At 36.7% G+C, this 60,948-nt stretch overlaps 1 protein-coding gene and 2 long non-coding RNA genes across 3 annotated transcripts; 2 read left to right on the forward strand and 1 right to left on the reverse strand.

Moving 5' to 3' along the window:
• Positions 1-4,363: 4,363 nt before the first annotated feature.
• On the reverse strand, positions 4,364-6,461 carry LOC139969365 (uncharacterized). The gene is made up of 2 exons (XR_011793706.1): positions 6,346-6,461; positions 4,364-5,147 (listed from the first exon to the last, which is right to left on the reverse strand). It is a non-coding gene; the product is annotated as an uncharacterized lncRNA (long non-coding RNA).
• A 231-nt stretch (positions 6,462-6,692) lies between these two features.
• On the forward strand, positions 6,693-8,781 carry LOC139969366 (uncharacterized). Its single transcript, XR_011793707.1, has 2 exons — positions 6,693-6,797; positions 7,996-8,781. It is a non-coding gene; the product is annotated as an uncharacterized lncRNA (long non-coding RNA).
• Positions 8,782-27,597: 18,816 nt separating this feature from the next.
• Positions 27,598-60,376, forward strand: LOC139970187 (uncharacterized). Its single transcript, XM_071975826.1, has 7 exons — positions 27,598-27,603; positions 31,859-32,064; positions 37,902-37,981; positions 43,368-43,426; positions 48,653-48,688; positions 53,581-53,630; positions 54,933-60,376. Exons 1-5 carry the CDS (start codon positions 27,598-27,600, stop codon positions 48,686-48,688), a joined length of 387 nt encoding a protein of 128 aa, XP_071831927.1. The 3' UTR covers positions 53,581-53,630; positions 54,933-60,376.
• Positions 60,377-60,948: the final 572 nt, after the last annotated feature.

The following is a 60,948-nucleotide window of genomic DNA, read 5'->3' on the forward strand; positions in this document are numbered from 1 at the left end:
GGGTTTGCATTACCTCTTACGTTCATGTTTTGTATGTAAAGGCGAACATGAATAATGAATGGTTGGGTAGGCCTATACATCATGTACAGAACCGAATAATACAGTCTCTGGCCCTATACACCATCAAAGTTCACAAATATATTGGTCACTCAGCCGCTTGAGGAAGCCTTTAAAAAAAGGAAACTTACATACCTTGATACGCAGTGTCATATTAATTGTGTTATTAATCAGGAAAAAAATAAAGATTCAATCATAGCAGTACCATATATGTAGGACACCATCAAGACAATTAATAAGATCCATTTAGAAATCGAATGATTACTGCTGAAGGAAGGACCATTACACCCTAGCAGTATACAACCCGTAGACAGGGGAAGGAGAGGGTGATGTTTCATTCAGAATTTAAAAATGTTCTTTTTAGGCTTGTTATTGTAAACTGATGTGAGAAGTCATTTAAGTTTAAGGTTGGGACGATTGTTTTCTTAATTTCCAGTCAGCATGTTGACCCATTACATACAAAGTAGGCCTAAATGACGTCATTTGGTCAGACCACATAACACAGTTGGTATAGGCAAGCAATACTTACTAACAAAACCTGTCGTAAACAATTGTCAATAATATAAGTACGGTTCATTATTATTGTAATATATAAAGTAACAACAGTTAACGATAACCCTTGTGTATGGTATATACTCTACAAACAATGGCAAGCCAAAGGGGGAGGGGGAGGGGAGGGGGAAGGGTGGTCGACCGCCCATCGTCAATCACGGAATTGTTGTGGCGTTCAGCCGGTGAAGAATTACACTTCTACCAGATCCCTCGCCCTTTTTCAACCTCAAAAAAGTATTTATTATCAAAACCTTGCGTTTAGAGCTATGGATGAAATTTATATTCTTAATACACCTCAAAATGCACCAATTAAAGTCTAAACTTTTATGGGGGTAGGAGGGGGCAGACCCACTACGTGATAGTCGGCTTGAATGACCACAAGGCATCATCCTCTCATTTATGAAATCTTTAGTTCGCCTCTAGTCATTCTGCAAAGGTTCAGGTTCCTAACTAAATCCATCCATGGACAAGTTGGAATATGTCCTCCACTTTTTGAAATCCTGCGCACGCACCTCTTTATGACCCTGCAGGGAGCTGTAGTACATGACTATCGGGCCATACAATGTAGTGTCTGTGTTGCTCCATACCTTGCAAGGAACTGTCACACACTGAAGAGAAGGGAAGCTGACACTGAGTTCTTTGCAGTAACTTGATCTGTCATAATATATAATGAGTGTATATATCATAATTGTAATTAAGTAATCATAATTAGGGAGCTAGAGCATAGAGAGCTCCCTGCTTTAAATATGGAGCTGTCACTGAGAAGATCTCCCTGATATAATTAGGGGGTGATCCCTGGGAAGAGCTCCATGTTATAATAAGGGAGTTGTCCCTGGGAAGAGCTCCCTGCTATAATTAGGGAGCTCTCACTGAGAATAGCTCCCTGCTATAATTACGGAGTTTTCCCTGGGAAGAGCTACCTGCTATAATTAGGGATGCACCGGATCCAAATTTTTGGATCCGGCCGGAACCGGATTTTGCCGGATAGTACGTGAAATCCGGCCGGATAAAATCCGGCCGGAACCGGATTTTTTCATTACACAAAAGAAAATCATTAATAAGAAGTAGAAGTATGAAACAAGGAGCAAATCTTAGGTGAGGTATATGCATATTATAAAGAAGGTGAAATTAAGACCCCATTTATGAGATTAAATATGACTTGAAGTGGTGTAATCTACATTCTTTAATAAAATAACTACAATATTAAACTGATGAAGGCTGCAAGAAATGATTTCACTGCAAACTGTATTTGTTGTATATAGCTTCATATAATTACAGTAGTTGTATTGTTTTGGTTGATCTTTAGAAACAGTGGGTCAGACCATTGAGAAAATTAAATTAAACATGTTAAACCTAATTTTTCCTTACTTTGAATGTTTTTATTAATTTTTGGAAATAGTTTACATTGATTTAAGTTAATACCAACACCTTTTTAAGGGATGATTCAGGCCAGATTTTGAAAAAGATCCGGCCGGATTTTGAAAAATATCCGGCCGGAACCGGAACCAGATAATTTCTCACTATCCGGCCGGATAGTCCGGCCGGACCGGATATCCGGTGCATCCCTAGCTATAATTGAGGAGCTGTTACATATACAGCTCCCTGCTATAATTAGGGAGCTTACTTTGAGATATCTCCCTGCTATAATTAGGGAGCTGTTGCATATTGAGCTCCGTACTGTAATTAGACATCTGTCTTCGAGAGAGAACCCTGTTATCAGAGCCGTATATAGAGAGAGTTTGGCCAACCATGTAACCGATTTGGATTGGTCGAGAGGGAAAACGCCCACACAGGGTGGTAAAATAGGTCCACTTGAAAACTTTTTAGCAGGCGACACGCATACTCACAGTGTATAGACAATCGTTTGTGTACACGAAAAAAGTACGAAATTATGAAAGAAATGGTGCTGGGGATGCTGCAATCGGTCAGAACATGGATATTGTTGTTTGATTTTCCGACTGACCATAAAAGAAGAGGAATTTTATGGAAGTAGAAAGAACAAGATGGATATCTAATGAAAAAAAGTCTGTGTAGCCTAGGCCCATACTAGCCATAGGCCCTAGTGTAATACGAGTAATGTACAAGCAATGCGAGAATTTTACGTTCAGACTGGTTTCTGTAATTACATGCATGGCTATTCTCTCTCGTTTTACGATCCACATATTCGATTTCATTATGACAGCTCTTCTAATCATAGGCATGGCAGTTTCAGTCGCACATATAGTTATCCTAATTCCTAGTTATTGTATGCCTAGGCTATGCCTAGCCTAAAAAAGTATCACTTTTAGTTTAATGTAAAAGGGTGGGCTAGCCTCTAGGCATCACGTAAAGCCCTAATCCTTAGTTAAGCCCGAAGCATAAGTTAAGCCTGGGCTTAGTTAGACCTGGACCATTCTTGCTATTACTACAACTGTTATAGCACATTACATAATATGGCACAGTATAAGGCCCAATTAAACTAGGTCTATGGAAAACAAAGTAGCCTAGGCCTAAACTAGTTAGGCTAGGTCTATACTCATTGGCAACTTGTGGGTTGTGTACACATACAGGCCTAATTATATAGACCCTTTTAGTATGCCATAAACAAGTGCCCAAATGGTTAAATGATCTTGGTTTGTGTTAATTGTCAGCATTGGCCTAGCCTTTTTAGGCTAACATGAATTCAGCCTAACTTTTTCTTCTTCAAAAGTATAGCCTAGGCCTTGGTTTAATTTGGATGCAGTCAACTATCATTTATCAAAGTTGCATCAGTACCTCCTTATTCCCTTAATTGACACACATTGACGATTGAAGTTAAAAAAAATCTTTTTAAATTATCTTTAGACAGTAAAATTTTAACTCCCTGAATTTCAGGACTTTTTTTACAAATCAAAGGTGACATGTGCTCTGAAGAAAAACTCCTAACATAAAAAGCCACAGTTAGCAGACTGTGATAAAGACAAACCTGGTGAGTGACTACTAGACTGAAATCCAGTTCCTGCAACCACAGCAATAAAGTCTTTGTTTTAATCAATGCACTTGTGTGTTTGAAACTTTCAAATGGACACTCAATGGCAGTTGGTTAAGATATAAGGTTTTACCTTCATCATGGAGAGTTGAAGGGAATCTGCCTCATCATCTGAATAATGGACTCAAGGATAGCAACAAATCATGATTGGATAATGATTTTGAGCAAGTAAATATCTGGCAATTTGAAAGTTTGTAGTATTTTTTTACATATTATTTAAGCTGTTTAGCTCACACACAAGCAAATGATCAAGTGACAACAACCGATGCAGTATATTTAAAGGTATTGAAGACTTGCCCTAAACCGCATGCCGCGCTCTGAAAAAGTTTACTTTCCGTTGCTTGCAAGTGAAGTTTTTTTTGTGTCGCTACAAAATGCAGACAGTAATGAAACCTGATACCTTGTTATCTTTTATCTAGACCTGAGATGTCCACGCTGCTATGTGCACTGTGTTGTGGGTATTGACTGTGATGTTTGTATTGACTGTACACTAATGTCTATTTACAGATGGTAGCAAGCTGTGTGTGTATTTTCTGGGATCAATGGTGGTGTCTAACACTTCTGTTACACCGCATTCGAAACTAGGTCAGATAACCGGCATGAGACCTTTCTTTGTGCGGGAGTCTCCACACCCTTTAAGGAGAAGTATTTATATCCCATTAATAGAGAAAGAATTATGTTTCAATTGGTAGCATGCAACTTAAAATTTTGCAAACATTAGATACAATCAAACAATAACAAGGTTCATTTACAAGGTAATCTACTGCCCTTTATTTCACATTAGTCTGTCACATCAGAAGGTCACAGCTTTCAATAATTATTCAAACAAATTCCCTTGATGGGTGCTTCGTTAGATTCCTGCAATTTTCAAGTTTATCAATGTAATAAGTTCTGAATGTGGCAATGTGGAGAAGCTTTGGGATAATCTGTGGATAGGACTGCCAGACTATCAACAAGATTCCACATCCATGCAACTCCAACTGCTTCCTTCACCTCCTTGCAGATGTACCACATGTCCAAAAAAAAAGTCAGCATTGGTTAATGTAATTAAAATCTGGCTTCCTCCTGAGCTGGCAAATACACATGAATTGTCAAGTACAGAGGTCAGTGTGAAACCACTGAAAGATCTTCTCAGCTTTCAAGAAAACAAAGACTTGAAGCCAAATTGACAGAGGCCACACTGATACCATTCCACTCTCATAAGATGAAGGTATCACACACACTTCATTTTGCTTCTGCGATGCAGTGCCTGGTAGACTGTGACTGTGAGGGTCACCCAATGGATGTTTTAACAACTGCCTGGTTTATAGAGCTCTGCAACAGATAATTCATCCTAATGTCATCATCCTGTCATGGCCTTGAGCAAGTTGAACCCACTTCAACACAAAGCAGCTATTGAATTCTTGTCTAGGTACTGTCAAATCCACATCACCATCATTGCTGGTTCCAGCTACGCTGACCATGATAAAAGAGTACAATGAGGGTTTTTTAATTCACCCAACAGAGCTTGCATTCCAGTACCTTTGGGCAGCTGAAAAGATATTCAGAAATTGTTATATATGAGTGTGTTTGTATGCATGCATATGTGTAATTTTCTTGCTTTACAGAACAGCTCCATTTTGATAAGCTATGTAACGTGGAAACCTGCCAATCATATGTTTGAAATAGGACAGGCTGAAACGATTCTTAAATGGAAAGCTTAACGACTTCTTGCATTTTTATACATCACTGTTCAGGTAAGGCCAGTAAGGGCAGTATGAAGAATAAGTAACAATTAATAATTATCATTATGGCCATTTGCTGTCTGTATAATAACAAACTGAATGATGTCATCAGCCCTGTGCTCAGTTGACAACACTGACAAGTAGGCACACTATGTCAGTGTGATCCATGAAACCTTATTAAGGACATGACCTTATAGTATATATGTTAATGGAAAATACATAAGCTACAACATACACCAATCTTCAGTTGTTGCAGGTTTTTTTTTTCTCGACAGACCCATTCAATCTGTTGCACCTACTACTGTATAGCCTACTACTACATTCCTGAGAAATTAACACCACAATATCAGTCTTAGGTTTGCCCACAGACTCCCAACTATTGCTAACTCCTACACTCAAGTATATAGTTTAGTTTAGTAGAAAAAAAGACCAGGAGAGACATTCAAGTCCCCATTAAGGACCCTAAGGCTATATGAGAGGAATAAAACCGAGGCCATCAAATGTCATACCCAATTACAATGCTTAATGTACTCATCCACAGTATTCTTAAACCCATTCACACTACTTGCAATTCAACCTTCTCAGGCAAACCATTCCATCCATTCACAACCCTTGTATAAGTTGTATTAGACTTTAGAGAAAAAGTTATGCCGAATATTAATCCTACTATGTAACTTCTGGAGTTTAATACAATGACCTCTGGTACAACTACTTTTTGGCAAACCTGAAAAGATCAGTGAAGCATAAATTGTCATTTTATGTGTAGGCCTACTTAATTTAATTGAAGGATCTATTAATGTAGGCCTGATGCTATAGTTGTGCGTCTGTAATCTAGCCTAGCCAGGACTGATGTGTGCTTTTCGTTTGTATGACTAAAGTAGGACTAGTAGTATGAGGCGTAAAATAAAACAAGTGTAATGACAGGTTTTCAGCTAGTTTTCTATGCATTTCAGGTGTGAAGATAAACGTAAATGTCATTAACTAACGCATACTCTAATTCATTACCTGATATCCATTTTGTTCCTCGTATGCCTGTCAAAATCTGACATTCTGAGTCGCTTCGTTTGTTCGCAACGAGCACAGTGTGCAAAGCTGCTAAATATTGTGTGTGGTGTTTTTCGTGTTTCGCGCAACTGGTAACGACAACTGGACCTATTTTGATGCCCATGGTTTGCGTGTGACGTCACAAATCGCCAGTTGGCCAAACTCTCTCTATATACGGCTCTGCCTGTTATCAGAGCCGTATATAGAGAGAGTTTGGCCAACTGGCGATTTGTGACGTCACACGCAAACCATGGGCATCAAAATAGGTCCAGTTGTCGTTACCAGTTGCGCGAAACACGAAAAACACCACACACAATATATAGCAGCTTCGCACACTGTGCTCGTTGCGAACAAACGAAGCGACTCAGAATGTCAGATTTTGACAGGCATACGAGGAACAAAATGGATATCAGGTAATGAATTAGAGTATGCGTTAGTTAATGACATTTACGTTTATCTTCACACCTGAAATGCATAGAAAACTAGCTGAAAACCTGTCATTACACTTGTTTTATTTTACGCCTCATACTACTAGTCCTACTTTAGTCATACAAACGAAAAGCACACATCACAGTCCTGGCTAGGCTAGATTACAGACGCACAACTATAGCACCAGGCCTACATTAATAGATCCTTCAATTAAATAAAGTAGGCCTACACATAAAATGACAATTTATGCTTCACTGATCTTTCAGGTTTGCCAAAAAGTAGTTGTACCAGAGGTCATTGTATTAAACTCCAGAAGTTACATAGTAGGATTAATATTCGGCATAACTTTTTCTCTAAAGTCTAATACAACTTATACAAGGGTTGTGAATGGATTGAATGGTTTGCCTGAGAAGGTTGAATTGCAAGTAGTGTGTATGGGTTTAAGAATACTTTGGATGAGTACATTAAGCATTGTAATTGGGTATGACATTTGATGTCCTCGGTTTTATTCCTCTCATATAGCCTTAGGGTCCTTAATGGGGACTTGAATGTCTCTCCTGGTCATTTTTTCTACTAAACTAAACTATATACTTGAGTGTAGGAGTTAGCAATAGTTGGGAGTCTGTGGGCAAACCTAAGACTGATATTGTGGTGTTAATTTCTCAGGAATGTAGTAGTAGGCTATAGTAGGTGCAACAGATTGAATGGGTCTGTCGAGAAAAAAAACCCCTGCAACAACTGAATACTGGTGTATGTTGTAGCTTATGTATTTTCCATTAACATATATACTATACGGTCATGTCCTTAATGAGGTTTCATGGATCACACTGACATAGTGTGCCTACTTGTCAGTGTTGTCAACTGAGCATAGGGCTGATGACATCATTCAGTTTGTTTTTATGCAGACAGCAAATGGCCATAATGATAATTATTAATTGTTACTTATTCTTCATACTGCCCTTACTGGCCTTACCTGAACAGTGATGTATAAAAATGCAAGAAGTCTTTAAGCTTTTCATTTAAGAATCGTTTCAGCCTGTCCTATTTCAAACATATGATTGGCAGGTTTACACGTTACATAGCTTATCAAAATGGAGCTGTTCTGTAAAGCAAGAAAATCACGCATTATTATGCATGCATACAAACACACTCATATATAACAATTTCTGAATATCTTTTCAGCTGCCCAATGGTACTGGAATGCAAGCTCTGTTGGGTGAAGTAAAAAACCCTCATTGTACTCTTTTATCATGGTCAGCGTAGCTGGAACCAGCAATGATGGTGATGTGGATTTGACAGTACCTAGACAAGAATTCAATAGCTGCTTTGTGTTGAAGTGGGTTCAACTTGCTCAAGGCCATGACAGGATGACGACTAGACATTAGGATGAATTATCTGTTGTAGAGCTCTATAAACCAGGCAGTTGTTAAAACATCCATTGGGTGACCCTCACAGTCTACCAGGCACTGCATCGCAGAAGCAAAATGAAGTGTGTGTGATACCTTCATCTTATGAGAGTGGAATGGTATCAGTGTGGCCTCTGTCAATTTGGCTTCAAGTCTTTGTTTTCTTGAAAGCTGAGAAGATCTCTCAGTGGTTTCACACTGACCTCTGTACTTGACAATTCATGTGTATTTGCCAGCTCAGGAGGAAGCCAGATTTTAATTACATTAACCAATGCTGACTTTTTTTTGGACATGTGGTACATCTGCAAGGAGGTGAAGGAAGCAGTTGGAGTTGCATGGATGTGGAATCTTGTTGATAGTCTGGCAGTCTTATCCACAGATTATCCCAAAGCTTCTCCACATTGCCACATTCAGAACTTATTACATTGATAAACTTGAAAATTGCAGGAATCTAACGAAGCACCCATCAAGGGAATTTGTTTGTATAATTATTGAAAGCTGTGACCTTCTGATGTGACAGACTAATGTGAAATAAAGGGCAGTAGATTACCTTGTAAATGAACCTTGTTATTGTTTGATTGTATCTAATGTTTGCAAAATTTTAAGTTGCATGCTACCAATTGAAACATAATTCTTTCTCTATTAATGGGATATAAATACTTCTCCTTAAAGGGTGTGGAGACTCCCGCACAAAGAAAGGTCTCATGCCGGTTATCTGACCTAGATTCGAATGCGGTGTAACAGAAGTGTTAGACACCACCATTGATCCCAGAAAATACACATACAGCTTGCTACCATCAGTAAATAGACATTAGTGTACAGTCAATACAAACATCACAGTCAATACCCACAACACAGTGCACATAGCAGCGTGGACATCTCAGGTCTAGATAAAAGATAACAAGGTATCGGGTTTCATTACTGTCTGCATTTTGTAGCGACACAAAAAAAACTTCACTTGCAAGCAACGGAAAGTAAACTTTTTCAGAGCGCGGCATGCGGTTTAGGGCAAGTCTTCAATACCTTTAAATATACTGCATCGGTTGTTGTCACTTTATCATTTGCTTGTGTGTGAGCTAAACAGCTTAAATAATATGTAAAAAAGTAATACAAACTTTCAAATTGCCAGATATTTACTTGCTCAAAATCATTATCCAATCATGATTTGTTGCTATCCTTGAGTCCATTATTCAGATGATGAGGCAGATTCCCTTCGACTCTCCATGATGAAGGTAAAACCTTATATCTTAACCAACTGCCATTGAGTGTCCATTTGAAAGTTTCAAACACACAAGTGCATTGATTAAAACAAAGACTTTATTGCTGTGGTTGCAGGAACTGGATTTCAGTCTAGAAGTCACTCACCAGGTTTGTCATTATCACAGTCTGCTAACTGTGGCTTTTTATGTTAGGAGTTTTTCTTCAAAGCACATGTCACCTTTGATTTGTAAAAAAAGTCCTGAAATTCAGGGAGTTAAAATTTACTGTCTAAAGATAATTTAAAAAGGTTTTTTTTAACTTCAATCGTCAATGTGGGTGTCAATTAAGGCCAAGGAGGTACTGATGCAACTTTGATAAATGATAGTTGACTGCATCCAAATTAAACCAAGGCCTAGGCTATACTTTTGAAGAAGAAAAAATTAGGCTGAATTCATGTTAGCCTAAAAAGGCTAGGCCAATGCTGACAATTAACACAAACCAAGATCATTTAACCATTTGGGCACTTGTTTATGACATACTAAAAGGGTCTATATAATTAGGCCTGTATGTGTACACAACCCACAAGTTGCCATGAGTATAGACCTAGCCTAACTAGTTTAGGCCTAGGCTACTTTGTTTTCCTTAGACCTAGTTTAATTGGGCCTTATACTGTGCCATATTATGTAATGTGCTATAACAGTTGTAGTAATAGCAAGAATGGTCCAGGTCTAACTAAGCCCAGGCTTAACTTATGCTTCGGGCTTAACTAAGGATTAGGGCTTTACGTGATGCCTAGAGGCTAGCCCACCCTTTTACATAGAACTAAAAGTGATACTTTTTTAGGCTAGGCATAGCCTAGGCATACAATAACTAGGAATTAGGATAACTATATGTGCGACTGAAACTGCCATGCCTATGATTAGGAGAGCTGGCATAATGAAATCGAATTTGTGGATCGTAAAACGAGAGAGAATAGCCATGCATGTAATTACAGAAACCAGTCTGAACGTAAAATTCTCGCATTGCTTGTACATTACTCGTATTACACTAGGGCCTATGGCTAGTATGGGCCTAGGCTACACAGACTTTTTTTCATTAGATCTCCATCTTGTTCTTTCTACTTCCAAAAAATTCCTCTTCTTTTATGGTCAGTGGGATAATCGAACAACAATATCCATGTTCTGACCGATTGCAGCATCCCCAGCACCATTTCTTTCATAATTTCGTACTTTTTTCGTGTACAAAACGATAGTCTATACACTGTGAGTATGCGTGTCGTCTGCTATAAAGTTTTCAAGTGGACCTATTTTACCACCATGTGTGGGCGTTTTCCCTCTCGACCAATCCAAATCGGTTACATGGTTGGCCAAACTCTCTCTATATACGGCTCTGCCTGTTATAATAAGAGAGCCCCCTCGTTATTATATGTAGTTTTTGTGTTTGCATACGTATATGCATACAGGATCAAAGTATCAACAGATAACTTTATCAGTGATATAGTAAACTGTTTGTTCGTTATGTAAATATCGAGTGACGGAAGGCTAAATACATACTGTGAGTAGCGTGATATATATTCAGATTTTTATCGCCGTTACAAGTAAACATTACACGACGATTGCATATCTGTTTGCATGGACTTAAGTGTGTTCTAACACTGCAGGTACACAGTGACTCAGAACAGAGCAAAATGAACGAATGCTACACATTCCATGTACGATAATTCCTCCGAGCGCTAACTTAGGCCTCATATCTACAAATCATTCTCTTTCTTTGTAATGAGCGTATACAATAGAGATGGGAGACTTTGGGAGGGGGTAGGGGAGGGGGTTGGGGGCACGGGCGTGAAAAGGTGAAAGATAGTTTCACTAATCTGGGCATGTCGTCGTATGCAAGCTTCATTTTCAGCACGAGACTATATTCTCGCTGTTTGCGAGTCAGGAGAGGAATTAAAATAGATCAAGGCAGATAAAGCAAGATAAAGGTGCTCATTTATACATTGTGCACCTCTGTGTCATGTTCAGACCAAGTTATGAAATATTACATATCATAACCAACACCTCAATCGTGTCTAAGCACTTAATTATATAAATGTAATACTCCATTCTCTCATATCAAATCCTCGAACTTCTTGTCTAATTTCAACATTCCTGGTGGACAAATCCATTTAAATCCCCACTCCCACCCCCGAACGCTACTAACCGATATAGTGGCGGGTGGTAACACCGGATTGTTAGGATAATACTGCTTAAGGTTTCTTCGTTTGTTTTGAGATGTGACAGACTCGAGTTTTGTGAACATATTGTTTCACTAATCAGTTATTACTACAAATTAACAGCAGACAGTGATAGTTTATTACTATATAGGCGTAGAATATAAAGCTACACACAGAACCAGCTTCTTTAGGCTAAATCGATCATGCTCTGATCAGGAGCATCAATTCGAATTGAGAGTTGGGTGGAGTAGATGGGGGGGGGGGGGCATAAATAAGGAAACATGAATAAAACTGAAGGAGTCGGCAAGCGACTTAGCCCAAAGTTCCAGTTTTCCAGGGGTCGGACTCTACAAATCTTCAGGTTTACTTCTGTTTGGTGCCTGAATTGATATGTCATTCATAAATGTATTTAATAAAAGTCACATTTGACAAGATGAGACTTGAATTAAGAAAGACTTATCTGTTTCACATCCTGATGTTATTTAGAACCGAAATCATCATTGTTCAAATTGGAACTTAAACGCAAATAGAAACAACTAAACTTTGCACACAAGAATATCTTGTTATCCAGACATCTACAACATGCAACATATGGTTTATAAGTACATTTGCAAAGCACTATTTGGTATCTAGGCACATTCACTTCATCGGAAACAACAAATCAATAAAATAAAGATATATTTAGGGGCCGTAGCCTGGGTAGAATTCCTAGCGGCAGTTAAGGAACATAGAGAAACAATTTATCGTCCAAATATTACATAACGATGTATTGATGTGCAGATATACCAGGCGCTTTTTCATGAAATTGTATTGGGTTGGTCATTTCCAAAAAAGGACCGTTATGACACTATCTGAGCGGACCACCAACATCGGTTGGCGCATAGCGTACCAATATAAGTTCTGGCATATTTATTTACAACTCGCAAACCCCTTCCATCTCCACAACCCCCTCCATCTCCCTCAAACGCCTCCATCTCCCCACCTCCCCATCTTCCTGACCCCCTCCATATCCCTACCCCCTCCATATCCCCAATCCTCTCCACATCCCCAACCCCCTCCATCTCCCCAACCCCTTCCATTTCCCAAACCTGCTCCATCTCCCTCAAACGCGTCCCCTCCATCTGCTTCAAACGCCCCCATCTTCCCCACCCTACCCCCACCATCCCCCAAACGCCTCCAGCTCCCTTACCCCCTCCATTTCCCAACCCCTTCCATCTCCCCTCCATCTCCCCAACCTCATCTCTCTCCCTCAAACCCCTTCATCCCCATGCCTCTTCATCTCCCAAAACCCCTGCATCTCCCCAACCCCCTCCATTTCCCCAACTCCATCCATCTCCTTCAAACCCCACCACTCTCCATCTCCCATTTTCCCTACCACCCCCAATTTCCCTCAAACGCCTCCATCTCTCCACCCTTTCCATCTCCCAACCCCCTCCATCTTCCCAACCCCATCCATCTCCCTCAAACCCTTCCATTCCCACCACTCTCCATGTCCCATTCTTTCCATTTTCCCAACAACCTCCATGTCCCTCAGACCCTTCCATCTCGCCAACCCTCTTCATCTCGCCAACCCTCTTCATCTCCCCAACCCCATCAATGTCTCTCAAACGCCTCCATCTCCCCCACCATCTCAACCTACCCCCTCAATCTCCCCAACCACCATCTCCCTAACCCCCTTCCTCACCCAAATCCCCTTCATATCCCCAATCCTCTCTATATCCCCAACCCCCTCCCGAACCCCGTCCATTTCTTCAACCTTCAACATCTCCCTCAAACGCCCGAGCTTCTCCACCTTCTCCAGGCCCCACCCCCTATATCTCCACACCCCCTCCATCTCCCCACCCCTCCATCTCTCCAATCCCTCCATCCCCACCCCTCTCCATCTTCCAAATCCCCTCCATCTCCCCAGCCCCCTCCATTTCCCCAACCGCCTCCATCTCCCTCAAACATCTCCCCACCCTTTCCATCTCCCCAACCCCTTCATATCCACAACCACCTCCATCTCCCAAACCCCATCCATCTTCATGAAACCCCTCCATCCCCACCCTCTCTGATTTTCTAAACCCCCTCCATTTCCCCAACAACCTCCATCTCCCTCAAACCCCTCCATCTCCCCACCCCATCCATCTCCCCAACCCCCTACATTTACCTCAAACCCCTCCACCCCCACCCCCTCCATCACCTACCCTCTCCATCTCCGAAACCACCTCCATTCCCCAACCCCCATCTCCCCTAAGTCCCTCCATCCCCACCCCTCCATCCCACACCCCCTCCATCTCCCCCACCCATTCCATCTCCCCATCCCTCCCATCTCCCTCAAACCCCTCCATCTATCCCACTTTCTCCACTCCTCTAACAACTTATTAAATTAAATGTTAAGCATATTGACACAAGTAAGAATGAACAACGGAAAACTGGCTGGGAATGATAAACAAAGAAAGAGAGGATTTAAGTTTAAAAACTAAACAATATAATCAGCATCTCATGAATAATCATCAACCATAATCATAAACATGAGAGGGTATTAATACCTCATTAGCCCTAACTAACCGTCATTTGAATTCATTGTATTTTAATTAGTTTGGTTAATGTTCGGTCTTTATAAAGGCGAACATGAATTATAAATGGTTGACCTACATCATGGACAAGAGTGAAGTATACAGTCTCTGGCCCTATACACCATACAAAGTTTGTTAATATATATATGAGTCAGCAGCTTGAGGAACTATTGTTTATAACACAACCGCCATTCTTTCTATTTATTACGAAGACCAACATAGTACAAAGGCAGTATTAATAGAATAATAAATATAACCATATATAGTAATCTAGAAACATGAACGTGGAATGTGACTAGAAGAGAACATAGAACAGAATAAACAGATACATAGAATATGATATTGATATATTTGATTTCCACTGGATATATACATGTGGAGGGAAGTCCTCTAAAAAGCCAATTCAGGCTTAACAAGGTAAGCTTAACAAGGTAATATAGATGTAGGATTAACGGTAATCAGCAGCTAAGATTCAACATACAAGGCTTCTCTTAAGTGTGTAAAGTGATGCCGGTCCGGTGTATGGCAAGCATCAGAGAGCTTCAGTTACAATAATATTTAAGGAACGTTTCACAAGAGTAATATTCAGGATTGGACAGCAACTGAACAGGTTCTGCTACCCCTCTCTCTCGACACTGAAAACAGGACATAAAGTAATGTAAAAACATGGCACAACAATATTGTTGACTGACCACAGCTTATTTTAAGTTTGTGGACAGCAATTAGAATCCTTATACAGACTTACGGCAACATCTCTTTATTTATGTATGAAACATGGTAGCAAATTTACAGATATGGGTATCAGGTGACTGTCAAATTGCTGGCTACCCTACACAATGGTTCTCACATATGAACTCACTATATGTATAACACAGTTCTATGTAACTGATTGATCTCAACAAGAGTATTTCATTTTAGAAATATGGATTTCAGCATTCATCAGTTTAGTCCTCAGTACCCAACAAACTGTCCATGTACCTGCATGGTAACTCAATATGCTGATAATAAGTTTGGGTTGATATGTTACAGCATGCCATATAATATTGGGAGTAACCCACAGGTGGCAATGCACATATAACTTCAAAGACTTGATACTTCATAGTTTCTCAATTTCAAACACATCCCTGATCAGATCAAGGTACACACTACAAAAACTTATAGACCGGGAGCCCAGAGGGTTTGGTTAGCTGGGAAGGTAACCAATTGCCTTGTACATCATAACGTTCACAGTGCATTCCTGTATATGAAACCAGACGACTGGCAAACCGGGTGTGGTGGGTGTGGCTGGGAGAGCAATTTTAAAGTCACCTCAAAGCTAACCTAGATCAGCTTTCATGGTAACCACAACAAAGTAAGTACAATGTGTCAGGTATGGCCCCAAGAGCAACAAATGGCCATCGCCAGTAATTATTGGTGGTGGGGTACCCCTGCCAGTCATCAATAATTGACCCCTCACGGCTGACCTAGGTCAGTTCATGAGGTAACCACTTGAAACCTACTGGAAAATGATGGTTAGGACTTCAGATACAAGGGATGGGCATTGCCAGTAATTTTTATTGATGGGGTACCCCTGCCAGTAGACCCCCAAAATGCCCCTCCCCTCATTGACCTAGGTCAGTTCATGAAGTAACCAGTTGAAAACTACTGGAAAATGATTGGCAGGACTCTATATGTAAGGGATTGGCATTTCCAGTAATTTATGTTGGTGGGGTACCCCTGCCAGTAGACCCCCAATATGCCCATCCCCTCATTGGCCTTGTTCAGCTCATGAGGTAACCAATTGAAACTACTGGAAAAATGATTGGCAGGACTCTATATGTAAGGGCTGGGCATTTCCAGTAATTTATATCAGTGGGGTACCCCTGCCATTAGACCCCCAAAATGCCCATCCCCTTATTGACCTAGGTCAGCTCATGAGGTAACCAATTGAAAACTACTGGAAAAATGATTGGCAGGACTCTATATGTAAGGGCTGGGCATTTCCAGTAATTTATATCAGTGGGGTACCCCTGCCATTAGACCCCCAAAATGCCCTTCCCCTCATTGACCTAGGTCAGCTCATTAGGTAACCAATTGAAAAATACTTGAAAAATGATTGGCAGGACTCTATATTTAAGGGCTGTGCATTTCCAGTAATTTATATCAGTGGTGTACCCCTGCCAGTAGACCCCTAAAATGCCCCTCCCCTCTGGGCTCCCGCTCTATTAGCTTGCCTGGCATGTGGGCAATCTTTATTTTCTACAGAAGTTGAAGTTTTCTGATGAACTGTTCATTTAGGTAACTATCAGTAGCTGTCTCCACTTTAGAGAAATCTTCAACCCACCACTGCATACTACAATATAGTAGTTGTGTTTAGTCAAGTTTGTTAGCTCTACACAATTAAACAAGTGGAATCTTAAAAATGTCATTTGATGTTATTTATAGTGCTAATTAGGCAAGCTGTCTTCACCTACATATAGCCTGTAGATTTCATCAAAGGAACCCAACACAGCCCATTACCATTTCACAAACTGACTGTTGAGAAATTATCATGTGAAGACTCACATCCACAAAGGTAGCTATGTCAGGAGTGATGTGTTCCAGCTTGACTTTTTCTTTCACTTTCTTGGAGAAAATGTACAGAAGAAATGTTGAGAACGGTATCACCTGGAGGTTAAAGATAACATAAAAAATAACTCAACTTTCCATTCACTAGATTTATCAGGTGAAAATTCATCAGGTCTGTGATCATTTTTGTAACATACATCAACGTCTTCCCTTGTGTCTTATTAATAAGTATATATGAGTAGTATAGGGTGTATCTCAGGGCAGCAAATATATAGTTTTTAGGAATATGTTTTGCATCTGATGTAAGCAATTACAACACTTGTAGTGGTGACTAATCAACTCCATGTTACCTCCCAAGAATTGTGTAGCCACCCCCACCCCCCCCCCCCCCCGATTAAAGATATCATTTGACAATTGCTGGAAATTTTCTACCAGATTTGTGAGCTATCTTCCATAGTATTGCAACAGAAAATAAATGTAGAAAACACATGTGCTGGAGTTTCCTGGAATTATCTCTTAAATGGCCAGTATTATAACTGAAGTGCAAATAATGTACATCTTAAACAGAACACATTAAGAGAATCCTTCAACACTGTTGACCAATGGCTAAGAATGGAATTCTGAATTACTTTGATTTTTACTCTGAGGACATGCATATGGTCCAGAGGGTCCATGCATGTTTTGTATTACTGACTGACAACAACATATCCACACATTACAGTAAACCCAATAAAGACTTCCATTTGTAATCCCTTAGTATATATAGCTCATTGACAAATGACATAAAACCTACATTATCTTCAAATTTAAATATGACATAAACTTTATTGGGTTTTAGATGTGCTGAGAGGGGAAGGGTAGGAAAGGTTAGGATGGAAACAGAGATTTTTATGGTTCCTGTTAGTCATTCTACATGGTTCTAACTTAGTGTGGGCGTGGTTTTAACTTAGTGTGGGTATGGGTCTCATTTTGTGTGCAGTGACTCTATTTAATTGTTAGGGGACATGCACTTATAAATTAAATTGATTGTTTATGAGCCTGTCATACATGTTACTGCCTATTATTTGCGGAAATTAGGCTGACAATACAGAGGAGTCTGGCTGCGCTGTTAAGACTGATTACTTCCCTTACCTGCCACCCAACACTATGACAAACTGATAAATTAGAAGGGATCAAGTCATCTGAATATTTTGTTCCTTAATTTATGATGGCTACACAAAACAAAAAATGGACCCAGTATACTAAACACATACACCTCTTTGTGTACTTTTACACAATGGTAAGCAATACAATGTATGACATGTATTGCCTAATATATAGTGTATGTATGTTAGACTGAAGCCATTATCTTCTTCCCTAGGCCCTAAGGGAGTTTGTTGATCAAGCAAGATTCAAAACAATTACTGTTCCACCAGGATTACAGTAGGCAGTAACAAAGTCACTTTCTACCCAGAATCAAATCTAATTATAAATATTACCCCGCATACCAGTCCTGCTATACACTAATTACACACTTACTGTAAACCATTCTGTGCAAGAACCTCATCGTGTAACCCCCAAAGATCATCTCAAGACTGATTAATCAACCTTTCCTAATAAGAAGATAAAAACAAAGAAAATAAGAATCAGTTGTCACTAATTCTATATTGACAATATCTGAACTAGATATTTTTTAATGCAAACAATGAAATCCTTTGTTATTGAGTTTGCCTTTTTAATATTTGCTCAACAGTTATTCCATTGCTCACAGATATATAAGCTAGTGCTAAAATGAAATAGTGTGTCCCTTAAACAACTCAATAGACTTTGCAAATTTATTCATTTCATTGAAAGGCCCTTTTTGTTATTTTCAAGTTGAACAGTTTTTGAAAGTTTACCCATCAACAAAACAAGTAGTTAAATTTGGTAACTTGTTTGCAATCCTTTGGATTAGGCTAATTGATCAGCAAACTTTATAGTTTGATACTTTTAACATGATTGGTTTCTTTGTTTGTGTTTGAACACCGAATCTCTAATTTGTTTTACTTTGAGGTCAAGCAAAGTAGGCCTAATTACTGGTCTGGAATGCTTTTGTCAAACAATCAGTAAACCAGTGTCAAGCAGACATAACAGTTGTTATATTTGCTTTCACAACTGTCCCAGTAACTTAATTTCCACCTTTGTCAATAGACATCAACCTGATGCCCCCCTCCCTCACCTTCGCCAGACACAATAAAGAATTACTGAATTACAGAATAACTTTAAGAACATAAATATCATACAAAATGCATGAAGGATTTTAGATGACATAACATGCTGAATCATTCAACCTGGTGATGGTGAAAATAGAAAACATTCATTAGTATTAGGTTAGAAAGAATAGAGATGTACTTTGGCTATAAAATAGAAAACGTATTAGAATTTCCTCCTCTTTGAAACTTACAATTACAGTACAATTTGTAGAAATGATGCTACAATCAAATAAACACTGAGCAAAAGAGGTCTCGCAGAATCCCTCAGTCTAAGACACAACATTTAAGTATTCTAACTTAGATTGTTCATACGTTATGTCTTGTTTGCAGTGACTGGAATTGATGGCGTGGGGAGGGGTGGGGGGGCTGGATGAGGGACTTTCTAGTGGGGACTTTTTTCTTGAGGGATCATCTGATAAATTATGGAGTAAAAATATCCACTTGCATTCAAATAGAGGGGGAGGGTGGGTTGATGGGGTAAGAACCAAGTGGTGGACCATGCAATCATTACCCTGCTCATGTAAACTGTACATACTTCTTTCAAGAGCTGTAAACCACACATGGCAAATCCCTAAAAGGCTGATCTCAGGACTGAATAATGAAGTTTACCTGATGATGAGAAAAACAAAACGCATTTGGTTTATTTCAATTATAATGTTATCATTCATATAAATTGTCATCACTAAGTCTGCAAGTAGCAGAATTCTATCATGTAACATTGTCACATATAATTAACACAGCTTTTATTAACATGGTATGCTACTGAAATTGCAAAATAAATTACAAAGTAAAATTCATAATAGATATGGGATGTCTTCTCATATGATATACTGTATTGAAATAATTTTTATACTTAGTTATATTTAAGATTACATTGTAAAGAGTATATCAAAGTCTGCCAATAGCAAAATATGTACTTTAACTCAATTAATTATAGTACATTGTCATCATTTCAGAAATCCAACATATTCATCAACCTATATACAGTATAGTGAACCATTGGTTCCTAATTATGTGACCAGAATCTTTCATCATGTTTATTATGTTATTTTCAATCCTTCATCATGTTTTCAGTCTATTTGAAGGCTGCATCATTACAACTCTTGTTTCTCAATTGAATATAAACCAGACTGTGGATTGCAAGTGGTATTGCTTAAAGTTTGTATTGAAGATTCAATGCTTGTCTCAATTTCAAATTTATGTTTGTTTATATTTCAATTATTTTGGTATTAGTTGAGCTGTATATTCACTGTGGAGAGCATTATGAGACCTTGAACTCATCTTGTACAGTCTATGGATTTGTGTTCTAGGTGCATTACTGTTATTTCATATCATTTTGTTCTGTGCAGTCCTGGTGTGAGAGGGTGGGGGTTGTGTAGTGACTACAGTTGTCAGTTGAGTGCCCAGTGAAATATGTGACAAAGAATAATGTAATTTAACTTAGGATAAACAAAGACTTAAAAAAATGTTGGCCAGGTGACACAATAGTGCCTGGAACTTGTGCCTCAATGCTCTCAATGTCACTGGTTCTCAATGTCACTGGTTTTGTGAACACCTTACTTGAATAATGCTTCTTTAGCCTTGCAGAATGTGATTGTGAATCTTAGAACTGGTGTGCAACAGTTTATCAGGAGTTTGGAGAAAAATATCAAAGAAGTAAAGGAGATACAAACTTAACCATAATCGTCAGCTGATATATGTTTTTGAGATGAATATCAAAGGTGGAGGTGATTTGTAATTTACTGTCCAATTATATGTCAAATCATATTTCCAATATGTACGCAAATGCTTAAAACAGTCATCTCTACCGTACTACAATACATAAACATCATAACAAACATAATACATTAAAGTTCAAAATTATATCCATAGTTGTGTGACCTATGTGAGACCTACCTAAATTAATCAAGGTTTCTTGTTTTTGTTTGATCAAGTGTTCATTACAAATACCTCTAACTCAAAGCTCAGCAATACAGACTGAGTTGACTTCTTTAATGTTTTTACATCATTATAGAATATCTAAAATGGTATTTCAAGTTTTTGATTTTAATCTGAAGATAATAAATACTTAAACAGAAGACATATTTGTAGGTAACCCAAACTACTTTAATACAAACCAACAAGTTGTCTTCTAGTCTTACCATACTGGGAGAGCCAGGAGTTCTAGAAGACTGTATTCATTTGAGTCTCAGGAGGCAATTTTTATTTCAGTTTGGCAAATGGTAAAATGTACCAGAGGGTGTTAAGGCAGTTAATTGTGTAATGGCAAGCTCATTACAACCAAACCAAGTACTGGATTAATCCAGCAAGAATCCGATCATGTTATTGTCCTTACTAGGGATTAATTATGTCAGTTGTATTTTGAGTGGATGAGTTAAAACTTTATATAAAATTCTTTTAGTGAGAGTGAATGGAGATTAAAGAGTAGTCCTTGATCTGCGAGGCTATTCAAAATGTCTACCACACATATTTGAAACATTATCATTACTGTTCTACACTTACCATTAATGTGATTACCATCACAAGGAGGAAATATCAGCTGATGAACCATTCATTGTCCTTGTCAGCACAGTGTTAAAACTTCCATCAAAAACTGGTAACTACAGGTGGAATAGGTGATCCTCTAATAGCTGGCTTCAGGATAATTCAAGTTAACCTAATGAAGAGAAAAGAAAGTGATGTGAATGAGAATCAAGTCCTAATGATAGGATATATTGAGAATGTCAGTAAGAAAAAGATGTGTGTATATCTCTGGCCTGTACACATGGACATTCACAGAAAAAAAATCCAGAGGTAGGAAAGTACACTTCAGTTGCCAGTAACCAGGTATTAAGTGTAAAAACAATGAACCAGTAAACCAGCAAACTTGAACCGGATTGTCCTTTGTTAGTGGAAGTGGCATATAAAGGTGTGGTGCAGTGATATAAATGAGCTCCCAAAGGAGAGTCCAACCTCACACGAACCCAACCATGCATGGTTTTGGCTTGACTGAGAAATTTGTGAGATTTCGCAACTCTCTTTCCTATCAAGGTCAAAATCTCTTTTGAATCCACTCATTAGGGGATAATAATATCTAAGTTAGTGTGTAGATGTGGTGGATGGGTGTTTTATATTATTTTTCTTCATTTAATGGCACCAGGCCCCTGGAGACTGCATTGCCTACACTGACCTAGTTACACCACTCTCTGGGGGTCTCTTTCTATAATTTTTGATCACCAAAGGTTTATAAAGTACCCTGTTCAGCTGGTCAATAGCCATACAATATGGCCAGTTCTACAAATTTGGCAGATGAAGACACTTGTAACCTTAAAATTTTGAGTTAAGAAAGTTTTGAGATGATGAAGTTAAAATTTTGACTAATGAGGTAATACAAAAATGTCAGAATTTTGACTTTTAAGTCAAATCTTGAGATATAAAAGTCAAACTGTTAATATTTAGGACACTTATTTAGTTTTCCCATGTCCCTATTAAGCCACTGTACCAAGTTGGTGAAGTTAGATCAGTTTGAGACCAATTAGATTTTTTTAAAACCAACTGCAGTGTCTGGCAAAGCAATGTTTATAAATTAAACAAGCACAAGTGACAATTATGTATTCACAGCTACATATACTCAGATTAGTAGGAAGTATATTGTATTCTCTGTTTATAGTGGCTGGACTAACAAGGGTACTGAAAAGCTCTCCAAATCTTCACTATTTTCACATAGTTTCTGGAATCTGCTGGCAATTTTGAGCACTTGAGGACATGTCAGTAATAGAAGTACTTAATCTGATTTTACTCTGCGGAATATATATATCTGAGCCCTAGCCGGGTGCGTCAGAAGAACTCTGTAACATCTCTGAGACTTCTTGTCCTCTTGTATTGAGTTCAAAGTGCATTCAAATACATGTTAGAGAAAAAAATGTAATTTCTATGAATTAAATCTAAGCCCTGGTGGGAGTCCCTGTGGACTTAATCTGCGACATTTTCACTTTTCAGATATTCAATTTTCTCTGATAGTGATTTTGCAGCCCTAGTGGAGCCCATGGGGGGGGGGGGGCAAGTGCTCACCACCCTAATGGATACCAGTGCTTGTATATATATGATTGAATGCCCTCTAAATGTGTTTATTTTAAACAGTATTTAGCTCTCAAATATGCAAGGAAGGAAATGTTATCATGACATGATATTGATAAAGAGAGGCAGGGGAATTTAAATTCCTTACCCATGCTTGCTGGCCAGCAGTTTGGTGAATCAAGTCACAACAAACCAGATTTACTTCATTCTTACCATTCCTATGGAACTCTGTGTATCAAGAAGTGTAGGATACTGAAAGAAGCTTGATAGGTTCATAGGTCCTGATCTCCTCTATCCAGTACAGTCTCTGTCTTCATATTCACTAGAGGGTTTCTTCCTGAGGTTGAAGTATTACAACATGGAGCTGTTAGAGCCTCAGTGACTTCTAAATCAAAAGTAAAACACTAACATGAATTCAAATTAGTTATTCAGATATTTCAGAAGACTTCAGAAACAAAAGGATACTCACAACACAGAAAACCCCATGGTGGCAGTTCCAAATTGATCCAATCATTGATCTTTTCTTGCCCCGGTCCAATGGTCGAGCCTGGGTTGTTCCACAGGTTTCCTCATCTAGCCGTCACAGGTTCTACGTCTAGCCGTCACAGGTTCTGCGTCTAGAGGTCACAGGTCTCGCTTATAGCCATCACAGGTTCCTGCTCCTCGGCTTAGCCTTCCTCTTATTTATTATAGCAGATGGTGGTGCTCATGAGCCAGCTGATTGAGTAGATATGGGCAGAAAAAGTACACAAGAGTTCTTGTTGATGGTATATACAATGGCTTGATATGAAAGCATCCATGTTTTATTCAACCTCTCACTCTGGGTCTGAAACCCTCGGTTTACAAAGCGTGGAACTTCTTACAAGTTAGGTTAAATTAACACAAAACAATGGATAAGGCTAAATGCATAATGAATAAAAAACAAATGGAAGAAGTAGAAGTATAACTAACACCTTAATATACTACAGAATGATCTTCTTAATCTCTTGTCACTCACTTGAACAGTACTTAGTGATATAAACTATGTGTGCATTTACATAACGTTAAACACTCGCAAAATCCGTTCCCCTGTTGAGTCTATGTAAGCCCAATTACTCTTCGGACTAGAAATAACGTCCAACAATAATCAATAAATAGCCAACCCTAAATACCTTACGAGTGTTGATTTAATCCCTAGCAAGTCCCTACATCTTTCTTAATATTACTCCTGAACTAGAAACAACATAAACATACCTGATTGAGTAGATATGGGCAGAAAAAGTACACAAGAGTTCTTGTTGATGGTATATATACAATGGCTTGATATGAAAGCATGGGTGGTACATGACTAACATCTCAACCCATGGCAAAGAAACAAAAAAAGGGGGCGCTATTTCACCTCCACAGTTCTTGAGTACTTTACTGTCCCTACACTTTTTAATTTGGTGGTTATACAGTGTTACAGTGTTTGGTTTCTGAAGCTTTTTGCAAGTTCTTAGGAACTTTTGCACTCAGATACTGTAGCAACGTGACACTACAGCAGTCTTTGTGGGCAACCAACTTCGCATGTTAGCTGTAAAAGACCCCTACACTTTAACCTACTTTTACCCCTTCAATTTAAGTAAATTATGTAAAAGTGCATATTTGATTTGTGATATTGAATCTGAAGATAAGTCAATTGGAAATGAGCATTACCAGCAAAAACCCTGGAAATGCTGGATATGTTCCAATAATGGGTTGTCTTGGACCAGTAAGGGTGGTGTAAAGCACTGCAGTATTTGGGTGACACAGACTACAATAATACATGTATATGATATGGAATATTGGATCTCAATCTTTGGAAAACCTTGCGCTTCATTTGACCTTTACTCACTGGCAGGTGAGCACTTAAATCCACAATATCCCAGGAGAGGAAACAACTCCAGAGTACTTTAATGGTAGGTTTTTATTACTTAATTTGGCTAAAACCTTTCAGACAGTTGGATGATCTCGCGAATTATGTAGAACACTTCTTAAATTAATAATATGATCAAATTATTTGAAGAAGGAAAACCTACCCTTCAACTTGTAACCAACTATAACAGGCAAACATCACCATACTTCAGCTAGTCCTACATTGTGCTGAGCATAGGACACGCTTTATGCTGGCATTGCATACTATTGAATATTGTAACTAAAATCGTTAGACTAGGACTAAATTAGGCTGCACTTAGGTTATATGACTAGAGAAGACCTAAGCCATAACGTTGAACGTTGATGGCCTGTGAGTGTGAGCCTGTCCTTGTACGTGCACAGCCTAACGCTATGAAAGGAACTCAACTGATACGTGGGATTTCTTCTTTGACAATTGTAATATACTCCGTCTGTTTCTTTCAGTATCATGTTCACCATCTGGAATGTGTTGCAAATATCTTCCTATTTCGTAAGCCAGTACTGTAGCTTCGGGGAATCACGTCAAACAAACATGGAAGTACAACCATACATGTACCATTCTTCAAACGCTGTTTACACTGTGGCGTTGGTTTGTTTAGATTTTGAAAATGAAACTTGTTCAAGTCGTTTTCCATGCCTACGAGGGAAATTCCCCTATTTTTAAGATAAATGGTCAATCTTCCAATTAAATAATAGCAATTTACAACAAAATGGCAAATTCCTTAGATCTAATAAGTGAGGACTTCAACAATTTGCTGCAAAATGTCTTTTTATCATTTGCACCTTGACATTTGTCTGCTAAAGTTGCGTTCATAGAATCCTGTACAGCAGCTTGAAAGTGCCATCAAGACAGCAAGATAAACATGTCTTAGATATTTTTTCAGCCTGGATAGGCTATTGTTTAACTACAAGCTTGGAAAATGGTCAAAACTTTAACATTTCTAAAATCTTTCGAAGTAACGAGATGAAAGCATTTGGGTATTTCAACATTAATCCAAATTATACACTAAGATATGGAATTCGGAGGTGGGGGTGGGGGGGGGGGGCGATGTTACATTCATCTGAGAAGAAGGCCACTGCTGCGGCGGGTGTTCACCTGTCCCAGTCCCTGCCCCCTCCCCCCCCCTCCGACTTTAAAACAATAATATTTATTGGCAAAAATGGTGTATGGAGCCAATTTAAGACCTAACTGTAGTCTATAATTATGCCTCAGATTGCACCATTTAACGTCAATTTTCAAAACAATTTCAGGGGGCGGATCTACATGGGATTTGCCTTCAACAAGCCAACCAACACAGCGCCACCTTTTTTTAAATTCTTCTTTCCATTCTAGCCTTTCCATAACAGTGAAGGCCCTACCCAAGTCAATCGGGAGGAATTTGGGATTTGCTGCTCCACCCCCCCCCACCCTTGAAATCATATATTACAAGTTGGGGTCAAGGGCGGCACTTTTAATCTGGGGGGGGGGGCACCAACGTCGAAGGGCACTTTGCAGATATTCGATTGGACTGATGCAGCCTGATATTTAGTGCCCTTTATAACTCTTATTGTATTATCGTATTTGCGTATACACATCACTCCATCAACGCCCCCCCCCCCCCCCCTCAAGGAAACAATGCATACTAGCACTGCAATATCTAATGTGCAAATTGGGAAACAAGGAACAAGTTTTCTTTCGAGACAAAATGAGGTGAAATTATTATAAAGTCCAAGTCCCTGCACACGCGATCGATACATGCACGAAAGCAAATGAAATATGTCAAAATACGAAAGGATGGGGTAGGTTATGGGATATTAAAACTATACTCATTATTCATAGTAGGCTATAAATGGCTTCTGCTTATTACAAAGTCACCATGTAATATAGCAATGCATTTTGTGAAATGCATTAGGATTTTGTTGGCAAATTGAATATGCATAATGGCACTCTGCAGCAGAATGTTAGAAGCCTTGTGGTAGTGAACATAGGCGTAGGAGGAGGGAGGGGGGCTGCATCCCCCAACCCAAAAATTTTGTGGAAATTCGGGCAATATGCTGAGAATTTTTCGGGCACCTACTGAAGGAAAAATAATTTGCTATGTGTTTTTCAATGGTTAAACTGATATTATTAAGATCATTATTATTGTAACGACTTTGCCAATAATTCTAACCAATATGGAAGGGTAATACATGGCAAATGATTGTATGTTATTGGCATGCGATGTAATAACCGACGCATGCCTATATAATATGCACATTAACATGTTGGACGCGCGCGGAGCGCGCGAAAAATTTAGGTGATATTTTTCGGGCAAGTCGTTACAGCCCCCCAAATCAAATTGGGCTCCTACGCCTATGGTAGTAAACATTTAAAACTTCCCGAAATATTTCGTTCGACGTGGGTTTCGCTTTGTAAACTCTTTTTTTATTTAGAAATTTTTATGTAGACAAAGGACACATTTTTAAACTGAGGAAAAGTGGGGGGCACGTGCCCCCTGTTCCCCCTGGTTCCGCCGCCCTTGGTTGGGGTCGAGAAGGGGGCCCATTGTTAGAGTCCTTTGATTCGATTTCATCTAAAGGCCCTATAGGTAGCCTCTCATAAGGTTATGACAATAACGATGAATGCCCTGTTATGTGTAAAGTAGTATATAGCCTATACATCTGCTAATAAGGTACATGGCTACATGAAGGTAACATGCTATAATGTGTACCTCTTTGTCAGGCATCATTGTATATATAGGAATAATAACTGGTTGGGCAACATGCCCACCCAACGGCTATTTGCCGAATAACTGGACGGGCAAGAATGTATTTTCTGATTTTCTATGCAATTATACATTAGTGATTTAACATCGGTCAGTTCAGTTTTCAAACTTCACACTAGTATTCTTCAGCACACATTTACGTTAAAACATTGGAGGGGCAAACTTACAGATTCAGCCCCTCTATTAATGAACATGCACTTGATCAGAAATAAATTAACAACAAGATGTACCTCTTCCTATATGTTCTACACTCTTCCCCATATCTATGTAGACATGTGACAAATCAGTTGATTGGCGTAGGAAGGGAGCAAAAAAATGAATGGTTTGGGGAGGTGGTCGGGAGGCATCCCAATTAAACAAACAATTCACATTTCGTTATTACTGTGAACCACATCAATACTGAACATTTTCCAAATTTCCATGTCAAAATGTTGACTACTTTATCCCGAAAATTTTGAATATTTTTGGGAATTCCAACCCTTTCTCCAAACTGAAACCCTTTTCTTGAATATCAAGTTTGTCTTAAAATTGCCTTCTTTAATTGAACCGAAATTCTCAACACTAGACTACTTGATCTAAAAATTAAACTTCTTCGATTTATTTCGACCTCTTCTTTAATTCCCTTCGTGTAAAATGTCGATTTCTTTTTTGTTTTAAATTTTCGCCTTTTTACTAAAAAATTGTATATCAAAATGTCGATATAAATTTCAATTATTTTATCTCAAAAAATAAACTTTTCTCGATATATGGTTGTTACTAAGTGAAGGGAAGAAGAAAAAGGGGGGGGGGTCTACATGAATTGACTATGAACATTATTGGTGAAATGTCGCCATAGTATTTAGATTTGAGCAATTACGAGGTATACGTGAAAAGACAAAACATCGTTTGATAGCCTAACACTCTCTTTGCACCAAAGATTTAGCTGAATAATCCAGCACTGGCATGGAATGGAATTCATTAAAAAGGAGGTTTGGTCGGGAGGGGATAAAACATGTACTCCTTCACAAGGGGCATAGCGAGGAATTTGCCAAGGGAGGGCGAAGTCTGTAGGCAAACTATCTAAGCGGAGCGCCACCATATGTCGGCGCGAAGCGAACAAGGAAATTTTGGCCGAAAATGCCTCCCAGATCGCTGGAAATGGCACTTCCCGGGCCGTGTTAGTTGCATCTAAGCATATTTTATTTTGAAATTACTAGCGACATCATAAACAAAATACAAACAATATTCTCAAGGGGAGGGGCGGTCGTCCCCCCCCCCCCCTCTCCTTGGCTACGCGCCTGCCTTTAAATAATTTGAAACAGACGGTATTCAATTTGTGTTAATTGTTCGTTTATGCATCCACTAGCAGATCTTAGGGTGGGTGAATGAGTACATAAAATGCTTTTTTTGCCCAAATTTTAACCGGTGGTGGAGGAGGGGGGGGGGGCACGGGGACTAACACCCTACCGCTTAGGGAGAAATGTCAATGATAGCTTGATCTACTTGATAGAGGTTGTGTTGTATTATTCACTTCCTCGACCCCTTCGTTACTACATATCCAATTGACGTCAGTTTTTAAATTGTCTTTTTCCACCAGGCATGCATAACGTTACGTACATTTATTTCTATTGGCGCAAAAATATCTGTCATAAATCTCAAATATCACCCGCGAAAAGCTAGGAAACACCTGTCTATGAATATCGGTGACTCATGCTATTGAATTACCTGTTCACATATAGTGTATATCACTACTGACAATGAATGGTTTAGTGTTATATTAGTGGAGTTGCAGACGTACGTTATTCTTGGGGGTTGTTTGTTACCATTGACTTGTTGAGTGGTTATTAAGATGGATTATTTAATGGAGAGGAACCGCTGTTAATAGTTAAAACAGCAATTATTGATCAGTGAGATAATTTGACGGTAAGGTATAGAGGCGTAGGCTAGGATGTGTACAAAGGCCAGGTCAAACTTAGGGGTATGCTATAGGCTAGAGTAATAAAGTTAGGCTATGTTAGAAATCTCAAACATCACCCGCGAAAATCTAGAATTACTACTTTTAGCAAGAGCTGGACATGCTTAGCAAATCTGAGTCATAAATAATGAAGATCTTAGCCTAGTTGTCGACTGATTATCAAAAAAAGTTTAAGCATATCTTAACTATAAAGGAATTGAATAGAACACAATCGAGACACTGAGTTTTTTTTAGGGATCTTAAATTAAGCGAGGAATAAGACTAACGATTAACATTGAAGGTGAGCTGATGCCTAACCTTTACTACGAAAACAATTACTTCACTCTAGCTAACAAAAAGTATCCATAGAGAAACTGTAGAAACTTTGTTATCTCTTCAAAAATCTTAAATCACAGAAAATGGTTCACTCAATTTTAATCGTACATAACATTGTCTTTTAATGCTATAGCCTAGGCCTTCATACAAGTCAATCTATAACATTCCAAAATGATTATTACAATCACCAAGCTTACTAAATCTTTTAGATCGGACATATGAGCCAATTATGTCAGAAACCTGCAGTTTTTTACCGAGCAGGCTGACTGAAATAATGTTAGCATATTTAATAGCCTAACTTATTATTAGTTGAATGTTATATACTGAATATGACCTAGAGCTTTGAGTTTGAGTCTCTATAAAACAGTTTTCCGATTAAGTTTAATAATAATAAATGAAATAAATAGTTATTAAAATGAAATCGTTCGTCCATGTTTTTTCAGAAGCAACTAGATCGTGGTGTTGCACTCACAGCTGGTTTTGTCTTAATTTTGCCCACTTAGTTATAAAACCCGTGCATCATTTCAAAACCAATAGACTTATGGCCACATGAAATTAAAAAGTAAAATGGTTTCGAAATTAAAATTGCGCCACTTAATTTACTCGATAGCAGACGTAAACCAGAGCCGTACCTCTAGTATTAAAAGTGCGCCATCCTCTCATTAAACTCATTAACTGATTTATCTCTCGTGTTTGTTAATTTACATCTGTCCGCTAACTGTTTACACCCGCTGAACTCCATAATAACAGAAGATATGACAATGAAGACCCAACCAAACCGATTCAACTGAAAAGAAGTAATAAATAATTAGTATAATTAAACCCTCAAGGATATGAACTGTTTCCAGATAACAATATTATTTGTAAAATAAAATGTAAAAAGCGGATGATACTATTTAATTGAAATAAGCGATAAAGTATAGAAATTTAAGATTATAAGCAATACACAATTTAGTAATATCTACAAACACAAAGAAAGAAAAATGTTATATTTCGAAAACATCCACTAGAAGTTATGTCACACACAAACCGTAACTTAGGAATGAAATTGATAACTAAACACAGATGGACATCATTTTAAAAAAAATCATCCTTTAAACAATTGGTATTAATTGGAAATAATGATAATTCAAGATAATAGTCGGATTTGGATCAATAATGAAATAATATGTATATTAAAATTTGAGTTTAAGCCTCATCAATCTTCTCTTTTGAAACTTGAATTTGATCTACATCTGCTTCTCTAAATTGCATTTTATTATAAGAAACAACCTACTGTATTGATTTAAATATAATTCTTCCAAATCTCCTTAAACTTAATAAAAACCTGATATTAGTTAGCGTAGAAGTTTCCTTTTCATGATTCCTATAAAATTAAATTACATTTTCCTTCTGAAAGTTCTAAATAAAAATACAAATAAATTTGATTAATATTTTTCTTCAAAAGATAGATAATCTCAACTATTATTTACCCATTTCTTATAAAATTCTCAACCCGTCATTGAGATTTGTTTCATATTAACTAATAAATAAAAATATGTAGCCTCACATTCTTATTTCATTGAACCTTACTAGCTATAACAACTTAAATTAATAATTTAATTATAAAACAATAAAACTATCCCTTTAATCCTACATTACCACTTTATTTTTCTCTAATCTAATCTAATTATTCCTGCTTATATTTGTCTCCCCTTAAAATCAGCTCCTTATTTCCGTTCCAATAACTGATTCCTTCTTACAAAAAAAAACACGACCTAAATGTCCTAGTTTATCGCTTTAACTTTCCTTTATTTTTATTTCGTTATTTGTATTATTTATAATATCATTATAATTATTCTAATCCTTACCAAATTCAATCTATTGATCTCTATCTACTCTATTATCAGTAACTCTATTCTTTCATTCTAGATTCCTATCTCCTCTGTGAATCTATTCCTCTGCTCTCCTAGAGTTGATGAGTCTGGTCTGAACCTTGTCCTTGAGTCTGGTCTCTCTCTCTCTATACTGAGTTCTCTCCAGGTGCTGTGGATCTATGACAGCAGGAGACTAACCAATGAAGAGTTGGCGGCCATCTTGTCTTACTCCTCACAGTGTACAAGCTTGAAGGAGCTGATGTAAGTATTCCGGTGTAGATGTTAGAATCATCATAACAGTTAAACAGGGAATTAATTTAATTAATAAAAGTTATCAATATTAAACTAACAATTGAGAATGTAAAGTCTGCTGTATTTTAATGTCAAGGATTGGATTTAAATTAGTTTAGTTGGATTTATTTGAACAATTGGGTCATCGTGAAAGGAATTAGAATGTTATGATTAATAAAACAAATATAATGGATAAATAGGGAATATTTTAAGAGGGTGTTGGTAATAGAGGGGTAGGGGTGGGTGGTGGTTGTTTAAATGTTCTTTGTTTATGTTAATGTTAAAATTTAACTAAATAGGTTTTAGAATTACAGGAATGTTTATTAGGATAAAATAAGAGATATATTGACAAGGAAATTGGATTTTAATAATTTTAGCGAGTAAAATTAATATTATAAAGTAAAGTTTTATAAAGAATAACTGTTAATTTTGACTGAAACCCCCAAAATAGTTTATTTTCAATTATGTAAAATTAATTTAAGAAACAAAAGAGATTGAAAATCGTTATTAATTTTAAAGTAGTAAAATGATGGCAATAATAATAGCATAAACTCCTCCAAATGTTGATCAGATTATGATACTCTACCAAAATTAAATTCATACAAAAGAAGCAACCAATAAAATAGTTTTGGTTGTCAAAATTTAAAAAAATTGTTACTCAAAATAAGTTAACTAATTAAAACAAAATAAAAGTTAACTAGAAGGAAATATATAATTGCAATTGACTTAACTATATAGTTAAAACAATGTACTGCCATAAATATCATTAAAGGCAAATCTGCATATCTGATTCATTTCAAAGGTTCAAATTTAATCCGCTTAAACTACATCCCTTTTTTCGTTATAGTTTGAAATACGACGTTATACAAAATAAGCTTAACTATGATTTATGCTTATATGTTAACCTAATTTTTAAACAATAATTACAAATTAACCGAGAGCTTCAACTTTGTATAATTGTTAACTTTAAACAAAACTGTTTAATATTTTAATATTCCTCGTATTAATGTTACGTCATACTTGATTCGATCATGACGTCCCTGCTTGGTCCTTTACAATGTAGTGTTATTTTAGACCCCCCCCCCCCATCCAACCAACCCCCTCTCGCCTCCTCTTGCCTCCTCTCGCCTTCTTTAGTCTCACAGATCAAACCTCGTAAAAGTTTCTCCTTTCCGTCTTTACCATTCACAACATAATCAGTAACATCTTCACCTTACAGCTGACGTGTTACTAAAAAAAGACAATATTTAAGTCGTACCCGTCACCCCCCCCCCCCCCACCGCGCCTCACCCAAATCTCGAAAGAAAAGACAAAAGCTATTGAGTAGTTACATAAATGAAATATATGAGAACGAATGCTGATTAACGTATGTTATATGTGAAACAACGCCATTCCGGGAATAACTGTGACCGCGGAGAAAAATATTTCTGGAAATAATACATTTCGGGGGTTTTGTTTGGTCTGACCACGGAGGTAAAATGGTCTGACTATAAACAAAATGTAACAGAGAATGTTGATTCCCTATCTAGACTAAATACTTTACCCCAATCCCAGTGTGCTCTTGGGTAATTTTAGTCTCGCCTCCTCTCCCCCACTCCCCTTCAGACACCTTACCTGTACCCACCACCACCCCTTCCTTCACCGCGCCGCCCCCCCCCCCCTTCGCACATCATCTTTTTTAGGGAGCCCTTCAAATCAATTCCGTTTATACCCGATAACATCATCACCGTTTTAGTACACACAGTAGGCCTACTTTACTTCTACAATAGTTTTCTGCACAGACGATTGATTCAAACAGATTATTTCTAAAGTAAAATAAGTTAGCAGTAGAGATGACACACCTGGATCTCCCTTAAATACCTCATTAGCATAATAATAGATGACACGAGCCAGGGTTAAAGATAATGAATAGAAAGATAAACGAGTAATGCGTGTGTATTGTACACCTGGAATGTTGTCACTGCCAGACAACGTAACCATGGAAACCGACGATGAGAAGGTCATTCTGTGTCTAGCAATGGCTGGGAATTCAATACGGGTTAGGTATATATCTAACAGCCATTCAGTGATACCGTATGTCATATGCCATGATATTATATATTTTAAATGAGTAAACTTGGTTTTCTTTGGTTGTTTAATTCATCCCTCATTTGCTCCTCTCCCTAATTCGATAGAAGGATTGTTTTATTTCCCTTTCTTTGTTTTTTCCCTTTATGTACTTCTCGTTGGTATATGGAAGTCTGTCTAATTAGCACATAATTGAATAGCCCTTAATATAACTCACATATCTAATATGTGACTACAAACATTGTGGGTTCTTAATTGCCTAGTTTTATTGAGAACAGTTTTGTTCTGTGAAGTTGATTAAACGGTGGAGATAAAATATTGCTCGTGTTTAGCAGGGAGGAAGTAATTCGAAGGTTCATGTCGCCTTCTACCAAATCTGAAATATAGTAATAATATCCAAGTTAATATATTTCTCAGCCATAAATCATAAACAAGCAAAAACAACACAAGTAAGAAAACAAAGCACTTGAGATCCTCTCAGATTCGTTTGATGAGATCTTTTATCTATTTAAATATCGAATTATATACTGCACTAGTTCTTTTTATCTACACAGAACATCGAAGTTTAACATGTATAATGGATAACGACAACTAGAAATCGATTTCAAATTTGCAACTTAACTGTTTTTAGCGAATTTAGAAAGGCTTAATAGGCTGTCATCATCACCTTCAGACTTTCTTCCAAATGGTTTACTTTATTGTTATAACACACGCTAACAAAATGAAGTACAGATTTCTATACCCGGTACACAATGAATGAACCTACAAGTTAACAATCAGAATAAACACTTATACAACTGCCAGGGTCATATCCAGGTCGTAAATATGGCCACGGTTCATTTAGTTTTGTTGCTGAGAAGGAAAAAAAGAAGCAGTTATTCACTCGTTGAAATGAATTCATTGCGTCATAATTTGCAATGTTTTACATGAATCATGGTGGTATGCTTATTAAAACTGAACAAAAGTAAATTGTGATAGTAACATGAATGGTCGACAAGTAAAAAGAAAAAGAAAAGAAAATCAAACAGAAAAGAAACCGAAGGAGAGGTGTTATGTTCCTGGAAATACAGTTAGTAGAGATCTGTGGGTTATTGTATTCCGTCGGTCGCACATCCGGGGTTTTCCTCCCGTCAAATCGTAGCGAATAGAGTGAAAACATGTAAAGTAATTGTGTCTAAATATCGCGAGTCTACGCTTTCAGAACGCATGAAGAGAAACATGAACACTCTATGCATATACCTCTATAGGCATAAGAATGCAATATAATAGTAAAGTAGAGGAGCCCTAATGTAACAGAAGCTAAGCGATCTTCGTAGGTATTTTACAGATGTTGTATTTTTAATTGTTTGAGATACTACAGTAGGCCTACCTGCATATTTATGATTCTGCGTCATGTTTTGCTTTGTTCAACACTTACTTTTGCTGGAAAAAGTTTTAATTTCATACTGCAAAGAATCATATCTTTCTAATGTGCAATTACGTAGCACCATGCATCTGCCTAACAGCCTAACCTTCGTTCATAGAAAGTATTGATGTTGCAGATCTGTACTTTAGAGACTTGAACAACAATCATAGGCCTACTGGCGAGTGAAATTTGGCTAGTAGATTTTTAGTCACGGTCGCCAAATAGCGATTACTTTCAAAAATAATTGTCGGGCCTGAAAAACTTCACAACATGATTTCTCATGGTAGAAATCATGGATACTTTTCATACATGGTATATGGATTTGCCATATTGAATACAAGAATCCTAAATGATTGTGAGGTCAAATCTCCTATAGGTCACCAGAGGTCAAACTCTGAAAAACCTTTTACATGATATGTAACGATGGAAATCGTGGATACCACTAATACTTGGTGTGTGGATTCATAACATCGAGTACAAGACCCCTATTGTATTGGAGGTGTGTATAGCCACGTACAGTAGACTGACCTGTGTTATCATGTCATATTGTTATTGTAACAGCTAGTTCTGGTTATACTAACAAGCAGAAGTCTAGTGCATTGAAGTCATAGAAATCTCAATGCATTTTGCATTCTGGTTATCTTTGGAAAGGAGGGGTGGGCTCCAAATATGACTTGCGTCCGTTGGGAGGGGTCTAAACGGGGAGAACCCTTTTATTAAAATATAACCTTTAATAAATAGTTTTCAATGCTGTAGCAATATAAATTATTAGTGCAACAATTATTTCCAATATATTGCCATTGTACATTGTATTGCCATTGTACATTGAGTTGTTGTGTCCGCTATAACCCTTACATTATATAAGATTAGTGAAATATTCGAACGCGCCTGTTTTAACCAGTCACTGGATAGATACAGAAAACTAACGATTGTAAAAGAAAACGTTTTTCATAAGTAGTAGCAGTATTTATGCGTTAATTATGCTAATTAGATACAAGAAATGTAACCAATATATTTTCTTTCTATGTCCGGAGCAATATTTTACATAGAACTGGGCAATTCAGGTATAAGGTAGGATGATACTGAGCTAGACTTGAACATATTAAATGGATATTATGGACTATCTGTTACCGGTTAATCAAGATAATTTCATTTCATGCTCGATAAACTCAAGTGCCCTCTTGTTGTTGTGTGTTTGTAACAAGTGTCTTCATGTCTAAAAATTTGCTATCTGGCTTCAAAATAATAATAATGATAAAATATGCAGTTCAAAAGTACCGGTATATATAAAGAAAACTTTTGCTGAAAACATTCAAATACGGTACTTGAACCTGTGGAAAGGAATGCACAGATTATTTATTTTGAGAGGGTTTCAGATAATTTGACAGTCTAGTGGTTTCTTGCGTAAAATCAAAGTCACATTTTCCCCTGTCCCTCAGTGTTTGTGCCTCCATATTCCAATAAAATTTTCTTTTGCGATTCAACGACGACGGCATTAGTGTATTCTTAAAAAAGTATGACCAGAAAGTCTTAATAACTCCTCGGTATGAAGGGGGTCGGATATTTTGGACACATGCAACTCTTCATTGAGAACATAGTTGAATAGGAAGATTCGATTGTGTAATGGCTAAGGTCATTATTATCAACTCCACAAAAATGTTATAATTTTGTACAATTTGATATAGATCAATGACAAAAACAATGCGTGCAGTGTGATATAATTATGAAGGTTGATATTGAATAAATACTTAAATAACGTTGGTATATCATAGTAACAATTTGTGATTAACTTCAATCCGAGATGACAAATTGTTGCGTCCAGTAAAGAATGTTGCTATGTCCTCGACCCTCCTATCCCTGTACCTTCTATTTCTCCTCCGTTTTAGTGCAAGATTGTGCAGGTTTGTCATTCCGAAATTAAGTTGAAAAATGTAATTTGTAGCATCTTAAACTATTCTGAGGTTAAGAAACAATTTTCAGTTTTAAGATTCATAATTTCTAGATTTTATATTTTACCACTGCACTCTAACAATCTCAGACATTTTAGTTCTCATTTAAAAGTGAGAAGGGTTCACGAAAACGATCTATATTATCAATCAATTTACCGAAAATATCATACGATAAAAATCACGTGATCCGAGCGGAAAATGGCAAGCGGTTGTTACAAGGATTTGCTCCGTTTACTTAGTTTATTGTGTACAATGTTGTATTTCTACATGTTTGTTGTTTACTTTGTTTATCTTCAATGATTTAGTAAACAATTAACCTGACTAGGAGGACATTCTTTCTACGTCTTCTACATCTTACACGATGATTATTCTACTTCTCTCCATAGGTTTGGTTTGGGCTACACTATGCCAGACACTATTCCGGTTGGATCCATTCCATCATCCTTGAAATCAAGAAATGTGAAAGGTATTGTCACAATGACGTCATAATGGACACACTTAAAATGTCTGACATTTAATTAAGGCTTTACCAACTATGTGAATTTCTTTTGACTTGTTGATTGTTGTTGATTTACATACAAGAGAGTAATGAATCAGCAACACATGATTGCCATTTTATATGAAGGAGACACCCAGGTCAGAGTCTTGTGATAGTAAACAACGAACTGAATAATAGAAATGTAACAACACTTCATATTGCTTGGCTTAGTTGATTTAAGAGATAAGTCATATTCCTTTCATTTCGCTCCTTCGAGATCACTGCACTATAAGTATTTTGTTAGTAGCCATCACATCAATTGATGCTTGCAATCTCTTTCCAAAAAGTAGTGGTATAATGCACTTTGGGCAACTTAATTACACAGCGACAATGATTGTGAAAGGTTTTGAAGTAATGTTGTGCCCCTCGGAGTCTGTCAATCCACCGCCCCGTAAAACACACACACACATTTAAACACATTCACACCTGTGGTATTACACCAGAAAAAGGGGAAGTTTATACATCAAATGATACCTTCTGAGGCATAATTTGACTTATATGACTTGACTTATTATCCAATATCTAAGTCTAAACGCAATATTGTTTTTTAACTATTGTAAGTTAGTTTTTAATGCGTGGCGGTGGGGTGGGTGGCGGGTGGGGGCTGGGGAGACACCCCATAACTCCTTTGATCGGCGCTTGAAAGAGTACAATATACATGTATTGGCAAACATTAACATCCATGCATGATTTGTCTTGAAAAAAATAATACTAGAAATAAAATGCGGGTTGTTATAGTAATACGCTGACGAAAGTACTGTAAGAGTTATAATTCAAAAACGAAGAAAAAAATGAATCGGTCTGTCTGTTACTCCCTTACGTCTATGTTTCCACAGATTTGGATAATATTTGGCTAAAAGAATGAAGCTACTTACAAAGGCTTTGCCTCCCTGACCCCCCCCCCTCATAACGGGGAATAACAATACTCTCCGCTGAAAATTGAGTTCTTCTCATAGATAGATTTCTTTGTTTCAAAATTTCTTAAAAGAACGAAAAATATCTTCAAAGGGTGCAGCTTAAGTCCAGCGGACCCCACCAGCCTGCTTGGAATACATTATAGATACTGTAACTAAAATTTATTAATTACTTCTGTTTTGTGTTTTAGTACTTTAAACTCGCTACGAGAGAACAAGGGATATGACCTAACGCAATAACTTATGGAGGCTTCCCCTCGTGGAACCAACCAGGACTTGAAATATATTCCAAAGAAAGCCCCTCAATCCCGCTTGAGCTATCATAACGTTCTGTACAATCTTGAAGTTAAGTTTCTTCCTGACAACCCTATTTAAAAATTCTGCAGCTTCCGGGGACTTCGCCACACACCCTTTAATAACATTAAACAATCGAAGAAAAATATCTAATTTACGTTTTCGGTCTGCATATCTGCATACAAAGCGAAAAGTGCGTAAAACAGGCTTTATGCTTATTAATTATTCAAGCCATCAATACACATATTGTGTATCAATTCGGTACAGTTTTACATCGGCATTAAAAAACGTAATGATGTAACCAGGGAGTTGTTATGGAATAACAACTCCCTGATGTAACGATCTTCACTTTATTCCATTTACCGCGTGTTATCTGTCGAAAGTTTTAACTTAATATTTTTGTTTGATTTTTCTGCTAAACTGTCATATGCTAACTGTCAGATGCTAAACTGTCATAATGAAAAATTAAATATTAGAGTAACCACTAATCTTGCAAGTAGTAGTTAAGAGAAGGATTCAGATACAATTCAAGTAGTTGTATTTATCGGTCAACACGTAAATACAAGAAAGATCATTAATGTGTTTTATTGATTGTTTTCAACTATTTGGTCCACCATCTTGTCTACAGACGTCTAATTTTTGTTGTAGAAGTTATAGGATTCATTGTAGTCGTTTAAGTGAGTTATAACTAACCGAATGCATTACCAGAAAGAACCGAATACAGGCGAGTGGTTGGGTGCAGGAGTGGGGTATAAATATTTGGCACCGCGCTTCTTGCTCATGTGCTATTTACTCGTTGGTTGTTATGGTATCTCTTCTTTTTTGAAGGGGGGGGGGGGGGGAGTTGGGGGTGGGTGATTTAACTAAGGAGCTGCAGTATATGTGCGTCTTACTGTTATATTATATACGTCACTAGCCAAGCACATATGTAAAATGTACATAAATGGCAGATCACTGTGCCACCTTACATTACATCTCCGAAATATACGTTTTCAAACAATAGTCCTGTTGCTATGAACAACTATATTTCATGTTTTGATGTATCATAAATAATAAGGAAAATGCACATGAAATAAAGAAACACCTTGCATAAAAATAGTTGCGACTGTTTCTTTTACTACGATCCAGGGTTCGCATTAGCCGCAGGATTGCGCGATTCCCACAATTTGATTTCAAATCCCGCATGTCAAAAGTTGCCAAGACTGGATTTCCCGTAATAACGTTCTGCCGAGTCAACTTGAATTAAATATACATTTCGGCTGTGACCATGTAGGGATTCATCGCTAAACGATCGTAATTGGAATAAACGTTTAGTAAAAAGCCGTGATTGTTTTGGTTTTGTTTTCCGTCTGTAATCCATCTTATAACATCCCGTAAATGTCCTTGCCAGTCTTTCCTTCTATTAACAAATGAATGAAAACATATAGCAATTTTGAGAATTCCATTATTCACGCATGCACGAACGTATACAGAGTAGCTACAACTACGGGAGGAAGGCACTTGCAATATATGAACTACCATAGTTAGCTGCTTTCTGAATACAAAGACACGTGCACTCGACAAACTTTGTTTGGGATAAATCCCCACAAATCTCCGATTACATGGTAACCTAAAATCACAAAGAGTCAACATGGAAATCTAGTCTAACCATCTGTTTATTCGCTTAAATTGTGTCGCAGTTAGCCGGCGCTAAAATATTCACCGAATACTTTCGTTATTGCTGTTATCTTTGACCCCATAGTAGTCAACCACCAGCCTACGTCAATGGGGAAAGCTAGCCTAAGAATCTGCTTATTTGCTCAAATTGTAAGGCAGTTGTCTGGAACTAAGCTATCCATGGAATACTTTCATTATTACTGCTATCTTCAACCACATGCTAGCCTAACACGACATCGTGTTTTGCACACACACATACACACAAAACGTAGCCTTGTATACAACTTTCAATTAGCTATTGTTAGCAATTGTTTGGAAAGTACGTGCTATGTTTTGAAGAGGTATAGTATCGAACGTACACAGTTGCTGCTGCGATGGATTAAAGATTTCAATTTTGAGTAGTGTTCACCGGTATAATATTTTCGTTTTCGGTGTTGAGTGCTTTTATCCACACAGGAAAAAGAACCATTACGAATGGCTAAAATTAGAAATATTAAGCAATTCAAACAGCCATCTACACTACAAGAAAGTTATTTCATTAAAATAATCTTCCGTATTCGCGTGCATTGATTAATAAAAACATGAAATAATGAATTTTAAGCACTCTCGTAGCAGTTACGAGATCCCCCCCCACCCCCTCAGAAAGCGGGTACCCGTTTTGTGTGTTTTCGATTCGGGTACACGAATGTTCGGTCGGGTATCCGGGTAACCGACTCAGGACTAAAATGTTCGTACTCATTAATTAAAAATAATGCTCAAGAGAAAGTTTTCATCCTTCGCTAGGATGAAGTAAATCATCATGGAAGCAACTACGCTGCAGGGTATGGTAGTCTCTGATGAAAAATGGAATTATCGTTCGTGACATACTCTCAGGACATCGGAAATGGGATCACGTGATAATGACGATGATTTGTCTAGTCCTGTAGCGCCATAATTTAACTCAATAAAGTAATTCCAAATACATGTAGTCTTTTTCTATGATCAATATTTAAATTATTGGCTTTCATGATCTTTGATGACGTCACTAATGCATTGTAATATAAAGCTGAACATCTTGGTAACCTGGATAGCTTTACAAACATCACGAGCAATCAAATGTTTCATTTCTCTGTACAATAACACATCTATACTGATATTGTACCTACATTCATTATTTAAATTAATTAATAGTAATGTAAATACATACAAACCTCTCTATCTCCACCCCTCAACATAATTTCTCAGACTCGTACACAGTGTACGCTCTTTAATTGTTCTGTGTTTAAAGGACACATCGAGAATCTCATTGTTAATGGTGGAGTGACGTCACTGCTGATGATGTCATCATTGATTAATCTCAAAGACATAAGTAGTTAGTGTTACCAACACATTTGCCCAATCAATTAAATGCTTTACTATTTTTGACAGATGTGTGTATAATAGCTGCTAAATGATCTCGTGATAACAGCTTAGAGAGAGATTCGGAGACGATGAAGTCGAAGTCAAAGTCAGTTTGTGCATTATTTAGAATATTCTAAACCGTCGATATTTGGACTTCATTTTCTGAAACTCTCATAACGTATTCCTGCCCCCACCCCCACCCCCACCCCCTCCCCAATCCTTATTCCTTTCCACTTTGCAAAAGCGATGTGTCAGCTATCACCTGCACCGTGTTCCTACACCTATGATTTATCTTAGTACAGTTTGAAGAACATTAAACAAAGAAACACTGAGTGTAAAACCAAAGTAAGCTCCCTCTACCGAACTAGAATGCCCTTAGATCCAGCAGTCCTCTTACATGGAGACTGGCTACGTGGTTATGAAAATGTTTTGTTTATTCTTTTACATACATAATTTAACTTCAAATTTGCTACTAAACAAATCCCCTTTTCATCTTTTAACAATTATTTTTAAACAGTGTTTAATTATGACGTCACTGATTTGAGTGTTCTCTGATCCGTTCATCGTCTCATGGATTATTATTCTTGATCTGAACATCGAATACTCGACTATCATAATTTGGTTTCTCAATTTAGTCCAAGACTTGTTTCTGTTTGAATGGGAGAATATGTTTTCATTTAGGCTAATTGTATAATTGATCAGATGTATTAATGAGATGATAACAATTCTAACCTGATTGGATAAGAGGATAATACTTGTAAACTGATCAGGTATAAAACCGAGATGATAATGATATTAAACTGATCGGTAGTCCTACTAATATAGAAGGGTTGTTAACTGATCAGCTATATTACTGATATGATAATGATAGTAAACTAATAAGATCAAAATTAAGGAATCAACTAGATTGATTGCTCAGCTGATATGAAGTTATCATCGAGAGCCAACATAAATCAGTTGAATATAATGTTTATTACTTCAGTCCACCCACCCCCACCCCCCCCCCCCAAACAAAAAGAGATTACAATTGCAGATGTGTTTTAATCAATTCCGTTCATTTTATTCATCAGTATGGAACAATAAGAATCCTGATTTTCGTCGCCTGAATCTACAGACCGGTCAATGGCAGGTAAGAGATTGTGCACCTTTCTTACAGCTATTGCTCATAATGCATTCTGCTCAGCTAATTTGAGCTAAGCTGCTCTCTGTGTTACTTTACCAGTAAATATAAAAGTAATATTATGATAACGTAATCGGTGAAATGCAGTTAATAAATGGTAGCATTAGAATTATAATTAGATAAACAGAAAAGAACTTAAAACAACATAAATTTACAGATATCTTCTTGCTCCTGTTCTCAAACGTGGTCAGATTTCTTATATGAATGTTGTCGTTTATAACTGAATGCCACCCCGTGTGTCCCTTAGTGGCTTTCAGAAACGAGACACAGATGCTAAGTTTTCATTTAATCAGGATTGTGTTAATATTTTGCTAACATGGAAGAAAAAAGACTTCATCAGAAAATAGTGAATATTTATGAATATTTATCTACTATATTTACTGAAACGATAACACAATTAAGTCTTGCTAATAAATTAACTTTGTTCCTTAAAAAAGTGTTAGGGTATTTGAATTATCAATTGCTTAAAGTATTATTTATCCATAATAGGGTTTATTAGTGACATTGAAACCAATAAACTCTCAGCTGGTATATTATTCTGAATGCAAGGGCGGCGGAACCGGGGGGGGGGGCACAGGGATAACGTGCCCCCCACTTTTCCTCTGGTTAAAAAAGTGCCCTTTTTCTACATGAAAATTTCTAAATGAAAAAAGAGTTTACAAAGCCAAACCCACGTCGAATGAAATATTTCGGGAAGTTTTAAATGTTTACTACCATACGCGTAGGAGCCCAATTTGATTTTGGGGGCTGTAACGACTTGCCCGAAAAATATTACCAAAATTTTTCGCGCGCTCCGCGCGTTCAACATGTTAATTTGCATATCAAATAGGCATGCGTTGGTTATTACATCGCATGCCAATAACATACAATCATTTGCCGTGTTATTACCCTTCCATATTGGTTAGAATTATTGGCAAAGTCGTTACAATAATAATGATCTTAATAATATCAGTTTAACCATTGAAAAACACATAGCAAATTATTTTTCTTTCAGTAGGTGCCCGAAAAATTCTCAGCATATTGCCCGAATTTTCACAAAATTTTTGGGTTGGCCCCCCCCCCCGCCTCCTACACCTATGTTTAGTACCACAAGGCTTCTAACATTCTGGTGAGTACCATTATGCATATTCAATTTGCCAACAAAATCCTAATGCATTTCCAAAAATGCCTTGCTATATTACAGTGTGACTTTGTAATAAGCAGAAGCCATTTATAGCCTATATGAATAATGAGTATAGTTTTAATATCCCATAACCTACCCCATCCTTTCGTATTTTGACATATTTCATTTGCTTTCGTGCATGTATCGATCGCGTGTGCAGGGACTTGGACTTTATAATGATTTCACCTCATTTTGTCTCGAAAGAAAACTTGTTCCTTGTTTCCCAATTTGCACATTAGATATTACAGTGCTAGTATGCATTGTTTCCTTGAGCGGGGGGGGGGGGGGCGTTGATGGAGTGAAGTGTATACGCAAATAAGATGATACAATAAGAGTTGTAAAGGGTACTAAATATCAGGCTGCATCAGTCCAATCGAATTTCTGCAAAGTGCCCTTCGACGTTGGTGCCCCCCAGATTAAAAGTGCTTCCGCCGCCCTTGTCTGAATGGTAATGCTTGCTATGATCTTGGTCATTTGTGTATATGAAGGGAGGAAAAGCTATTTAAATTACTGACATTTCAAGGACTCCGATCTAATACTCTTTTTTTTTGGGGGGGGGGAGCTGGGTAAGGGGGGTAATATTATATTCGTGTAAAATGGGAATAAATTAAAAACATATTAAACTCTGTAGTATACTGTGTAGCTCTACTAACCCGTTTCGTTGTTCTGTTGTACGGAAAACATGATAACTGACACATATGTAATCACTTATATGAATATAAGATATATTCGTATTATTTCCCGCGTGTTTGTAACAGAACAGATATAAATACATTCGACGGTTTAAAAGATGTCAGGATTCGAAGGGGAGGGTTGTGAGGGGGTTGGGGGGGGGGGGTAGAGTGGAGTGTCCAACTCGGTTACTGATAATCTCTTTTAATATTTATAATTTGTCATCGGCTAATTGTTTATTGTATCTTGATAATTATCTTCAATTGTTAAAGATATTATATTGCAACACCCGGACCTTCCAGCTTCATTCATTACTTACTGTTAGCGTCTAGGATTGGGTGGAGGGTTGAAGACGCCACATACTAGAGGAACAACTCACGTTAACTTTTGTATCACGTTTATTTCAAACGTAGCAACAAGCTTATTAAAATCTGGAAGTGAACGGAAATAAATATATCTTTAAAATACATTTTTGAGATAAAAGTTTGTAAGTAAATCACGAGCATTGGTATGAAATTTAACAACTCAGCATATCATTTCAACATATAGTAGAAGACTAGTAGCGTGTATGACTCTGAAACAACATCATTGACATAACCGACGCTGCTTAACGTTTCCAACATACCACTATAAATCCTCGTGAAACATTGGTATTATTCTTCTGAACCAAAATTTAGTTGTAGTAAAAATCAATGACTTATACAAATATCTTAATCAAACAATGCCTTCACCTAAAGAAATGTACTGAACATATCCCGCGTTTACGTCACCATCTCGATGTATATTAAATATGAAACCTTATAATGTTGTTAATCATGTTGCACCGTTCTTGTTTATGTTCATTTAGTTTCTGGGCAAATGTTCATCATAGCACATACAACAGTCGAACAACAGTCCGTTTAGCCGACCCTGCAGCTTACTGTAGCTGCCCTTGCATATTTGTCTTCGTATAGCAGGCTCCCTGGTTTTCACTGGTTATGTTCATTGTATTCGTTTTCTCTAGTGTTAGGAGAAGTTGGTCTTCCATTAACTAAAGCTGCATATTACGGTAGGCTACGTCATAGGTTGTAAATTGACCAAACCGTAAAATATTCGCAGAATTATTGGATACCCTGCAACTAACTAAGATATCTAGATATGTTGTCACAGTTACGTGACTGCTCATGATAAGTGAATTATTTGTCGTTTAACCAGATTTAGACAATTTGTGTCCCATACATTTAGTGTCATAGATATTTGTTTTGTTAAAAAGCTTACTTTAATATTCCCTGGTGGACTGAAGTAACATTATGTGTTCAAGTCGTACTCATTCCTTTAACGGTCAAGTTTGCTACCAGCAGATTGTAGCAAAAACAACACAAAGTACAGAAATACACTTTTGCTACTCTTTCTTCTAAGTTCAATCTTACTCAATAATTAGCTCAAATTTATCAAAGTAAATGTTCCTGCGACGGTTCCACGTACACTAATGTGTACAGAACATTAAATACCTGTAGTGTATGATCAGAAATGAGGATGCATTGGTAGTGTAACGGATGGTGACAGATGCGAAGCAGCGCGATTTAACAGTGTTTGTTCTTTGTATGGTTTAAAAATCATACCAGAAACTGGGTTACATTGCCAATTATTTGTGTGAGGAGTGCATAGATAAACGAAATTGCTTGTAAACATCCGACTCACCGTTTTCCAGAATGTGAATGCTGGACATTTTGGCGATTGATATAAATGAAGGAAAAGATGATACGTTTATTGATAAAATGAAAGAAGATTGAAGACTATTTTGTAATTTGTGAAAATATTATATTCGGGATTTGTAATAAACTGTAGAAGAAGATCTTGCAAATATTTTTGTTTTAGTGGCACCAGATTCTCTCTGTGGTGTAAATCATTACCGATGATTCGGTGGAGCTGTGATTAATCACTTTCCACGCACATTTACACAACAAGACCATAATACCAGTTAGTGTGTGGCGGGCAATTATATACTACTGCTTCGTTCTGTTGTCTAGATACCATGGTAACCAAATAACTGTAGACACGTATTATGTGACGCTGTATACGAACACAATGTTGAAAATGAGCACGCACATGAATAAGTTTTTGTTTCAAGATACTACGTCACGGATATAAATATATTTTAAGCCCGTGCCGTATATTGCTTCTGAATTTTGTTAAAAAGCATCACAACTAATCAGTCAAAAATGTTTTATTGGTGAAAATATCGATGCATAATTTTCATCTCTAGAATCTTAACGTTGTGACGTCACTGTACGCAGCAAAGTTATAGTAAATGTTACTCGTTCTAATAGTGTCAGTTGCAATGGGATTTGAGGGATCCCTATTGATTATATGTTATAAGTTATTTAGATTAGAGTGACTGACATAAATATGTGGGTCCAAGTAGGCTTATAAATGAAACGGCAGCTCTGGTTTTAACTTGAAACAAAGAAACAAGTGTGTTTTATTTAGGGAGATTTCATCAACTAGATGTATTTTAACATGCAAGGAAAATCAAACTAGAGGTGACTGCATTAAAGTTCAACCAAAGGTGTTAAACTTAAGATTTTATTTAACTATCAAGAAACGTCTTTTGTGCGCATGTACAAACTTCCAATTGAACATACATAGACAGGGTAAATTTAGAAATGAAACAAATTTGTGCAAGGTTTATTATATATAGTGAAATGTTTAAATTGTTAACATATCTATTTAATTATCCCACTGTGTCTCTTATTTGTATATTTTGACCAGACAACTACATTTCCAAAACTTCGATGGATATCTTTACACTACTAACAATACGATAGAAACAGACCATCTTAGACGAAGGGGGGGGGGGGGGGGTTGTTACCAATATGCTGCTTTGTGGACTAAGCAAGGATTTGTTCTTTTCTGACAACGATGTTCTGGGGCCTATCTTTAAATACTGCCCTCTTTTCCCTACTCGTCATCTTCTCTGTTGCCCATTGTATCCATCTGATCATCTCAGTGAGAAGTTGGTCATTATGACGTCACTCAATGTTTGATGACGTCACTCAGTGTTTGATGACGTCACTCAGTGTTTGATGACGGCTTTAAAACTAACTACAGTATGTCTTCCCTTCAAAGCTGATGTTTATATTAATGTTATTAAGTCCGTGCATCTTACATTGACGAGTCTGTCTCCTTTATTGACTTTAGTGTGTTCAATGCAGATGTGTGTTTACCTGCCAGGAATAATTTACTGCGATATTTTTGAAGAGATATCATTCTAACTTATACATTGTTTGCTTCGCCATATTATATTTTCCTGAAATTCCATTTCAAAATCTAATGAAATATAATATTTCTCTTCCTTTCAGGCCTGTGACGGACTGGGCAATCTTCCAGGAGAATAGGTAAGAGAGACAAATATTCATATTCCTGTTAATTAGTAACGGTAATGTTAATAACAAACAAAGAGGTATTAATTAATGTTGAACAAAGAAATAAAACAAAAGCAGGCGAGTAGCCAAGGGGGGGGGGCGAAGGGGGTAGCCGCTCCCCCCACCCTTGAGCATATTTTTAACAAAATTTTTAAAGGTTTTTATGATATCGCTAGTATCTTCAAAAGAGAAAATGCTAAGATGCAACTTACAAGGCATGGGAAGTGCCATTTCCGGCGATCTGGGAGGCATTTACAGCCAAAATTTTCTTGTACGCTTCGCGCCAATCATGGTGGCGCTACGCTTAGATAGTTTGCAATGCCGAATCTACAGTTTCGCCCCTCCCTTGGCAAATTCCTGGCTACGCGCCTGGACAAAAGAGTATTAGACTTTCTTTTTCATCAGGGGGAAAGATTTATCATTGTCGTGTATCGAACAGGGAATTCAGATAGGCCAGTTACAAGTTTATGCCTCGTACTGGTGATAGCACTGTTCTCAATGTCAAGTTTAGATGCGGCCAAAATAATCTTCCTTCCGCACACACAGTCAAAGAAATGATAAACAAAGAAACGGATAGACTTTAAAATAAGTTTAGTCAGGTGTTATGGTGTGTTACAAGCCTCACACAATATTGGAATATAACTTTTAAACTGTCAATCCGCCCCCCCCCCCCTCCCACCGGCAGATGCTTCATGATTATTTTATTTCACTCTGCTGTAGTGCATATCATAATTCGTGAGCAATTCAAAAAGTATCAAGAAGATATTTTAAATTTCTTGTAGAAAATCCTTTGTTCATTAATTTCTCCCTGACATTTTTTCCACAGTTTATTAACCGTGAAAGGAACTGATATAAAAAAATAAACATTTGTAATCTCACTTTTATAGGGTAACAGTTTTCTCTACACACAAAGGGCTAACTGTAGAAGTCTATACTCAAATCTACCATAAATCTCTATTCCGTTTTTTTTTTAATATAATAGAATCATTCCCTGGGGTCGGGGAGGAGTTGGGGATGGTTTAGGAGGGTATCCGTTGGGTTATAGCATCATGAATTATGGTGAAACGAGAGCATATACACTGTGTCATAAAATCACTAACTGGTAGCGAACTGTTGTTATATGACATATAAAGAAACTAGTAGTAATGAACGGTTGATGTTTTAGTGACTGAGTGATGACGTCATACCGTAATCCATTATAGAGTGGATTAAATGTAGGAGGGGTGCATCAATCAAGTTCCACTTCGGGTCCGCTTATATAAAAGACATGATAGCAATGGCGTATGCAGCTAACGACACTATAGTGATTTGGATAAAGCTGCGTGCATGAGAGTTGACTCTCTTCCAACATAAACTAAAAAAATACATTTATTGATCAATATACTTCCCAAGTGTGTGTCAGTTCAAAGCCTCAAGTATGATTTCGAGATGGTTTACGCTGGTTCATATCTCAATTAATTTACTATTTATTAGCACAACCTGGTACAGTTAATTTCTTTACGGTGGTTTTTAGTCTGTTTTTTTTTTTGCAAAATGAAAGCCAATTTCTGAATATTGTACAAAACCTTTCTAATGTTAGTCAAAATGAGCTAGCAATGAGTTACAATTATACATATTTTTTCCTCTACATGAAATTTTATTTTGGAAAATAAATGAAAACATTGATCATTAACATGTCGTTGCCTAAACACATTTACAAACAGGTGACACATATAACACCAACTAAGGAGGTTCCATTTTGCTTTTTAATTCAATTTGTTACATTATATGTCTGACTTATCCAGCTAACAAATAATGATTTTATGGGCGTTTAGTATAATGTCAACGTTTGTTCAGAAAGAACATAAGAGCTGATTTCTAGGCACGTTTTATATTTCTTCGTAGGGCTCATTTAAATTATTTTCAAATACGACGTTACAGTACAAGTGCAGCTAAGGTGTATTAATGCTACATTAGCATTGCATATAAATTGTAATAAGGGAAATTGGGTGTGTATACTCACCATGCAGGCGACGGATGAGTTGACGTGATGAAGTATTTCTCCTGAAAGGCAGATAACTAGCGGCTCGTAGTTCCACTGTCCAAGGCGGTGGAAGGGGGGAAGGATTCGTAGGACTAAATTGTTTAAAAGTAGAGTATGTTACCCAAAGTTAGATGAAAATTTCAATTAACCCCACCCCATCCCTCTTCATGGACGTCTTTTGTCCATCAACTTTCTTCGGCGAAGTGTAAGAAGTCACTCATAGTAGAATCGTTGTAATACATCTTGACATATGGGGTGTGTAGAAATATTAGACAAAACGGTAAGGTGTAACCATTGAGATACAGGAACAATATTAATTAATTACCTAGATATATAGCTATTTTCATGTTAATGTATAAAGGAAGCAAATTGCCCTTGGACGTCGAACATTAACCCGTCAAAACGTTTACAATACTTTCATAAACATCGGTCAGTTTAACCCTTCATCGTCCGGATTACCTTTCATTTTGAATTATGAAACGCTAAACTGATACTGTACAGAGAACTAACAATATAGTAAGAAATGAAAGTAGGTAATTCGTGTTTTACGTGACATTCATTTTGATTAAATTGTGCGACTCATATGGTTAACGCTGGATTCACGTTCATAGTAAAGTCAAAACAATAGAGCGAAAAATGAGCATATAAAACATATATATGTCAATAATTTGCATCACGTGACACCAAACGTGTTTGCAGTGCGTATTGTCTACAATGTGCTACAGCTTCCAAGTATCTTGATATCTCGTTCATCGTTCCGGACTTGTAAGAAAATAATCTGGCTTTCAATTCCTGTTTCGACAGAGTTTTCATTTTTATCCTTTTGTCCAAACAAAACAAATCTTTGTCTCTTCTTCACTCACTATAACTATCTCTTAAATTTCTCCCATCTCTCCCATCGCTCCCATCTCTCCAATCTCTCCCATCTCTCTCTCTCAAAAAACAAAACGAGATCAAGTCTTACTGTTACTATGAGCCTACTACCAGGCAAACTAACATGTTCCTAAACAATGGTACCATGGTAACCAGAGATGCCCGGATGATACGGGAAGGGGACAGGAGTCTATTATGTTCGCGAATTATTTTTCCGAACAGTGATTTTCTATCACTATAGTTGTGTATATTTTCGCATTGGGATCCCAGGATGTATCAAATACTTTTAAAACTTAATATAAGTAGTTTTTTAGGGCTTCGTAGGCAATATATATCCGGGTCCAACAAGACTACTGACCATGTGTATTTAGCAAGCTCTTGAACGTGGGAACATTCACAGGCGGTAGCGCTTTCAGCACCCCTGAACATCGGTCTGAGTCCGCCCCTGCCAACCCCGCCCCTCCCTCCCTCCCTCCCTTCCCCCCTTACCGTTCATCTCTAACCTAGTGTTATTGGGACGGTTATTTATACTAGTTGATTAAATTATCGTTTTGAAAAATAAGGTAACGCCAGCAAGAAAGACTCTGTCTTTCGCATTTAACACTTAAAGTGTTAATAGTATTTCGCACTATAATATGCATTTATAATTAACCCATAAACTGTTAAAAGCTTCCACTGAAGATAAAATAATATAATGATAACACAAGTTCCATCAAAACAAAACATAAAGCAGACTCCGGTCTAGCATGGTCAAGAGAACCAACCAAACTAAGTATCCCCTTATATGTCAATAATGATCAATTCAGGGATTTTCTTATTAAAGGAACGTCAGATAGTGACACGGCCTACCCAACATTTTACTTAACTTTTACACAAAATGTTACGATTGGCTTCAAAGTTCTAGAGGAAGAAGGGAGAGGGGTGGGTCCAGCTGGGAATATATAAACCCCGTTTATGGATCAGTTTACCTTCAGAATGGAGTAAACTGGTCATTTTAACACCCTAAGAATGCTGCTCCCGTCACCATCTCTTGAACTCTCACCTTGCTATTGCATAATCACGTGAGTCAATGTCCAGTTTGATTTGTCTCCATCATTTGTGAATTATTAAGAAAAGCACATAATGAGAGCTGAGTGACCTGGATATGTTTCTGTAACGATTACATTAATGTTAGAAAGGGATTGTCGAACTTCCATAATGATGAGAATGTTAAACTTTGCAATATAATTGAAAATGGCTACTCAGCTAGACGGGATCAGCTTATAAACAGGACGGAACATTTCCCTTTATCGCACCGATGTGTGATAGTACATTGGGATGCATTGATTGAGTCATCGTGATATCAAGGGGAAATCCCCTGAGTAGGTCATTTGAAGGTTACCGGCAGGGAAGAGGATGGGGTGTGGAGATAAGTGAACTGATTATTGTACAGTAATCCTGTTTTACACAAAAATCTTTTTTTCATAAATTGGGAAAGGATTATATCCTTTGGCTATGAGTCAATATGTGTTGACATATGCTATTCATTTTGTTACTTATATAGTTATTTTCACTATTTCAAGCAAACGGTAGAAATTTGTATAGAATCCAACCTTCAGGAATTGGTCCCTTCAAGCACGGAATCAACGCAACCACGGCATTAGTAACAATGGTTTCATGGATTTAGCCTCCATGTGTACATATCATGTTTAGTACTAAAATATTCGCAGGATGCACCGGTTAGAAATCACAAAAATGATAGCTAAAATAATAACAAACAGGACAAAGATTGTCTATATATTTGAAAACATGCAAAATGAATTTAAAAAGAAGGGAAATTATGTTTGTAGTATCATTAATCCATTATGTTTCCTATATTCCTATATGGCTGTATATTATGAATATTTACAACACTTAAATTGTCATGCATTGTATTTGTTTCTGTGTTATCTTATACATATTCATTACTTATACTTTCCCTTCTGTTTAGGGATTCCATGAGAGGAGTTATCAGGGAAACCTGGCAATGCTCAACTAACTGTAAGTCAATAGAGCTGAATCCTCTCTACCTTAGTGTTAACTTTGTATTTGTTAACAGTGATTGTGTCTGTTACTTTCAATTATAAAATCTTAATTTATTAAAATAAATCTCCATCATTAACCACATATTTTATTCCTATATCTGTAATTTTCCAGTCTTATCTGGTAACTAATATTTATGTGCTTCAACTGTTATTGGTTTTATTATATTTGTTAATAAACAAGCTCATCCCTGATTAAATGTATGAAGATGAGTTATAATTTCCTTCCATTAACATAAATAAGAGTATTTGTTCATTATTGCAATCATGTTAGATGTACACAATCTTCCTCTCCGCTGCTTAGGTGTAACAAGGCCATAACTTCAAAAAGATACATTTATGTATCTGCTAAAAGAAGAGTTATTACTAAAACGGTTATTATAACGATTAGTATGATTCCACCCTTCCTCATTATGTTATTAATTTTAACGAAAAAAAAGAGAGATTATCGTGAGTCCTCCTTCAATACTAACAGGGACAAAAACTGTCAGTAAACATTTGAAAGTTTAATAACGTCTACGTGCGATATGGTGACGTCACTCCATTGATAATACACAGATAATAATAGAATATGTGGGGAAAAAAGAGATTAAATCTGAGCAAGGTCATGGCTCGTCAGCTGTTTTTGCATCTGTGACCTAATATGGGAAGTAAAATGGAATATTAAAAAGATGTGATGTGGTATCAGGAAGGGGAGAAATGAAATATAGATTCATGAATTAACAAATAGAAGAAATGTCAAGGTCAACGGGTCACGATACTGTTTTCTAAAACACAAACATGTTAAAGAGCATTATCTTGTTTCATTTGTTTCCTCCAAATTCGTTTTGTGTAACAAATTATCTCCTTTTACATAACATCAATAATTAGGGGAGTAAAGTATACACACAGAGCAAGTGAATTCCTTCGTTGAAGTTTAGAAGAATGTTAATGTGCAATTCATGTGTAGACCTACCTACGAGAACAACAAGGGCATTGGAGAGGGCGCCGCCATGAATTATGTGCTCAAAGAGGGCAACTTGATACCGGTCGTTAGCTTGTTACCCGTGTCTTGGTGTTTTATATATTTATTTTGGCTGATGGTATTGCAGGGGCCGGGGGCGTGGGGTTGTCTAGGTATAACTTCCCCATTGTTTTACTGATAAGAATTTTGCTCAACTTATTATTTATGTAACAAATGTACCTATATATATATATATATATATATATATATATATATATATATATATATATATATATACATTTCATCTTTGTATTACAGCTCATTGCTGGCGTCGACAATCAGCAGCAGTACTGTGACGTCATTTACTCAATCCTCAAAACGATGGCAGTCATTTCAGTGAGAAAGGATCTAAGAAAGAGTTTAGGTTGTAAACTGTTAATATCTTCCATATAATACAAACAGTGCCAGATAGAGCTCCAGTATAATACACATGCAACTAGTCTAGTATGATTGTGACGTCATCAAATGCCTATATTCTCAAGACAACGACATTGTGACATTGAAGACTGTAACTTTTACATTCATTGTGAATGGATCTTGTAGAGAGATTAAATTGTACAATAATATTAATTATTCAATATACAATAAAGAAGTGGATTTAACTATGAAATTTACATTTTGTTTAAAGCATTACTTTATTCGGAGTTTTAGTCCTTTACATGTTATAGTACAATAGAAAGGAATGTTACTAAAGTGTCTTCAACTTTTCTGTTTTTTTTTAGATATTCACCTTAAAATATGCTAAATGTCTGGAATACTCCTTGAATGCTAAATTGATGATGACGTCAGCCCCTTGACGTCAGGCCTAAATATTCATGTTAATAATGTGTTTGATACAATTTAATAACTCAACAAAATCAAGTTTTGTAATTGTTCTAAAACCAAAGCATATTTAGATTTGTACTTCAATGTTAACTTGTTATTTGAGGCCATAAAAATCTTCTCACCCCATTGGGTTTTGTCTTACATCTGAGGAACTGACAAAACTATCTCCGTATTATATTATATTACATTATATAGTCCAGTTACCTTTACTGATGCACTCAGCTGTTTAAAGTAACATGTCTCAAAATTAAACAAAATGTTATAGTGAAAGCAGCCTAGACTGAAAGCCAGTGGTGTACAACATAACAACATTCATGTTGTGTTTAAAGTTATCCTTTAAAATGCTACATGTTCAACTACTTAGTTTTGTACGCTAAAGTGTTCAAATGTAATTTGTTAGGTTTGGTTAGTCACATTGCTGTCGTTCGGGGGACTAGAGGGTGAGTGATGGGGGAAAATGTTATCCTGTGACCATTTGTTAATTTGATGTATAAATAACGTTTGTAATGAGTTCACTGTACACTATATATCTCTTATTAAGAGACAGCGACCTCATCTTCGCCACCAACTGAAATAGTCTGGTGACGTCACTGACACTTCAATAACTTCATCTATCAATACTTTTATATTATTATTGTATTATTATTATTATTATCATTATTATTTTAAGCTTCGCTTTATAATTGTTTAATTGATATGATCTGTTTGTTTCAAATCATCATTTTAATAATTAAGTTTATTATCAATTTTACGGAATATCCTATTTGTTGTATTAACTGATCCCATCAGCGCACGGAAAATATAACATGAACGCTCAAAATAGTTCACCGATAAACAAACATACACAAGTTTATATTTAGTGTTTACGCTAACTCTTCGAAAATAACAGTCAAGTTCAGGGCGATCATGCGCAGTCAGTTAAATTTCTCCAGGTATGATGAAATGACGTCAATATAATATTTATAACATTACTACAGAAATTAATCAGATAGACAAGTTCCCATTATTGTTAGCGCTTTTAATGGAATTCATATTGTTATTTTTCATTTGGTTACTTTAAATTTTTGCTACATTTTGAAAACTGTCTGTTGAAGTGTTCTTTACGTTTTGACTCAAAAGAGACTGTAACGTCGATAACCTTAACAAGTTTGTAACAAAAGTGAACTTGAAGCAAACAGGTGTGATGTCATAGCAGGTGTGATGTCAGATGATGTCAAGTGTGATGTCACTGACAGCAAAATGTTATTTTTTTTCTTCATGTTTTCACTTCCTTGGTTTGACTTTGGGTAGGAAAAGATCCCAACTATAGTCACATATATAGTTGTCCCAACTATAGATCCCAACTATTGTCACATATATGTGACAATGACGATACATAGTTTAGTACATACCAATTTTGAAAAAGAAAATTAGACTTCCCCCTTATCGAAGGCAAAAGGAACCTATGCGATATTGAAGTCGTGTGTCTGGGTGTGCTTCTGTGACACTTGCTTGGGTCCGCGATAACTCAACAACGGAGTATTGGATATTTCTCATACTTGCTAAATGTAGATGTATTTTAGTAAAGAAGGTGTGCCCTATTTTATTATCGCTGACTTTAAGAATATTAATGAGGTTATGCACTCTTGGACCCGAACTTGTGGGCCCCAATATTTTTAGGACCGTTTAAGCGCAAAGTTCTATGGGGCCCAATTTTTGGGAATGGCCAACATTTTATATTGCAATAACTCCACAACCTTCAAGTACATCAGGTTGTATCCAAACTTGGAATATTGTTGTTGGTTAATAGCTGGTACATGTGGGCATAAATATTATGATACAGTATTGGGTGATGACGTAAAACACTTTAATATTCCACTAATCAAGGAACAATAGTGACCGTTGGAATCTTGTTGATATTTTATCGTCTTCATTTACCTTCCGTTGTTATTAAAGTCATAAATAATGCCTTACCTTTAAGACAATACAATTACGTGAGCACTCATAATTTATCAAGATCGAATAAGATAATAACGCTGATAATGTTCTATACATTAAGTTAACATTTAAGACAATTGTATGCTCTCTGTATTTAATCTTCGTTTTTTAAATTTCCTTCAAGTTTTTATTTTACTGCATCTTTTAAACTTGTTTGTGAGATTAACGGAGAATCAAACCCAACGATCATGTTAATATTATGTGATAGGTAAACTATCGATCATGTTAATAGTATGTGATAGGTAAGCTATTGATCATTTTCATATTATGTGATAGGTAAGTTATCGATCATTTTAATATTACATAATAGGAAAGCTATCGATCATTTTAATATAATGTGCTAGGTAAGCTATCGATCATTTTAATACAATGTGATAGGTAAGCTATCGATCATTTTAATATTATGTGATAGGTAAGTTTTCGATCATTTTTATATTATGTGATAGGTAAGCTATCGATCATTGTAATATTATGTGATAGGTAAGCTATCGATCATTTTAATATTACATGGTAGGTAAGCTATCGATCATTTTAATATTATGTGATTGGTAAGCTATCGATTATTTTAATATTATGTGATAGGTTAGCTATCGACAAGCAAGTCCCTTTAGGTCACTTTACGCATTTGTGAGATATTACATTTGAACTTAGAGATACCGTTTCTATACAATACTCGTATATTTGAATAAGTTTTGAAATATTACAATTTGCCTTTATTAATTGCTCCATGTACAGTCTTGTTTTATATGGTATATAAGCAGAACTTAAAACAGTTATTGTTTTAGCGTTACATAATTTTGGCGTAGTAAGCTGACAAGTAATCCTTAAATACAAAGATCGGCTCTGTATTGTATATACACTTCATTTTATTCTTTCATTGTTATTGTAATGCGCCTTATAAATCATTATACTGGTTTCATTGTATTTCAGATCTTTATTATCTTTATTCTCCGATATTTTCCTTCGATTTAGAATAATTCTAAGACTACATCTAATACTTTCTCTAATTATTGTTATATTTAGTCATTCATTGTTACATTGCATTCTACTTCATCCATTTATTGATTTTACTTTCTTTCAAGATTTACTTGTTTTCTTTCGTTCCTCCTATTTCTTTGTTATGAATTAATCTTTGATATTACTCACGCGTAATACAGTGAATATTAGAAGAATATTGTTAAATGTTATCATAATAACAATGACTAGCTGTCTACCGTTATACCATTGATTGTGATACACAAAATCAAATTAAACATTGTCTTAGACATTATTTAATAACAATCACATGTTTGGTTTTTTAATCCAGTTCTTTGTTCCATAATTATGATCGGAAATGATGTTTCTTTGAAGACAATAGGAACACGTGACTTTTATTGCTACTTAATGATGCTGATTGATGATTTATGAATATTCATAATCTCTTCATTGTAATTCAGTTTTTGTCATATTTGCTTTAACCCAATCGGATATTATGAAGCTATAAAGTTTACCAATATAACCCAAGCCCTGTCACGCAAAATTTAATAGGCTATATTAACATAACTACAAACACAGATTAACACATAAATATGGAAGAAATCACTGCGTTGCGGTATCTGTTTATGATATTACATATTTCCAAGGATATAATTATCCCTTTATTTTGTAATTGTTCTTGGTATCTTTCGTATTTATGTATGCTTGTACAAATGCTTGTACAAAAGTTTTAAAACCAAACACACTTGTTCCCTTTGAGGCGATCCTGGTCTCTCATTGTGATACAATTACAACCGATTCATCCCATGTATATGTTCCTATATCATTAGTTCATATCATAGAAACTAATAATGAAATTATTGATATATATTGATGTTGTAATATCAATGGAAGCAATGAAAGAAAACTAATCAGAGAAATATTGTCAACAGTGTTATCTCTATATAACATGTAGTCTATATACTAACTTGTAATTTCAACCTCTTACTCTGTTATGTCCTGCATCAATGCCACACAGAAGGTTATGGCTATACAGTAACTCTCAAAACAGGTGAGGCTGGTATAGTTGTGGTCGAGATAAAGAAATTCTTCTTCTCCTAATAAAAGTGTCGCTATCGCTATGTGTGCCGTAAATTTAAACTTTCTATCGAAATTTATCCCAAACTTTTCTAGAAACAAGTGTCGGTCCGGCCTAACCTCACTTGACAGAAATTTAGTGAAACGGTAGATAACATGTTTAAACTAGGTGTGATTCTGGCCAAGTTACGTAAGTTAAAATATAATATGATTCCATTCAAACCAAACTAGAATCTGTTTAGAACTGTTTAGCTGCTCCAAAGACTTGTTTTTATTTGTAATTCAAAGGCAGAATATTTTGTGTCTCACAATTTAATGTATGATTCTGTATCGTCTTATTTCTATGACTGAGTAAATGGCTTATGTTATTCTTCATGCTGTGACTTTGTGGTCTGAAGTGCAAGAGATATATCTTCTCGTTAACAGCGAACATTATGGAATACCGCAAGCTGACATATTGTGGTAATTCATCCTAAGCAAGCGATAGTATCATATTGATGAAAAGTTCAGTGATAGGGTAATGATTGTTCCTATTTATTTTTGTATGTGTTTAATTAGTCAACGTACTGATAATATTCATTAAATCAATAAACAAATACAACAAACACACATCAAAGTCCAAGATTGACAACACGAAAGGTTCTCTCTATTTGCACGACGTTGGGAGTATTTGGTTGTATAACGAGAAAATTTGACTAGAAAACTGGCTGATCTTATTTGACGTCAGTGTTTAATAAGACCACCTACTGATCATACACATATAATGAATAACACGAACTAAGTTCATGCTTAGCACAAGTGAAATTTAGTTGATTGGCTGGGAAGTGGATGGGGGTTGGGAATGTTGAATCATTTACATATATGACGTCATGATCAACTGTTCGTGTGTAAGATATGCAGCACCACATATAATTCACGGAAGATTAAAGTGGATGGAAGGGGGAATGGAGGGGTTGGATGTATCAGTGTGGTTAAGTTCCATTATTTACCTGAAGTACTGGGCTACATTCGCTTCAATATCTTACTATAAACAAAAATAAAACAATGTTGACGTATGTGAAGTATATTTTTGCCCCTCTTTTGGGAGTTGGCAGGAAATATTGTTTAACAAGTAGAAATTATAACGCAAAAAGTTAGTTGACCCATTTCGAGGGTTAGACAGGAACGGCATGGGTGTGAAAGACTTCTGTTACCGGAAAGATGTTACAACCTGATCATGTTGGGTTAGGTTATAAGTGAAAATAATTTAACATTTAACGACGCTTTAAATTGTACTTTTGTGCTTATTTGTAACATTTTATTTCGTCTCCCCAGGCAAGCCATGAATTTTAACTACTATGATAACATAATCAACCTATCTAACCATGTGGCTGCGGCCGTGCACCTGCTGCAAAAAAAAATTGTTTGAACTAATAATACA

This window comes from Apostichopus japonicus, chromosome 7 (genome assembly GCF_037975245.1).
Source record: "Apostichopus japonicus isolate 1M-3 chromosome 7, ASM3797524v1, whole genome shotgun sequence".
NCBI lineage: Eukaryota > Metazoa > Echinodermata > Holothuroidea > Aspidochirotida > Stichopodidae > Apostichopus > Apostichopus japonicus.

What these genes read in the sequence shown, in the direction of transcription:
- LOC139970187 (XM_071975826.1), top strand. An exon ending in ACAAGCTTGAAGGAGCTGAT is followed by an intron (nt 32,065 to 37,901) that starts GTAAGTATTCCG and finishes TTCTCTCCATAG; the next exon opens with GTTTGGTTTGGGCTACACTA. An exon ending in GAAATCAAGAAATGTGAAAG is followed by an intron (nt 37,982 to 43,367) that starts GTATTGTCACAA and finishes TTTATTCATCAG; the next exon opens with TATGGAACAATAAGAATCCT.